Source organism: Oncorhynchus mykiss, chromosome 16 (assembly GCF_057628025.1).
Source record: "Oncorhynchus mykiss isolate SJ-2025 chromosome 16, ASM5762802v1, whole genome shotgun sequence".
In the NCBI taxonomy this organism is placed as follows: Eukaryota; Metazoa; Chordata; class Actinopteri; order Salmoniformes; family Salmonidae; genus Oncorhynchus; species Oncorhynchus mykiss.
Genome location: NC_143037.1, coordinates 37,664,362 through 37,729,728, shown reverse-complemented (window position 1 = coordinate 37,729,728; position 65,367 = coordinate 37,664,362). Strand labels below are relative to the sequence as shown.

At 42.7% G+C, this 65,367-nt stretch overlaps 1 pseudogene; it reads right to left on the bottom strand.

The window, feature by feature from the left end:
* Positions 1–32,549: 32,549 nt before the first annotated feature.
* On the bottom strand, positions 32,550–64,759 carry LOC110491047 (serine/threonine-protein kinase mTOR-like; annotated as a pseudogene).
* Positions 64,760–65,367: the final 608 nt, after the last annotated feature.

The window sequence follows — 65,367 nt, the reverse complement described above, 5'->3', positions numbered from 1 at the left end:
AAAGGGGGAAATATGTTGTGTGAAGAAACAGGTTTTTTCACCCGATTTGTCAAACTAATCAATTTTAAAATGTAAATAGAACATAAAGAGTTTATGTAATGTCTCATCACATACCTGTTTGAAGGTTTTAGGGCTGCGCTAACGTTAGCCTCACAAGTGAACTGCAGCAGTTCCGGCTTTTGAGTGTCATGACGGCTCACAGTAATGACGTGCAAAAAAATGCAATTGGCACCCTAGTCATGATCTGCGAGAGAAGGGCTACCCCTGGTGGAAAGAGGCTGTACAGCACAAAATGAGTTGCAAATGCGCGCTGTACTTTGCGTAGTGACACGTCACGATGTAACGTACAGCGTCAGAGGGGTCTGTTTTTTTCATATTTTCTCCAATACTGTTAGTCCATTACCATGTCAATCAATGCTTGAATAGAAACGTAGTTCATACCCCATATTGGGATGCCAACACAGTCACTACAGTCCCATTCGTTTTCATTGCAGCCTCATTTGAATGTCGCGGTTACGCACATTTGTTCGGAATGGGGGTGAGTTTACGTTAGCTATCTAGCTACATTTATTAGCAAAGGACTTTCATCTTAGTGTGCCAGAGTGCATAATAACTGATGCATTTTTGAAAGCTCAACACCCGTTGAATATGTTCTGTGTCAGTAAACGTTGGCAACAAAGCGTCATTCAGTTGTTGCCAGCAGCACAGTTACAGTCAACGCTCTGGATAACATGAAAAAAGCCTAACCAGCTCTGCTAGGGTGAGTAAAATGGTCAGAGTGGGGTGTTCTCTCATTATGTGTCTGGAAGTAGCTAACCAATGTTAGCCAGTTAGCTTGGGTGCTTGACTGTAGCTGTGAGGTCAGAGCTTTCGGAACAATCCTACTTTTTGGCCAGAGCCTCCAGTGTGCGCTCTGAACGAGAAACCACAGATAGAGCAATAGGGAGAGTAATGTTCAGTGAGCTGTTCTCTCTCTTAGATATCTGGAAGTAGCTGGCAAGTTAGTACAGAACGGTTGGACCAACCATTAAAGAGATGGGTGGGGCTAAGGCTTAAGATGCTAGCAAGATTGTGCAAGGCGGTATTGAATGTCAATGTCTGTCCATGTGTCACTGTTTATCACATCAAATTTGTCTCTCGACCTGTGTGCACCTACTTTGTAAACTTTCATTCATAGGCTAGGTTCTGGCAACCTCATGATGGGAATAGGGAAAGTTTGAGTGTGTAGTAGCATAAACCTATCGCTGTTACATTTAGCTGGGTGAATGGAATATCATCCAATATGCTGTTAAAATAAGGCATGAAAAAAATCATCCTCCCTCATCTTAAACAACACTGACTGCCACTGTCACATTTACATTTTTGTTTAAATAACGTGGAAACAACATTGATTCAACCAGTTTTTGCCCAATGGCTTGTCAGCTCTAGGCCTAGCCTATGAGTCGCTGTAACCTGGTCTCAGAGCATTTCGTATTATTCTGTACCATAAAACCAAATCTCCATTGTTGATGATATGTTACTCTTTGTATGGTATGTATTAATTTGTGGATGTCCATCAACTTTGTATGATATGTTAAGAATTACAATTCATATGATACGATAGGCTAATGTTAGGTAGGCTATGGGTTAGGATTTAGGGTTAAAGGAACAGGTGACAACTTTGAATTTTACTCCACTCGAAAGACAATAATGTACTTTTTACTCCATACATTTTCCCTGAGACGCAAAAGTACTCATTTTGAGTACTTAGCAGGACAGGGAAATCGTCAAATTCACACACTTATCAAGATAACATCCCTGGTCATCACTACTGCCTGTCACGGCATTCAAGAGAAGAAGGTGAGGACCAAGGTGCAGCGTGGTACATGTTCATAATTAATTTATTAGCAACTGAACACTAAATACGAAAATGACAAAAAGAATAACCGAAACAGTTCTGTCTGGCACAGATACAAAACAGAAAACAACTACCCACAAAACCCATGTGGGCAACAGCTACCTAAGTATGGTTCTCAATCAGAGACAACGACAGACAGCTGTCCCTGATTGAGAACCATACCCGGCCAAAAACAAAGAAATACAAAAACATAGAGAAAAGAATATAGAATGCCCACCCTAGTCTAACCAAAATAGAGAATAAAAAGCCTCTCTGTGGCAAGGGCGTAACACTGCCCCTAATCTGGAGGACTCACTAAACACAACTGTTTTGTTTGTAAATTATGTCTCAGTGTTGTCTGCCCCTGGCTATCCATAAAAAATATATAAGAATTGTGCCGTCTGGTTTGCTTAATTTAAGGAATTTTAAATGATTACATTTTCTTTTTTTTTAGCAATTACATGTACTTTTGACATTTAAGTATATTTAAAAACAATTAATATTTTACATTTAATCAAGTAGTATTTTACTTGAGTAATTTTCTTTTAAGGTATTTTAAGCTAATTTCCTGCAATTCTACACATTTTGCTCTGACTTATTGTAACGATGTGCGCTTAGTCGGGAAACAAGTTCAGGGAGTGAGTGTTTTAATAAATAAACACAACTTTATGCAAAAATAAGAAACACGAACACCACACAGAACTGACAAAGGAACATAAACAATGACGACTGGGGAAGGAACCAAAGGGAGTGAAATATATAGGGAAAGTGATCAGGGAAGTGATGGAGTCCAGGTGAGTCTGATGACCGCAAGTGCGTGTAGCGATGGTGACAGGGGTCGCCATAACGAGCTGTCTGGTGACCTAGAGGTCGGAGAGGGAGTACACGTGACAGTACCCCCTATCCAACACAATGCTACAGTCGCAGGATGCTGAACAAAAAGACGATCCCGGGAATCAGGATCAGACCGGTCACCTTTGCTCAGGCGCGGGAAACCTGCCAGTCCGACTGAGACGCGGGAGCATGGTGACCTAGAGTACCGGAGAGGGAGCATAGGCGACGGTACCCCTTAATGTTAAATTTGATTATTGGGACACGCAACGCAGAGTCTGTGCTTTCAACATCAGCCCACTAGCTAATGTTGGACACGAGCAACTAACTGGCAATCGTGTCAGTTGTTTAGACAATCAACCAAATTTAAGCTAACAAGTTAATTGTTAATTCAGGAATGTGTCAATTATAAAGAACAGCTCGGTTAAAAATCCTGAATTGGGGATCTCGCTAGCTAGCTCATGTGGTTTTAACAAAACACTGTCTTTGCTTTCATAATCTGTATGTGTTATTGCCAAATTCAGAGTATAAATATAGTTTTTAATCTTATAAATGTAGGATGAAACATAGCAATGGAGCATTTTCACATCGGTTCGTTGGAGGCTAGCTTGTAACACATCAGGCTTTCGGGGCACTATCTTATCTGAACTAAAACACTTCATATTCCAAAATGATAGAATAATTACAAGCTACCAAGCTAGCTATATATTTTGAATCATGCTCCAATAGGCTATTCAAATGAATGATTTTCCTGTTTGCCCAAACAAAGCTACTGTAGTGTATCACCTGGGGGGGAGTATACCTCAGGCTACACTCTCTCGCACTTCAAAACGCATCATATATAGTCACACTGTCACTACTGCTACACCGTAGCTAGCTAGCTAGCTTAGCTTTCTACTGCATCGATGGATAGCTTTCTATCTCAACAACTATGCCGATGTCCACGCGATGCCACTCCCAGTACAGGTCCCCGGATATAGTGCCCCGTGTACACTGGCCTACGGTGCCGCGAGGTGAAATACCGCTTCCCATTCATTTTCAATGGAAAGAAAGCGGTGAGAAGGAAGAGGGCGGGGGACCATTGGGCTGCGCGAATGTAACGTCGGAGGTTGTGAAAAAGTTCAACATGCGACCCAAGGCTGGAGATTTTCTACAGCAAAGATACAGTAGCTGACAAGAATACTAAGATGGATGCAAATGTAAGTAATTATAACGTCATAATAATAATAATTTTTGCAAAAAATTTACAGTTGAGAGGAATATGTTAGTTAATGTAGAGACAAACGATTATGCATATTGTTCTTGTCATGAAGTGAATACATTTAGCCACCTAGCTGACTAGCTAACATTAGCCAGGTAGCTGGCTAGCTTAATGGGTGTTGTGACATGCTTATGAAATTGTAATTCTGGTTGTTTAATGTTTTAGGGACTCTTGAAACAACCAGCAAACCAGGCTTTCAACAGTGGATGTAAAGAATCTAGCTAGCTAAAGCACTTACTGCAAATTGAATGTACCATTTTGTAAGCTTGCCTTGCTGATATTTGCTATGTAATGCAGCTGAAGTAACGTAGCTAACTAACTATTTTCTTGCTTATTGTGCAGTGGAGGATAAAAATACCTTTATGCCTATGGATGTGTAGCTAACTATGTAGCCAATCAGTGTATGAACCCTAAAACAATTTGGTATACAGTTGAAGTCATAAGTTTACATACACTTAAGTTGGAGTCATTAAAACTTGTTTTTCAACCACTCCAACAAATTTCTTGTTAACAAACTATAGTTTTGGCAAGTCGGTTAGGACACCTACTTTGTGCACGACACATGGAATTTTTCCAACAATTGTTTACAGATATAATTCACTGTTATACAATTCCAGTGGGTCAGAAGTTTATATACACTAAGTTGACTGTGCCTTAAAACAGCTTAGGAAATTCCAGAAAATGATGTCATGGCTTTAGAAGCTTCTGATAGGCTAATTGACATAATTTGAGGTGTACCTGTGGATGCATTTTAAGGCTTACATTCAAACGCAGTGCCTCTATGAACGACAGATTTGTACCTTGTCAGCTCGGGGATTTGAACTTGCAACCTTTTGGTTATTAGTCCAACACTCTAACCACTTGGCTACCCTGCCACCCCAGTATTGAGTAGTTTGGATGAAAAGGTGCCCATTGTAAACGGCCAGCTCCTAAGTCTCAGTTGCTAATATATGCATATTATTATTAGTATTGGATGGAAAACACTCTGAAGTTTCTAAAACTGTTTGAATTATGTCTGTGAGTATAACAGAACTCATATAGCAGGCAAACACCTGAGAAATTCCACTTCCTGTTTTTTTTTCTGGAGGTGGCAGATTTTCAAACAAGCTCTCATTGAAAGTACAGCGAGATATGGATGAGTTTTCACTTCCCACGCCTTCCACTAGATGTCAATAGAACTTTGTCTGATGACTCTAATGTGAAGGGGGGTCGAATGACACAGGAAATAGTCACCACTGCCATGAGTGGACCATGCTTTCACCAGGCGCGTTCGCAGGGGAAGGACCTGCGTTCCACCGGTCATCTGAAGTAATTCTAATTCTCCGGTTGGAACGTTATTCAAGATATATGTAAACAACATTCTAAAGATTGATTCAGTACATCGTTTGACATGTTTCTACTGACTGTTACGGACCTTTTGGACATTTCGTCACGTTATAGTGGACGCGCTTTGTGACTTTGGAATTGTTTACCAAACATGTGAACCAAAGTAGCTAATTGGACATAAATAATGGACATTTTCGAACACATCAAGCATTTATTGTGGACCTGGGATTTCTAGGACTGCATTCTGATGAGGTAAGGTAAGGAAACATTTATTGTGTATTTTCTGGTTTCTGTTGACTCTAACATAGAGGCTACTGTACTGTTTCGGTTTTGTTCGTTACACGTTTATTGTTTTGTAGTGTTCAGTTTATGTCTTTAAATAAACATTATGGACACTTACCACGCTGCACATTGGTCCTCCCATCCTTCTCGCTTCTCCTCTTCAGACGAGGAGGAGGAATGCTGTTACAATGTGTTGCTTTTTCCGTGAACTTTTTTTAAAATGTGACACAGCGGTTGCATTAAGGAGAGGTATATCTATAATTCCATGTGTATAACTTGTATTATCATCTCCATTTATGATGAGTATTTCTGTTGAAACGATGTGGCTATGCAAAATCACTTGATGTTTTTGCAACTAGTGAATCTAATAAGCCAATGGAAACATGCATGTATTTTGTAAATGAAGTCCTATGAGTGTCATCTGATGAAGATAATTCAAGGTTAGTGATTCATTTTATCTTTATTTCTGTTTTTTGTGAATGCTATATTTCACTGGAAAATGGCTGTGCTTATTGTGGTTTGGTGGAGATCTAACATAATCGTTTGTAGTGCTTTCGCTGAAAAGCCTATTTGAAATCGGACACTTTGGTGGGATTAACAACAAGATTACCTTTAAAATTATATAAAACACATGTATGTTTTAGGAATTGTAATTATGAGATGTCTGTGGTTTGAATTTGGCGCCCTCTATTTTCACTGGTAGTTGTCATATCGATCCTGGTATTGGGATGGCAGCCATAACAAGTTAAGTATATTTGGCTAAGGTGTATGTAACCTTCCGACTTCAACTGTATTAGTTCAGCACCTAGCTATGAACCTCAGCTATCATAGCCAGTTGTATCAACTTCAAAAGAGTCTGAGTGACATTAATGAAGCCTATGGATTGAGTAGAATATAATATAACATTGTAGCCTGTACATTTAATATATTCACTGATCATGTACTCTACCTTGATAAATAAAAGTGCAGTTCATGTATGAATTAGATTATTTTTCACTCATATCCAATACCAGGAGAATCAAATTCCAGTCTTTGAATGATGCTGTGTCTGCATGCATGTATTACAGTTGTACACTTCAACAGTGTTTACCACTCCTGCTCCTGAGACATCAATGGTTACACGTTGTAACTATGCAATAGACTAGAAACATGATTTAACTAGTTAAAGGAAGATCTGTAATTCATATATACAGAAATAGAATTTTAAAAACTGGTACACTACACTTCCTATGCATCATGTAAATACTCTAAACCCGGTTCATCCCAATATCCTTCATCTGCATTGATTTGATAAACACAGGATAGGTGTAGCATTTCATCAAACGAGAGACTTAATTTCAACCAGTAGAGAATGTGAAATGCTTTATTGAAAGAAGTTCATTATTCAAGTGTTATCAATACATAATACATGAATTATAATTGAAATATTATGTTACAAATACGAGTTCAATCTGTACTTCAATGCACATCTGGTGTGCATTATACAAATAGAGGAACAAGAGGTGGCAAACCATCTGCCTCCCGTGTCTGCATCTGGTTCTGGCCTCGTAACCTTATAGTACGAATTGGCCATGACAGACCCAGTAGACCTGGACCAGCTCTGCCACGCTGTCTCCCTGCAGGGAGTCTCCATTGGGAGGCATGAGGAGCTACTGCTGGATCTTTTGGATGGGCTTCGTTCTCTGACAGAACGCCACAACCAAGGGTTCAAGGCGATTATGGAGCAAATCAGTGAGTTAGCTCATAGGCAGCCTGCCACCTCTGAGACCTCCCAACCACCCAGTAACCTGTCTACTATCAGTGGTGAGTTTGTACAGCCTACCCCGGCTCCCAGAGAACCCCGCTTACCTCCTTCGGAGTGATACTCTGGGCATCCTGGTACCTGCCGGGGTTTTCATTCTCAATGCTCCCTCATTTTTGAGCTACAGCCATCTTCGTTTCCTTCGGACTAATTAAAGATGGCGTATATTATTACGCTAATGTTGGGAAGGGCGCTCTCCTGGGCTACGGCAGTTTGGGAGCAACAATCCGCCATTTGTCGCGATCTGTAGTATTGGAGGTGAGGAAGGTGTTCGATTCTCTGGTATCCGGGAGAGAGGCAGTACAAAAACGTATTGAATTACGTCAAGACTCCCGTAGTGTGGCAAACTATGCTGTTGACTTTCGCATGTTGGCCGCAGAGAGTGCCTGGAATCCGGAGTTCCTTTTCGATACCTTCCTTCATGGACTATCTGAGGTGATAAATGATGAGCTAGTTGCTTGGGAATTACTGATGGACCTCGATTCCCTCATCGCCCTCAGCATTAGAATTGATGGATGTCTAAGGGAACGCAGGAGTGAGAGGAGGTCTGGCCTACGTCACACTCGTTCAACCGCAGTGGCTCGCTCATCTTCGAAGGAATCCGGAAGTCCCCGAAGGTTATTTTTCAGAGAGGATCCGAAGCCACCCGAGCTTCCTTGAGAATCATCGATGACGGGTGAGCCAGAACCCATGTACCGGAGAAGGGCTAGGTTATCAGTTCCTGCAGGCTAAGCTCCAATTGTTGTCTGTAATGTGGAGATGTAGGGCATTACATTACATTACATGACATTACCTGCCCAGTTAAGAGACCTGAAGCCTTAGTAGGTCAAGCACTCTGGTGAGTCTGACTGGGAACCCTCTAAGTCCCATTTCCCAAACTCCTTTGTATGTGTGCTTGCTGTGGGGAGACCAGTCTAAGTCTCTCCGGGTACTTGTTGACTCTGGGGCAGATGAGAGTTTCATGGACGCTACCCTGGTATCAGAACTAAGTATCCCTACTCAACTCCTGTCTGTTCTCATGGATGCCAGGGCCCTGGACTCCGCTCCATTGGTATAGTCACTCACAGCACAGTTCCCATTGGTTTGCAGGTATCTGGAAACCACAGTGAGTTAATTTAGCTTCTCCTCATTGAGTCCCCTCACATACCTGTGGATTTGGGGGTTTTTTGGCTCCAAAAACACAACCCAGATATTGACAGGACTACGGGTTCCATTCTGGGTTGGAGCTCATTTTGCCATTCACACTGCCTAAATGCAGCACAGCCATCTCCGAAACATCTGTCTCCAGTATTAAGTATGGCCTTGGATCTCTCTGCCGTGCCCGCAGAGTATCAGGACCTCCTGGAGCATTTCAGCAAGGCTCGTGCTACCTCCCTTCCTCCACATTGTCCTTACGATTGTGCCATTTTCCTCCTTTGGGCACCACACCGCCTTGAGGCCGGCTATATTCTCTGTCCGGTCCTGAGACCAAGGCCATGGAGGAGTACATAGAGGACTCACTGGCTGTTGGGAGCATTTGCCTTTCTGCCTCTCCTGCCGGCACAGGATTCTTCTTTGTGGGAAAGAAGAACAAGAACCTGCGTCCATGTATTGATTACCGGGGCCACAATGATATTATGATTAAAAATCGGTACCCTCTACCACTTCCCTCCTCAGCTTTCGAACCTCTCCAGGGGCTACTATCTTTTCTAAACTGGACCCTCGGAATGCCTACCACCTTGTGCAGATACGCGAAGGAGATGAGTGGAAGACAGCTTTCAACACTGCCAGTGGACACTATGAGTACCTGATTATGCCGTTTGGAGTCACCAACGCGCCTGCTGTCTTCCAGGCTCTGGTCAACAATGTGCCCCCGGGACATGTTAAATCGCTTTGTTTTTGTCTACCTCAACGACATCCTGGTTCTCTCATTCTGCCCAGGAACACATTCTCCATGTTTGACAGGTCCTTCAGCACCTCTTGGAGAATCAGTTGTTTGTAAAGGCTGAGAAGTGCGAGTTCCACTCCACTATCTCCTTTCTGGGATACATTATTGCTGAGGGGAATGTACAGATGGATCCGGAGAAGGTGAAAGTGGTGGTGGATTGGCCCCAGCCCACGTCCAGGGTGCAGCTCCAACTGTTTCTGGGTTTTGCACATTTCTAGCGCTGTTTCATTCGGGGCTACAGCAACGTGGTGGCTCCCCTCTCTGCACTCACCTCTCCCAAGGTACCGTTCGCATGGTCTCCAACATTTGACAAGACTTTTGGGGACCTAAAGTAGCGATTTTCCCATCCTCATCCTTCCGGACCCAACTCGTCAGTTTGTTGTGGAGGTTGATGCTTCTGATGTGGGAGTAGGGGCCGTTCTTTCCCAGCGATCCATCCAGGACCAAAAGCTTCATCCCTGTGCCTTCATGTCCCATCGTCTCAACTCTGCGGAGAGGAATTATGATGTTGGGAACCGGGAACTCCTAGCAGTTAAGATGGCCCTGGAGGAGTGGAGACATTGGCTGGAAGGGGCAGAACGTCAATTTCTGGTATGGACAGATCATAAGAATGTAGAATACTTCCACACTGCCAAGCGCCTCAACCCAAGGCAAGCTCGTTGGGCTCTGTTATTTACTAGGTTCAATTTCACCATCTCCTACCGCCCAGGGTCAAAAAATGTGAAGCCGGACGCTCTATCCCATCTGTACAGTTCCACAGCCACTTTCACTCCTTCTGAATCTGAGACCACCCTCCCTGCCTCCTGTTTAGCGGATTCTGTTGGGGGGTTTGATCCGGCCTCAGGTACTTGAATGGGCTCACTCTTCCAGGCTTACCTGTGATCCTGGTATTCGCCGAACTCTGGCTTTCCTTCATCAACTCTTCTGGTGTCCCACCATCGCCGCATGCGTGCGCGCAAAGCAAGACTCCGCGGCAAGCTCCATCTGGCCTCCTACAGCCACTCCCTGTCCCTCATTGCCCCTGGTCCCATATTTCCCTGGATTTTGTCACTGGGCTTCCTCCGTCAGATGGCAACACCACCATCCTGACGGTGGTTGACAGATTCTCCAAGGCAGCCCATTTCATCCTTCTTCCGAAGTTACCTACAGCCAAGGAGACGGCCTTCAGCCAAGTAGATGGCCTTCAGCAAAGGAGACGGCCTTCAGCCAAGGAGACGGCCCAGCTCATGGTACAAGACGTCTTCCAAATCCATGGACTCCCGGTTGACATTGTCTCGGACCAAGGTCCTCAGTTCTCGTCCCAATTCTGGAAGGCGTTCTGCACACTTATCGGGTCATCAGCCAGCCTGTCATTTGGGATTCATCATTCATTGATTTTTAAGTAATTCCTTTGCATTTTATTGCATGGCATAAGTACTTGATACATCAGAAAATCAGAACTTAATATTTGGTACAGAGATCATACGTTTCAATTACAGAGATCATACGTTTCCTGTAGTTCTTGAACAGGTTTGCACACTGCAGCAGGGATTTTGGCCCACTCCTCTATACAGATCTTCTCCATATCCTTCAGGTTTCGGGGCTGTCGCTGGGCAATGCGGACTTTCAGCTCCCTCCAAAGATTTTCTATTGGGTTCAGGTCTGGAGACTGGCTAGGCCACTCCAGGACGTTGAGATGCTTCTTACGGAGCCACTCCTTAGTTGCCCTGGCTGTGTGTTTCGGGTCGTTGTCATGCTGGAAGACCCAGCCACGACCCATCTTCAATTGCTCTTACTGAGGGAAGGAGGTTGTTGGCCAAGATCTCGCGATACATGGCCCCATCCATCCTCCCCTCAATACGGTGTCCCCTTTGCAGAAAAGCATCCCAAAGAATTATGTTTCCACCTCCATGCTTCATGGTTGGGATGGTGTTATTGGGGTTGTACTCATCCTTCTTCTTTCTCCAAACACAGCGAGTGGAGTTTAGACCAAAAAGCTCTATTTTTGTCTCATCAGGCCACATGACCTTCTCCCATTCCTCCTCTGGATCATCCAGATGGTCATTGGCAAACTTCAGACGGACCTGGACATGCGCTGGCTTGAGCAGGGGGACCTTGCGTGCGCTGCAGGATTTTAATCCATGACGGCGTAGTGTGTTTCTAATGGTTTTCTTTGAGACTGTGGTCCCAGCTCTCTTCAGGTCATTGAGCAGGTCCTGCCGTGTAGTTCTGGGCTGATCCCTCACCTTCCTCATGATCATTGATGCCCCACGAGGTGAGATCTTGCATGGAGCCCCAGACCGAGGGTGATTGACCCGTCATCTTGAACTTCTGCCATTTTCTAATAATTGCGCCAACAGTTGTTGCCTTCTCACCAAGCTGCTTGCGTGTTGTCCTGTAGCCCATCCCAGCTTTGTGCAGGTCTACAATTTTATCCCTGATGTCATTACAAAGCTCTCTGGTCTTGGCCATTGTGGAGAGGTTGGAGTATGTTTGATTGAATGTTTGGACAGGTGTCTTTTATACAGGTAACGAGTTCAAACAGGTGCAGTTAATACAGGTAATGAGTGGAGAACAGGAGGGCTTCTTAAAGAAAAACTAACAGGTTTGTGAGATCCGGAATTCATACTGGTTGGTAGGTGATCAAATACTTATGTCATGCAATAAAATGCAAATGAATTACTTAAAAATCATACAATGTGACTTTCTGTATTTTTGTTTTAGATGCCGCCTCTCACAGTTGAAGTATACCTATGATAAAAATGACAGACCTCTACATGCTTTGTAAGTAGGAAACCTGCAAAATCGGCAGTGTATCAAATGCTTGTTCTCCCCACTGTATATACCTGAGCCTGCATACTGCACAACAGAATCCATCAATCAGTTTGATACATGAGTGTGTATTTCTGGGTTATAGGGTGTCTAATTGTTCAAAATGTATTCAATATGGGTGACTTAAAATATCATATTTTTTTTTACAGACATCACACCCTTACCTAAACAGCACCCTCACCTGAGAAGTAGAAATCAAAGGGAGAGAATCTAGGAATTTAATAACTAGTTGACATAGCTAAGTAAATGGAAGAATAGTCTTATTGCAATGTGGATGGCTCTCAAAAGAGCCGTTGGTTGTGCATAGTGTAGTCTATGGTGTTGCCAGGGAACAGCACCCTCCGAAGAAGTAGGAGGTGAAGATCTCCTGCACAAGGATTGCCTCTCTTGCTGTGTTGTTGGACCCCATCCTTGAAACATCCTGCAGAGCAGCATACTTCTCCTCTGGAGCACGGCGGCGAGCCGCAGATCCTGTCCTGGTCCTCGTGTCCATCCTCATGAAGTTATGCAGGACACAGGTAGGTGTTCTCAGCGTCAACAAAACTCTATTCTCTATCTTGTTTGGTGTATTCAGGAGTTGGCGGTGCCCACTAAATGGCCACACCTGATCTTCATGAGTGCTTGTTTCCTTTCAAATGTGGTCTGTTTGACTAGACTAAAATGAACAGATTTGTATGAGTTAAAAACACATGGCATGCTACCCTGGTGACACAGTGGACTAATTCTATGGATAGAGAACAGAAGATCATAGTTTTGGATCTCACTGACGCTGTGCCACAAAAACAAAAATGTGTTTGCATGGTTAATGCCTAAGGAAATGAAATTCCCAAGTGTGCTATCTGTTAAAAAAACATATATATATATATATATATATATATATATATATATATGATATATATATAATAATATAATATATAATATATATATATATATATATATATTTCACCTTTATTTAACCAGGTAGGCTAGTTGAGAACAAGTTTTCATTTACAATTGCGACCTGGCCAAGATAAAGCAAAGCAGTATGACACAAACAACAGAGTTACACATGGAATAAACAAACATATAGTCAATAACACAATAGAGAGAAAAGTCAATATACAGTGTGTGCACATGGGGTAAGATTAGGGAGGTAAGGCAATAAATAGCCATAGTGGCGAAATAATTACAATTTCGCTGTGCTTGGAGTTCAAAACAGTTAACCCAAACTAAGCTAGCAGTGTTATTAAAACTATTCTCAGAAAGTGAATTAAACCTCCCAGGAAAACTTTCAGGAAACCATAGTAAAACGTTCTCAATCCCTGCAACCTAAAAATGAACGTTCCCAGAACAGGTAGGATTTTCACTTCTGTTCTCAGAACATTTAAAGAACATTTCAATTCTGAGCAAGTTTTTGTAATCAAAAATGGGTTTGTGTAAGCATGGCTGCCTTCTTGGGACAGGTCTCTATTGTTAAAGGGATATTTACCTAAATGTGATTACCTGTATTTAATATAGTTTAGATAAGAGTACCACTGAATGTTTGGTTCGTAGTACAGAAATACTAACTTGCATGCCAGCCTGATTAATTTGCTTAAAACTCTCAGGCTGGTTACAAGGCTAAATTAAGAGTACAACCCTCAACTGTTAATTTGCTAATATTCTCCTATAATGTGTAATTGTTCTTTGTTTATGGTATCTAATCTATATATTGTATACTTTATGTAGACTATGTGAAATTCCTCTGTCTATATTCTGTCTGTATATTTAATCTATTCCTGGCTGCACCATTTCACCAAGTCAGATTATATGTAAATATAAATTAACTTGGCGAGTTAAGGGGATTCTGGTTCTGACTCAATTCAAAATGATCTGTACTTTACAAGTGGCTGTGGTTAAAAAGTATATAGGCATAGATCTGCAGAAGTAGCGAAACTGTTATTTGTTTATTTTACATTTATTCAGATATACATGGACTATACCAAATATATACCAACTTCCTAATATTGAGTTGCACCCCCACCCCCCATTTTACCCTCAGAACAGCCTCAATTTGTCTGGGCATGCTGGCTCATGTTAACTCCAATGCTTTGGGTGGTAGACCATTCTTGATACTCACGGAAAACTGTTGACCGTGAAAAACCTTCAGCGTTGCAGTTCTTGACAGAAACCGGTGCACCTGGCAACTACTACCATATCCCGTTCAAAGGCACTTCAATCTTTTCTCTTGCCCATTGACCCTCTGAATGACACACATACACAATCCATGTCTCAATTGTCTCAAGGCTTAAAAATCCTTATTTAACCTGTCTCCTTCCCTTCATCTCCGCTGATGGAAGTGGATTTAACAAGTGACATCAATAAGGGATCATAACTTTCACCTGGATTGTCAGAGGAAGGCCATAAAAATTGTCAAAGACTCCAGCCATCCTAGTCATAGACTGTTCTCTTTGCTACCGCACTGCAAGCGGTACCTGAGCGCCAAGTCTAGGTCCAAGAGGCTTCTAAACAGCTTCTACCCCCAAGCCATAAGACTCCTGAACAGCTAATCAATTGGCTACCCAAACTATTTGCTGCTACTCTGTTATTATCTATGCATAGCCACTTTAATAACCCTACCTGCATGTACATAATTATCTCAATTACCTCGACACCGGTGCCCCCGCACATTGACACATTGACTCTGAACCGGTACCCCCTGTATAAAGCCATGCTTTTGTTATTTACTGCTGCTCTTAATTATTTGTTATTATTATCTCTTACTTTTTTGGGGGGTATTTTCTTAAAACTGCATTGTTGGTTAAGGGCTTGTAAGTAAGTATTTCACGCTAAGGTCTACACCTATTGTATTCGGCCCATGTGACAAATACAATTGGATTTGATTTGATTCACCTGCTCAGTCTGTCATGGAAATATCAAATAAAATCTAAGTTTTGTCAAGAGCGCCGAATACAACAGGTGTAGACCCTACAGTGAAATGCTTACTTACAGGCTCTAACCAATAGTGCAAAAAGGTATTAGGTGAACAATAGGTAAGCAAAGAAATAAAACAACAGTAAAAAGACAGGCTATATACAGTAGTGAGGCTATAAAAGTAGCGAGACTACATACAGACACCGGTTAGTCAGAATGATTGAGGTGGTATGTACATGTAGATATGGTTAAAGTGACTATGCATATATGATAAACAGAGAGTATCAGTAGCGTAAAAAGAGGGGTTGGCGGGTGGTGGGGCACAATGCAGATAGCCCGGTTAGCCAATGTGCGGGAGCACTGGTTGGTCTGGCCAATTGAGGTAGTATGTACATGAATGTATAGTTATAGTGATTATGCATATATGATAAACAGAGAGTAGCAGCAGCGTAAAAGAGCGGTTGGGGGGTGGCACACAATGCAAATAGTCCGGGTAGATATTTGATTACCTGTTTAGGAGTCTTATGGCTTGGGGGTAAAAACTGTTGAGAAGCCTTTTTGTCCTAGACTTGGCACTCCGGTACCGCTTGCCATGCGGTAGTAGAGAGAACAGCCTATGACTGGAGTGGCTGGGGTCTTTTACAATTTTTAGGGCCTTCCTCTGACACCGCCTGGTGTAGAGGTCCTGGATGGCAGGCAGCTTAGCCCCAGTGATGTACTGGGCCTTACGCACTACCCTCTGTAGTGCCTTGCGGTCAGAGGCCGTACCAGGCAGTGATGTAACCAGTCAGACATGGAACGCTGTTTGGGTCTTTGCGTGTCAAAAAATATACATGTCAAATAACACAAATTGACGTGTCAAATACAATCAGGACGTTGACCAATCAGTACGTGAATATGACTGCACATCACAATAATTTAATGCGTTCATACGTTTTTAACATAGTTATTACACATTGATTACACTATCACTCGTATTCATGGAACACCGTTTGTTCTTTGTGTATCAAAAAAGATACATGTCAAATAAGCTTGTTGACCAATTAGGACCTGAATACGACTGCACGTCACATAATAATTAACACGTTCATACATTTTGTACGTACTTATTACACATTGATTACACTATATTTCGTATTTCATATGTCACAACGATTCATTGATATGTCTGCTATGATGCTGGTAAAGTTGTCTCGCACACCTACAGTGCTGGTCATAAAAAAAGCTAGCTAGCTCATGGATGCAAACAATGTTCTTCCCCAAAAACATAGCAAAACGACAATCTGTTTCAGTAGCTATAGTTAACTATATAGCTAGGTGTCATCTAAAATAACCCTGGTTTATAAGACAGTTCTTATTTGATTAATGGTGGTCGGACCCATCTATGTGAAGCTAGCCACCATAAGTATTATCCACACGAGTGGACTTTGCGTTTAGCCTTCAAAATAAATGTATATAATTGACAATGATGCAAATGAATACAAATAGTAGAATTGTGCCATAATTGAATAGATCATGCTAAATGAGGTTGGAATGTTATATAAAATCAACAAAATACATTAATTTGTTTGGTCTGCTGTTGAAATCACACTTGATGTATTATACTTTAGAATTGCATTGGAATGTGGATCAGTCTACACAGTGACACCCAGAGAACATTACCATCGTTGCTCTTATTGCGAGACTCTGAAACAATTGTGAATTGAGCCACATTTATTGTCAACCTATGTGTATTGAACACTATTCCAGAGGAAAAACAATACTGTGTGGATGTTTTGGAGTCTGATAACTCTGAGGACAATGAGAAAAAAATCTATTGGGTATTGAGTAGTCTGATACACCATTTCATTGATCCCCAATCTGTAGGTAAAGCTGTACAGTGGAATATGAATGTCAATACACACAATAGGCTGACTCTGGGGAGGTGATTTCACACAGTCACAGTCCCGTGATAAGAGCTACAACGCCAGTTTTTGCGTAAACTCTTCACAGTTGTGTTCTGTGGGTGTATACTTACTGTATACTTAATACTTACTCACAAGGATTCCTAAATCATTGCTAAGAATAATGAAAATGACTGCAGTTTCTACTGGTCATTGTTTTCAGGCTGGTTGTATTGGTGCTAGCTGTATAGTGTTAGTTATTTGACGTGTATCGTTTTCAACATGCAAAGACCCAAACGGTGTTCCTTATGGAAAGAGCAGGTGTTCGTAATGTTTTGCTCAGTGTATGCTGAAATACTGCTTCACTAGAGCACAGCTTGCTGTCACTCCACATCAGCAACATCAACTAAGAAAAGCAATACAACGATCCTGGGGAAAATTCTTCCCTGTACCACCCACACTTTTGAGAAGCGCGTTTGTTTAATTTCACTCAATGTAGGCTAATATAACAGTGCTCCTCTTGTGTTGTGTACAATCAATCATCAACACGATCTCCAGCTTGTAGCACCAGTCATGGAGATTTCTCTGATGGAAATAGCACAAAATTGCACGTCATGCAATGCACGGCTCACCATCCAACTCTGCACTCACTCATGCTGGTTTGGTGCTTGTTCACTGGGCAATGTATTTACCAAAATAATACAGCAATTACAATATAAAATATAATATTTTTAACAATGACCTGATAGAAACAGCACAAAATTGCACGTCATGCAATGCACGGCTCACCATCCAACTCTGCACTCACGCGCTGTACAAAATATATGAACCCCCCCCCACCAGACACAGTAAGTTGCTAGCTAGAATTAGCTGGAATTCTCTGCAACAAATATAAACAAAAAGTGCTGCGTCTTATGTGTGATGTTCTAATAACATTTACAAACAAATTGATATAAATTGTATATTCAAATCATCACTTGGGAGTATAAAAATCACTTTTGATGTACAGTGCTTTACAACCAACAACTTACCGCTGGTTTGGTGCTTGTTCACTGGGACGATTCTAACTGAAACATCCTCCCTTGTAAGCAAGCCACACAAACCAGCCAATAAGATGCCATGTTGAGTAGGTGAAGACAAGACAAAACTAAAAACCAAAAACCCATTGGCTTAACAATGAAGTGGCAAGGGCAATCACCAATATAACCCTGTTACACTAACATGCTGAACAGACCGCACGTGCACCATCGCATGCATGTTGATTTTGTCTCCCCACACCAGATGCTATCAGGGCACGCAGGTTGAAATATCAAAACCAACTCTGAACCAACTATATTCATTTGGGGACAGGTCGAAATGCATTAAACATGTATGGCAATTTAGCAAGCTAGCTTGCTGTTGCTAGCTAATTTGGCCTGGGATATAAACATTGGATTGTTATTTCACCTGAAATCTAGTCCGACAATTAATCCACAGAGTTTGTTTCTAGTAATCTCTCTTCCTTCAGGCTTCTTCTTTTTTGGACTTTATATGGCGGTTGGCAATCAAATTTAAGGTGCATTACCACTACCGTGTGGACTTCAGTTCATCTTTCAATCACCCGTGGGTATAACCGTGGGTATATGCTCCTAAAAACCAATGAGGAGATGGCACGTGGGTATATGCTCATAAAAACCAATGAGAAGATGGGAGAGTCAGGACTTGCAGCGAGTTAAGCGTCACGAATAGAACCAAGTTCTATTTTAGCGCCTGGCTACGCAGACACTCGCGAGCAGTGCGGATGCAATCATTGACTAACATGTATGTATACATTTATATTGCAATCATTGCATCCTGTCACTACTTCCCCCGAAGTCGGTCCCTTTCCTTGTTCAGGTGGCGTTCGGCCTTCTAGCCACCGCCGATCCACTTTTCATTTTCCATTAGTTTTGTCTTAGTCTTAACACACCTGGTTTCACTCACCTAATTACCTGTTTATTATTTAACCCTCTGTTCCCCATGTTTGTTTGTTATTTTTTGGGCTCATTATTTTGTGGGCTCGTATATTTGCCTTGTATTTTGAGTAAAGTACGGTGATTACTCATTTCTGCTGTCCTGCGCCTGACTCTCTACACCAGCTACACTCAGGACCACATTACAGAATCACTCACCCGAAGAATGGAGTCAGCAGGAGCAGACGCCCTCCAGTTGCAGTGGAGGAGCGCGTTCAGCAACACGCGACCATGTTGCAACGTCTGGGCACCGCCATGGATCGCGTGCTGCAGACTATGGATCGTTGGGAGAGAGGAGGAGGTTTTTCAGCACCTCCACCAGCCCCACTACAACAGGCCCCACTGTCCACCCCTCCTTCACCCAGTCCCAGCGGGATTTGACTTGCGCTCCTGAGGGAGTATGATGGGACGGCTGCCGGATGCCAAAGCCCTGGAGTGGGTCAACGCCGTATGGAGTGAGGGACACGCGTCGTAGGTTCATTATTCAGAGTTGGGTGAACGTCTGTTCCACCTGAGGAAGGGGACGAGGAGGGCGCAGGATTTCACCTTGGACTCCCGGACCCTGGCCGCCAGCATGGGATGGAACGACAGGGCCCTGATCGATCACTACAGGTGCAGTCTGCGTGAGGACGCCTGTCGGGACACCACCCTCACATTGGACCAGCTGGGTGACATGTCCATCCGGCTGGACAACCTGCTGACTGCCCGCGGACATCCAAATCGGGACCTGTCAGTTCCATCCCCGAGCACCTCCGCTCCGTTGCCCATGGAGTTGGGGGGTGCTGCACTTAGGGCGACCTGAGGAGGGGCCATTCCCTGCACCATCTGTGGCAGCAGAGGGCACACTGCTGGTTGGTGCTGGGGAGGTTCCTCAGGGAGTTGAGGCAGCAGGCAGGGCACTATCGTGTCACCCCAGGTGAGTCGGCACCAGGCTCCGATGCCCATGGAGTTGGGGGGTGCTGCACTTAGGGCAACCTGAGGAGGGGCCATTCCCTGCACCATCTGTGGCAGCAGAGGGCACACTGCTGGTCGGTGCTGGGGAGGTTCCTCAGGGAGTTGAGGCAGCAGGCAGGGCACTATCGTGTCACCCCAGGTGAGTCGGCACCAGGCTCACCCAGAGCCCCCTGTTGCTCACATGTATGTGTTTATTTCATTTCCTGAGTTTTCCCCGCATTCCCAGTATAAGGCGCTAGTAGATTCAGGCGCAGGTGGGAATTTTATTGACCGTTCATTTGCTCATAGTTTAGGGATTCCCCTTGTTCCTGTGGATATGCCCTTCCCTGTGCACGCCATAGATAGTCGACCATTAGGGTCAGGGCTGATTAGGAAGGCCACCACTCCACTTGACATGGTTACGCAGGAGGGTCATAAGGAGAGAATCAGTCTCTGTCTTATTGATTCTCCTCCGTTTCCCCTGGTGCTGGGCCTACCCTGGTTGGCCTGTCATAACCCCACTATTTCATGGCAACAGAGGGCTCTCAAGGGGTGGTCACGAGAGTGCTCAGGGAGGTGTGTAGGGTTTCTATCGGTGCGACTACGGTGGAAAGTCCAGACCAGGTCTCCACCGTGAGCATCCCCTCAGAATATGTTGATTTGGCTCTCGCCTTCTGTAAGAAGAGGGCGACTAAATTACCACCCCATCGACAGGGGGATTGTGCGATAAATCTCCTGGTAGACGCAGCACTTCCCAGAAGTCACGGCGGCTATAGAAACATATGTCTCCGAATCCTTGGGGCAGGGATACATTCGGCCCTCCACTTCACCTGCCTCCTCAAGATTATTTTTTGTGAAGCAGAAGGATGGGGGGTCTGCGCCCGTGTATTGACTATCGAGGGATCAATCAGATCACAGTGAGGTATAACTAGCTACCCACTGTCTCTCATCGCCAATGCTATCGAGTCAATGCACGGGGCACGCTTCTTCACAAAATTGGATCTCAGGAGTGCTTACAACCTGGTGCATATCCGGGAGGGGGACGACTGGAAGACCGCATTTAGTACCACCTCAGGGCACTATGAGTACCTCATCATGCCGTACGGGTTGATGAATGCTCCATCAATCTTCCAGGCCTTTGTTGACGAGATTTTCCGGGACATACATGGGCATGGTGTAGTGGTGTATATCGACGACATTCTGATATTCTCCGCTACATGCGCCGAGCATGTGTCCCTGGTGCGCAGGGTGCTTGGTCGACTGTTGGAGCATGACCTGCACGTACGTCAAGGCTGAGAAATGTTCTTCCAACAGTCCATCTCCTTCCTAGGGTACCGCATTTCCACTTCAGGGGTGGAGCTGGAGAGTGACCGCATTTCAGCTGTGCGTAATTGGCCGACTCCCACCACGGTAAAGGAAGTGCAGCGGTTTCTAGAGTTTGCCAACTACTACCGTAGATTTATCTGGGGTTTTGGTCAGATAGCAGCTCCCATTACCTCACTGCTGAAGGGGGACCGGTGCGGCTGCAGTAGTCGGCTGAGGCGGACAGGGCTTTTGGTCACCAGAAGGCTCTGTTTACCTCGGCTCCCATGCTGGCCCATCCGGATCCCTCTTTGGCGTTCATAGTGGAGGTGGACTCGTCCGAGGCTGGGATAGGAGCCATGCTCTCTAAGCGCTCGGGCACATCACCAAAGCTCCGCCCCTGTGCTTTCTTTTCGAAGAAGCTCAGTCTGGCGGAGCGAAACTATGATGTGGGGGCCCGAGAGCTTTTGGCTGTTGTCAAGGCTCTAAAGGCGTGGAGACATTGGGTAGAGGGGGCTAAACACCCTTTTCTCATCTGGACTGACCACCGCAATCTGGAGTATATCCGGGCAGCGAGGAGACTGAACCCTCGCCAGGCAAGGTGGGCCATGTTTTTTACACGTTTTGTTTTCACTCTATCCTACAGACCAGCTTCCCAGAACGCTAAGGCAGATGCATTGTCCCGGATGTATGACACAGAGGAGCGATCCATGGATCATACTCCCATACTTCCAGCCTCTTGCCTGGTGGCACAGGTGTTGTGGGAGCTGGACACGGACATCGAGCGGTCGTTGTGCACAGAGGCCACTCCCCCCAGTGTCCAGCTGGGCTGGGCGCCTGTACTTTCTGCTGTCCGTGACCGGTTGATATGTTGGGCCCACACGTCACCCTCCTCTGGTCACCCTGGCACCGGTTGGATGGTGCGTTGCCTTAGTGGAAAGTACTGGTGGTTCACCTTGGCCAAGGACGTGAGGGTTTATGTTTCCTCCTGCTCGGTGTGCACCCAGTGCAAGGCTCCCAGACACCTGCCCAGATGGAAGTTACAACCCCTACCCGTTCCACAACAGCCATGGTCGCACCTACTACACCCTGCCTGTGTTCACCTACACTAGAATGTAAAGTTGTGCTTAGCAGAACAACAGCAGAGAGCCAGTGGCAGAATAGGTGTCGAACTGCTGCCTCCAGGGGCTTTTGTGACCCGATTCAGGAAACTAGTTGTACGTCGCATGAGAGCCGTTTGAACGTAAAATGCATTTTTTGGGCAGAAATGCCTTCTCGAACTTTCATGTGCCTTAATAACAGACTTTTATGCCATCTGTAAATATTAATAAAGTTGTTAAATTACGAGGTTAGTTGGTTTAGCCAAAGAAAAAGTAGGGAACCTTACCGCTAGCCATGATTGGCTGAGACAATGAGTGGGCTGGACATTCCGAGAAATTAGTTTCAGATTGGTCTGTGGTGTAGCATCTTGTGTTGATAAAATGAGCTGCTCGCGATGTGTAGATAATCCTTTCTAGTGCAGTTTTTTATAAAGATATAATGTTAGCCATGGATAACTGCAAATGTGTTGCTATTGCTCTAAATAACATTGCTGCCCTGAATTTATCAGGCGCAATCGACAAAGGTCTGTGGGGAAAAGTTCTGATGGACTACTTTCTGGAGGACGATGTTGACTCTCTCAGACTTGGTGATCAACAATGTTGTTGTCACGAAAGAAGTTGACCCGAGTTTTGAAATCAGTGGAACCCAACGGGCCAAACAAGTTGTGCAAACTAAACGGAAATGACACAGGACGTCTTATTTAATAAAAGGGGTTGCCATCTGCCGTGAAGCTTTCATCCATGTATACGGGTAAGAATCTAGCTCCAGTTTCAGATATTATACATTTCTAATTTTGTCACAAAATTGTTTTCATTGCAAGTTAAAGCTTGCTGTTAGCTAGCCAGCTGGAGTTCGATGGCTGGCTTGCTAGCTAGCTAACATTGAAACTATTTGGTTAACTTTAGTTAGCTATGACAATCGGTTTGTATTGCTAGTAACGTTACTTTATGGATTAGGATTATAGTTCATTTTTTAGCTACCTAACATCAAATGTCTAAACAAAAGACCACAAGTTCAAGCTTGCTGTTAGCTAGCTAACGTCAGCTGAGGTTAGATGGCAAGCTAACATTAACTTACGTGTATGAAGTGTGTTTGTAACGTTAGTGATGTTTTCTCAAATTTAGCTAGCTATGACAATCGGTTTGTATTGCTAGCTAACATTGTGTATGAACTGTGTGTAGTGATCTTATCTCAGAATGCCATTTGTCATCTATTGTATAATAATGCTAAAATATTTGTACCTGTAATTTGTCTTTCAGCATCAGTAGAACAAGCCTGACTCTCCTCCACCAGTCATACAAGGAGAATGGTCTAATGCCTCCCATCAAAAAGAGAGCTGGCCCAAGCAAGCAAAGGCAGCACTATTTCTTCACCAACTACGGAGTTTGTGAAACACGCGTGGACCTGAATTGTGATAACTTCAGTGGCCAAAACAAGAACAAGTTTATGCTCTGGTATTGTGCCTGGCGGACCATGCACAAGCTCCACCACAGTCTGGACCTTCACTTCCTGATCACAGGCCATACCAAGTTTGCCTCCGAATGGGGGGAGGTCAACATCCCACAGCTGGTGGGACTGGAGGATGGGACGGTGCTGGTGGAAAGCTACGGCTGGCAACAACACCTGACTCCGTACTTTAGGCCGCTGCCACAGATCTAGCAGTACCAGCACTTCAGCTGAAAATGATTATTCTTCTTATCTAAACCTAGGAGGTGAATTTAAGTTTTGCAGGGTTGTAAATGTCTTCTGATTTGTTGTTGTTGTTGTTATTCCCTGTTTTACAGCTTCGGTGCTCTGAAGCCTAGTGTTGTTGTCGCCAAGGAGCGTTCAAACTCAGTCGAGACCAGGTCTCAGCTGCTGCCCAACGCTGACATCCTTCCTCCCATAGATGGTCTGCCTGTACAAGCACCACCTGGTCTGGACACAGCTAGACAAACTTATCTTTTTGAGAAGATCAGGGAGTTTTGCGACGAAGAGGCTATGGACATCACATGCCCTGCACCAAAGTGAAGGACAGAAACAGGCTCTCTCCTAACACACACGTCATCCGCTGCTGCTACAATTCTTTTTATCCTGCTGCTCAGCCACTTTACCCCTGATTGTATGTATATAACTACCTCGTCTATCGCTGATATCGTTCTTGTACATACTGTATATTATTTTATTTATATTGACGCTATCTATTTCTGATATTGCTAATATGGGAGTAGCCATTTGGCTGTACTGTTTACACCTTTTGTCGAGACCCATCCACTTAGCAAGACTTAGCAGAATTTGATATATAAAATTAATATTGATATGTGTGATTGTAACATGATTTTGTGACATACCACAACAATATAATTTGACCGTATCAAGTGTCCACCACATAAATATATGGCACATGCATGAGACAAGAATAGCTTCAGCAAACTAGTAGTAGAGCAGACGTGACATGTTGGAGTGTGCCCCTTGCTATCCGTCAAACATTTTAAATAACAAATTGTTCCGTCTGGTTTCATATAAGGCATTTGAAATGATTTATACTTTAACTCAAGTATGACAATTGTGTACTTTTCCACCACTGGATGTGGCTGGGGGTTATTTCTTTCAAATGACCCATCAATTTAATTTACACAAGTGTGTCTGGGTAAGGGTCATCTAATATGTGACCCAATTCAGGAAACTAGGGGTATGTCGCAAGACACGACTTCACAGGAAATCCGTTTGAACGTAAACAAATTGTGTTTTTTTTGGCAGAAATGGCTTCTTGAACATGTGAACTTTTATGTGTCTTAATAACAAACGTGTATGTCATCTGTAAATACGAATAGAATTGTTAACTTATGGGCCTTGTTGTTTAAGCCACAGAAAAAGTTGGTAACCTTCCCACTATCCACGATTGGCTGAGATAATGAGTGGGCTAGACATGCCGAGAGAGGAGTTCAGATGGGTCTGCCATATTGAAGGCTTCTGTCTATTTGAGCTTGTCAGTCTGTGTTGGTAGTGGCGCTGCTTAAATGTTGCTCCACTTTTTTAAGGATCAAGTTTTGAAATCAGTGGAATTAGAGTATGAAAGCTAAAGAGATGGAAAAAAACCTGTTTCCAGGTTACATCTTCAAATTAAGGGCAACCGTGGTATGGCATTCCTGAAAGGGAGACGCGTCCATCATGCATGATGATGTATACAGGTATACATTGTCAGATACACGCTTCCAATTTGGACAGAAAGTGGTTTCATTTCAAGCTAAAGTGTACTATTAGCTAGCTAGCTAACATTAGTTTGAGTCTAATGTTAAGGAGTGTAGGCACTTTGTTCATTGTTGTTTAGCTAGCTAACAGTTGGCTGGCTCCCTAGCTGACGTTATTATTTGTTTCCCAGAGCTGTTTGCTTTTCTAGTTAGAGCCTAATGTTAGCTAGCAAACATTGAACCTGGTTAGTTAGCACCCAGCACTGTGGCATTGTTGACACTTGGTTCATTGTTGTTAAACTAGCTAATGTTACCTGGCTGGCTCGTTAGCTAACGTTACGTGTACAACACCCGTTGAATATGGCCAGTGTCAGTAAACGTCTGCAAAAAAGCATAATGAAATTGTTGCCAGCAGAGCTGGTTAGGCTGTTTTCATGTTATCCAGAGGTAAATAAATCGTCCAGAGCGTCAAGTGTGCGCTCTGAGAGCGAAACGAGATGGGTGGGGCTAAAGCTTAAGAGGGTGTGAACAATGCTGAATGGGTGTAGACAAAGAGGAGCTCTTCACTACATATCAAAACATTCAAAGGGGATTTTCTCCAAAGTGAGTTTACAAGTGAATCAACTTTCAAAGCAGAAAGCATTGTTCCTCAAATGCAGTGCAATATACCATTTTGCAGCTCTGTGTCTGCTTTTTGGTAAAAAACACAATTTCAAATTTTACAACGTAAGACCGAATCAAGGTGGTCGGTCACATTTCTGTATGGACTTAGTTTTGTGCACAGGGGCATTGTCATGCTGAAACAGGAAAGGGCCTTTCCCAAACTGTTGGCACAAAGTTGGAAGCACAGAATCGTCTAGAATGTCATTGTATGCTATAGCGTTCAGATTTCCCTTCCAGAACCATGAAAAACAGCCACAGACCATTATTACTTATCCACCAAACTTTACAGTTGGCACTATGCATTGGGGCAGGTAGCGTTCTCCTGGCATCTGCCAAAGCCAAATTAGTCTGTCGGACTGCAGATGGTGTTGAACGTGTTTCCACTACTCCAGAGTCCAATGGCGGCTTTACACCACTCCAGCCGAAGCTTGGCATTGTGCATGGTGATCTTAGGTTTGTGTGTGGCTGCTCGGCCATGGAAACCCATTTCTTGAAGCTCCCGATGAACAGTTATTATGCTGACGTTGCTTCCAAAGGCAGTTTGGAACTCGGTAGTGAGTGTTGCAAACAAGGACAGACAATTTTTACTTGCTACGCGCTTCAGCACTCGGAGGTCCCATTCTGTGAGCTTGTTTGGCCTACCACGTTGCGGCTGAGCCGATGTTGCTCCTGAATGTTTCCACTTCACAATAACAGCACTTACAGTTGACCGGGGTATCTCTAGCAGGGCAGACATTTGACAAACTGACTGTCATCCTATGACAGTGCCACGTTGAATGTCACTGAGCTCTTCATTAGGGCCATTCTACTTCCAATGTTTGTCTATGGAGATTGCATGGCTGTGTGTCATCGATTTTATACACCTGTCAGCAACAGGTGTGGCTGAAATAGCCGAATCCACTCATGTGGGTGTCCACATACTTTTGTATATTTAGTTTATCTACATCAAATGTATCTATAGTAACAAATCACACTGAATTTCTAGATTGTAGGTTTCCATCCGTACGCATATGGTATACTCTATGGTATACAAAGTTATGACTTGATAGATTGAAACTGCTGACAGATTTTACACACACAGGTGCTCACATGCACACACACAAAAGCACTTGCGCACGCACACTCATAAGCACGCACACACAGATAAAAAAGGAGCAAACCGCATAGGGGCTAAGGTCCAAATACATTGGAATGTAGGCTGAGATCCGTTTGAAAGAACTAGGGAGTCTCTCAATGCTATCAGCGCTTTCTAAGTCTCCATTACAAAGTGGTGCCATGCAATCCAATTAATCTTGCAGCTCTGGCCAGGAACCAGTGATGCCAATTTAGCAATTTTGTTGCTAGATTTAGCAACTTTTCAGACTACCCTGGCAACTTTCTTTCAGACAGCACCTAGCAACAAATGTAGCTACTTTTAAAAATGTATTTGGAACTTTTAGCAACTTTTGAAAGGTGATTAAAACACTAAAATACATGCATTTTCCCTCTACGTGACCCAAATGGTACCCCAATGGGACTTGGTCAAAAGTAGAGCACTTGTGTAGGGAATATGGTCACATTTAGGACACAACCAGAGGGAAATGAGAATAAGGCAGCTAAAGTACTGTATCAGTGGAGGGATGGAAGTTATCCTTGGGGTGTTAGGTCACCCTTGTCAACGCCAAAGTGTAATGTTACTGTAAACATTTTGAAAGCATATTGTGACTCAAACACAATACTCTGAGTTGAGTATTCAGTCAAAGGAAGATGTATATCCTCTGCTGTTTCCTTCCTTGTGTGAACGGTACCAATCTATTGCCATCTCATTTCAGAGAAGGGAACCAAAGTACTATTTGTCAAAGCTGCAGGAAGAAGATGGTGCTCAGTTGTCAAACTATCAGCAGGTAAAGTGACTGTGAAGCCTGGTAGCAGCTTGCTTGTCTCTGCAACTTCAACCACTGCTGCCTCCCTGTCAGATAACAACTCATCCGTATCCTTCCCAAACCACAGGTAGCAAACAACACAACATTAACATTTCATGGGGAGATATTTAGAGAGCCTATTTTCCATGCCTCTCCAAAAACATCTTTGATGTCACCTGTTGATATAAAACTGTACCCTCTCTTTAGGCTATGATATCGCCTGTTGATATAAAACTGTAACCTCTCTTTAGGCTATGATATCGCCTGTTGATATAAAACTGTAACTTCTCTTTAGGCTATGATATCGCCTGTTGATATGAAACTGTAACCTCTCTTTAGGCTATGAAATCACCTGCTGATATAAAACTGTAACCTCTCTTTAGGCTATGATATCGCCTGCTGATATAAAACTGTAACCTCTCTTTAGGCTTTGAGTGTAGGTAGATGGATAGTGATGTTTTTTATTGTCTCAAAACAGAACATTTTCAGGAAATTGAAAACATGCCATGTTTTACCATCACACAAACACACAATTTCTAAACTTTAAAAGTTATTTAGAATACAATTGATTGGTTATAGAGCGTAGAGGGTGAAACAATCACGTTTCTGGATTTTGTCTGGATTCAAGACTAACAAAGCATACCTATTACCCAAAAATCAAATCAAATGTATATATATATAGCCCTTCTTACATCAGCTGATATCTCAAAGTGCTGTACAGAAACCCAGCCAAAAAACCCAAACAGCAAGCAATGCAGGTGTAGAAGCACGGTGGCTAGGAAAAACTCTCTAGAAAGGCCAAAACCTAGGATGAAACCTAGAGAGGAACCAGGCTATGAGGGGTGGCCAGTCCTCACTGTTGCCGCTTGTTATAGACCCCCCCCAGCGCCCAGCTGTGCCCTGGACACCTTATGTGAATTGATTGCCCCCCCATCTATCGTCAGGGTTCGTACTGTTAGGTGACCTAAACTGGGATATGCTTAACACCCCGGCCGTCCTACAATCTAAGCTAGATGCCCTCAATCTCACACAAATTATCAAGAAACCTACCAGGTACAACCCCAAATCCATAAACATGGGCACCCTCATAGATATCACCCTGACCAACTTGCTCTCTAAATACACCTCTACTGTTTTCAACCAGGATCTCAGTGATCACTGCTTCATTGCCTGCATCCGTGGTCGAACGACCACCCCTCATCACTGTCAAACGCTCCCTAAAACACTTCTGCAAGCAGGCCTTTCTAATCGACCTGGCCCTGGTATCCTGGAAGGATATTGACCTCATCCCGTCAGTAGAGGATGCCTGGTTGTTCTTTAAATGTGCTTTCCTCACCATCTTAAATAAGCATGTACCTTTCAAAATATGTTGATCTAAGAACAGATATAGCCCTTGGTTCCCTCCAGACTTGACTGCCCTTGACCAGCACAAAAACATCCTGTGGCGTGCTGCACTAGCTTCGAATAGTTCCCGCGATATGTAACTTTTCAGGCAAGTCAGGGACCAATATACACAGTCTGTTAGGAAAGCAAAGGCTAGCTTTTTCAAACAGAAATTTGCATCCTGCAGCACTAATTCCAAAAAGTTTTGGGACACTGTAAAGTCCATGGAGAATAACAACACCTCCTCCCAGCTGCCCACTGCACTGAGGCAAGGAACTAGAATTTCAATAAGCATTTCTCTACGACTGGCCATGCTTTCCACCTGGCTACCCCAGCCCGACCAACAGCTCTGTACCCCCCGCAGCAACTGGCCCAAGCCCCCCAACCCCCCCCCCCCCCCCCCCCCCCCCCGCTTCTCCTTCACCCAAATCCAGACAGCTGATTTTCTGATAGAGCTGCAAAATTTGGATCCCTACATATCAGCTGGGCTAGACAATCTGGACCCTCTCGTCCACAAAATTATCCGCCGCCATTGTTGCAACCCCTATTACAAGTCTGTTCAACCTCTCTTTCGTATCGTCAGAGATTCCCACAGATTGAAAAGCGGTCTGTAGCAAACTGCTACAGACCTATATCTATCCTACCCTGCATCTCTCTCTAAAGTCTTCAAAAAACAAGTGAACAAACAGATTACAGACCATTTCGAATCCCACCGTACCTTCTCCGCTATGCAATCCGGTTTCCCAGCTGGTTACGTGTGCACCTCAGCCACACTCTAGGTCCTAAATAATATCATAATCGCCATCGATAAGAGACAGTACTGTGCAGTCGTCTTCACTTTGCTGTTGGTGATTCTTTGATACACCTCTACGCAGACGACACCATTCTGTATACATCTGGCCCTTCTTTGGACACTGTGTTAACAAACCTCCAAATGAGCTTCAATGCCATACAACACTCCTTTCCGTGGCCTCCAACTGCTCTTAAATGCTAGTAAAACCAAATGCATGCTCTTCAACCGATCGCTGCCCGCACCCGCCTGCCCAAATAGCATCATTGCTCTGGACGGTTCTGACTTAGAACATGTGGACAACTATACATACCTAGGTGTCTGGCTAGACTGTAAACTCTCTGTAAACTCTATTTCGCAGCAAAGCCTCTTACACTCAAAACATACCCTCGTAAAACTGACTTTCCTACCTATCCTTGACTTCGGCGATGTCATTTACAAAATAGCCTCCAACACTCTACTCAGCAAATTGGATGTAGTCTTTCACAGTGCCATCCGTTTTGTCACCGAAGCCCCATATACTACCCAGCACTGTGACTGACCTGTATGCTTTTGTTGGCTGGTCCTCGCTACATATTCGTTGCCAAACCCACTGGCTCCAGGTCATTGCTAGATAAAGCTCCGCCTTATCTCAGCTCACTGGTCACCTTAGCAACACTAAACCATAGCACGCGCTCCAGCAGGTATATTTCACTGGTCATCCCCAAAGCCAACACCTCATTTGGCCGCCTTTCCTTCCAGTTCTCTGCTGCCAGTGACTGGAACAATCTGCAAAAATCACTGAAGTTGGAGACCTATGTCTCCCTCACTAACTTTAAGCATCAGCTGTCAGAGCAGCCTACGGATCACTGCAGCTGTACACAGCCCATCTGTAAATAGCCCATCCAACTACCTACCTCATCCCCATATTTGTTTTTGTTTTTCTGCTCTTTTGCACACCAGTATCTCTACTTGCACATCCTCATATGCACATCTATCACTCCAGTGTAAATTGCTAAATTGTAATCAATTCGCCACTATGACCTATTTACTTCATTTGCACACCCCGTATACAGATTTTTCCATTGTGTTATTGACTTTACGTTTGTTTATCCCATGTGTAACTCTGTGTTGTTGTTTCTATCACACCGCTTTGCAGTGGAAGGTGTTCTACCTGGTTAAATAAAGGTGAAATATATATATATTTTTAAAGTTCAGTACAGTACTGAACTATACTATACTAAACTACTCTACATTCCTGTATGTACTATACTCAAGTTTACTGTACTCTGGTTTCTTACAATTCACCGGGTCTTGTCTCTTACAATAAATATTTGTTGAGAATTAACAGCCTTGCTATTTTCAATGTTCCTGATAGGTCGATATTTCAGTGGGGCCGGGAGTACTTCTAATCAGACTATTTATAGTGTATTTTTTTGTGTGTTTAAATGCTTTGAGAGGATTTAACCGGCACAGATAATTGTGTCTAGTTCATACCCTGTAACCTCACTCTGCAAGCAGGTGGTGAGCTCTCAAACTAGTCAGGGCCTGTATTAGTAAAGTGTCTCAGATTAGGAATGCTGATCTAGGATCAGTTATGTCCAGTTCATACCACGTAACCTCACTCTGCAAGCAGGTGGTGAGCTCTCAAACTAGTCAGGGCCTGTATTAGTAAAGTGTCTCAGATTAGGAATGCTGATCTAGGATCAGTTATGCTTTAGATTATCATGAATGGACAGGGGACACCTGGTCCTAACTCAGCACATTTACTCTGAGACGCATTGTGTCAATTGTAAACTTGGTGACAACCAAATACCCACAAGGATGAACCAGCAGATCAGTTGACCTCCCATTGTTACTGTGTCAAAGGATGTTGATACCAGACAACTGTGTCTAGGTTCTCTACTCCAGAAATCTTCTGGCTCTATTGTGGGGAGGGTGGTGCTGAGGGGAATTCTGGGTGATTGAGCACTCAGTCTTGACCAGACAACAATCAAACATGGTTCCATGATGCTCTCTAACAGAGACAGACTGCCATTTGCTTTGAAATCTACAGAAATAAGTCATACGACAGGTTAGTGTGTGTTCAGTTTTGACTGAGATAGAATGGAATCAGCATGTTACGCTTGTATGTATGTATATGTGTTTATCTTAAAGCCATAATATCTATTAATGTGAAAGAATGGAATGAGCTACTATTAAACATTATTTACATTTACGTGTATTGGTGTGTCTATGTGTGTATCTTACAGCCAGAATATCGGTGAGCCGACCAGGAGGCAGCAGTGTATCAGTGTTTCCTCTGTGGCTGTAAATAGCTGTGCAGGGGTGTGCTGTTGTGCTGTACAGTGATCACTGGGGCAAGCAGGTTATTGTGGGGCCAGCAGCAACACCATTATTGAGTAATTCTCGTCATGCTCCCATGATGTCTTCCAATAGAGGGGTGTCACTGCTGGGTGCCTGTGGCTGTGTAGTGAAATATGTTGGCCGTGATGTATGGCTGTGAGAGAAGCCCAATTTGAACATTTTATCACCCTAACTTAATTTGTGGTCAGGGAAATCAAATCACTTGTCATAATGGTGGGTGTAGCTGGTGTATGCAGTCAGGCGCAGGAGAGCAGAGAACTGGGAGCAACGTAACTTTACTCAGAATAATGAATTGTGCAAGGTAAAACACTACACTTGCCCAGACACAAACACTCAAAGACAAAACAAATGGAAAATGAAAAGCGATGGCTAGTAAACCGGCGACGCCGAGAGCCGCCCAAACAAGGGGAGGAACCGACTTTGGCTGCAGTGCTGACAATGAATTCATCAACCAAGCAGACTTTGGTTGTCAGTTGAGGTGTTTCCTCTGACACATTGGTGCGGCTGGCTTCCGGGTGACTCAACCTTCGCCTCTCCCGAGCCCGTTGGGGAGTTGCAGCGATGAGACAAGATCATAACTACCAATTGGACATCATGAAAAGGGGGTAAAATGACAAAAAATGTGATAGAAAAGACACGTCTAGACGCACAAAGTTGCTTTGTGGTCTGATTGTGTTCAGATCTGGCTGACCAATTGAGGATGTGGTCAGCGATGCATTGTGTGTGGATTTCCCCTCAGTTTGGATGAAAATCAGGCTACCAAAAGCGCATACAGTGGGCGACATCATCAGCACTCCTCCCACAAGTCTCCAGAAAACTTGTGTTTTGGGTCGAGAGGCACCTTTTATTATAACATTGGAGGAAATATGTTCCTAGTCTGTCAGGAATGTGTTTTCTGGACTCATACATGCTAGTCAGCTAGATAATATTTAGGAAAATTATTTTTAGTTTGGCTAGAATTATGCTAACCCATTTGCAATCCCTTTAGCATTGCTTGCTAACTTGCTGGTGAGCTACAGAGGTTAGCTGGCTAGTTAGCTACTGCCATCAGATGTTATCATATTTAGCCTATTCCACCATTTGTAGAATGCATACTGGCATTTGAATGTAGCGTGCAAAAGGGAATCCGGACACACTGTGGACATTTAAGCGCATGACTCGTTCGCAATTCCGTGATCAGAGCTCTGTGATCAGAATACTAAAGCTGAATGAACTGTGAAGTCTACTGTATACAATACCATTGTGTAATGCCTTTCACAGAAAGCACTTAATACGTTGTGTTTTGAAAGATAGTGTATTTCTTGGGGTGGGGAGTGCAAAATGGTTGAGACAATTGTTGAGTAAAAACGTGGCTTTAGAGCTTCTGTGACAATATCTAAAGGGTACGGTATCGGGAAAGATACAGAATTCTCATGTTTAATCACGGAGTGATTCAGTCACACTGTAAAATCTAGTCAATGATCAACCAATTATTTCAATTGTGAAAGTGTCTGACAGGCCATTCAAATGATGGCCATGCAAACACACGCTTCACACTCTCAAACACACATAGACACACACACTTCACACGTTTCACACACACACACGCACACGCACACACACACACACGCACACACACACACACACACACACACACACACACACACACACACACACACACACACACATGTAGTCTACACCCAGACACACACACTTGCATATACACAGCTTTGAAAGGCAGTACCTAAACAGCAAGAGAATCTCTGCTTTGGGGCAACTGCAGTGCAGCCAATCACAAAATGTAGATAGGAGCTGAGGCACATGACCAAGCTTAGGTAATGGAGAAACAAACACATTAACACCCATAACCACATTTCTTTGAACAGAAGTGCTGATTGTCACAAACACAACACGTACAGAAGAAAATTAATCGTGATCATCATTGCTGAAGGACTGATGCAGATCACACAGGCACAGCTCCAGTATGCACGTGTAGTGGAGGTGATTTGGAATCATGCTGTTCTGATGAGGTAACTCTGCATGAAGTCCTCAACCAAAGAGGACATTTGGTGTAATGGTTAAGACATTGGATTTCCAAGAGGGAGACCAGAGTTCACATCCCACCAGAAACACTGACATAATGTGACAGCATTCTGCAACTTCATTCTGTATTAACAAACCATTAAGAGTCTTTGGTGTCACACTGTGAAAGCCACCTTACCAGACACACTTCTCTGTCTCTCACTACGTGTACCACAACAGACAGCTACCATCATGCCACTTTTTTTGCTGTCTCTTTCCTCCTCTATGCAGTGTGTTTTCAGATCCTCACGGGAACACAAGCCTCTATAAATAACCTTGTTTACCCCTCTGTGCTGTTTTGTGTTTGTCTGTGTCCTGCTGTGACTTACTGTGCCAACCCACTGTTTTGCTTTGGTGGAGTGTCACACTCTATAAGAGCACGCCAAGAAACGGAGGAAAGCAAGTTGAGAAAGAGAGACTACTGATGACGAGGAGGAGAAGAATGGCAAAAAGATGGAGAGGGTCGGAGAATGGAGGTGAATCGAAGGGACTGCTGCTCGTGTGAGAGTGGCTGACCTGCATGGTAGTGTCATCCCACTCAGTGGCCTGTTAATGACACAGAGGAAGTCACTGTATTACCATGGACTAACCCGGCCCGTGTCTTTGTCTGCCCTGCTCCTTCTCTCACCTCTCTACGGTTCGTAACACACTGACCAATTGATCCTTTTGTGTCCCTGCCTGGATAGATGAACAATGAGGCAAAGGAACAGATAGAAAAAGACTAGAAATTAGAATGTCTGTGAGCCTGGATAATGTGGTAACTGTATGGCAGCAGGGCTATAATGGTTTCACAACCCTATTGTCCTGGACAAAAGTCCACTTTTAGAATTTAGCTTTGCTTGCGCACCTGACGTTATAGCAAGGCCTAGACATACTCTTGTCCATATCCACTTGTACTAAACTGAGGGCATACAGCTGAGGTAGTAACCCATCAATGAACCTCAAACATCACAGATAACATCTATACTCTAGTGACTGGCATCTCCTCTACAGCAACATGAATTCATCTGGCTGCCTTTTTCCTGACCACATTCACAATTGACCCTGAGGACAAAAAGAGAGGAGAACGACAAGAGAAAAGACTTCCGTACACAGCTGAAAAATGGAGAGAAGCTTTGAATAAGAGAGAAGGATGAGAGCCTACAAATATACAGTTAATATACAGTACCAGTCAAAAGTTTGGACACACCTACTCATTGAAGGTTTTTTCTTTAATTTGACTATTTTATACATTGTAGAATAATAGTGAAGACATCAAAACGATGAACTAACACATACAGAACAATGTAGTAACCAAAAAAAGTGTTAAACAAATCAAAATATATTTTATATTTGAGACACTTCAAAGTACCCACTCGTTGCCTTGACAGCTTTGCACACTCTTGGCATTATCTCAACCAGCTTCACCTGGAATGCTTTTCCAACAGTCTATGATTTCATATGTGTTAATTCATAGTTTTGATGTCTTCTCTATTATTCTGCAATGTAGAAAATAGTAAAACATTTATAAAAACTGTTGAATGAGTAGATGTGTCCAAACTGTTGAATGAGTAGACGTGTCCAAACTGTTGACCGGTACTGTATGTGGTGTAACCATGTAACAAAAAACAATGATAGCAGAGGATAGAGCGAGTGTCTTGTCTCCCAACACCTCTGTCATTGCAGAACACGGTTATGCTATGAGACGCAGGCAGGGGTCAGTGCACAAGCGGGGGTATTAGAATATATCACTAAACCAGGACTATGATGAGAATAGAGCTCTGGCTCAGATCTGACTGTACTATACTGAGCCCTTCAACTCCAGTCCTAGGGGGCCGAAACACAGCTTTTTCTTTCTACCTGCTATCTGTCTCTAAAACCTGCTAGGTAACTGCACTCACCTGGTGTCCCAGTTCTGAATCTGTCTCTAATTAGAAGGAGATTATTAAAAAACTGAAATGTTCTAGCCCTCCAGGACTGGCGTTGAAGAGCTCTGTTTGTTGTTTGAATGGATAGGGCATTTCATAGATGAGTAGCTAGAGCAACAGAAAACCATCAAAGCATGATTCAGACTCTTCACAGTTGAATTATTGAGGGACTGCCATTGGAGGAGTCACACTAATTCAACATTGGCTTCCTTCCTTGTCTCCTTGCCTCCTGTCCTTTGTGCCCATGGAGCTATAGTAGCTAGGTGTTGCAGTTAGTTGGCAAACAGGAGAGAGGGAGTTAAAATGACTACAACAAGTAGTCTTGTAGCTAACATAGTTATATCAAGCACTGTAAAGGCCATCCAATCATTGTTGGAGTGTTGCATTGCATGGCAATACCTATTTTGTTATCTTGTAGTAACCACTTATTCTCAAAACAATACTTTTGAGGAATACAAAGACACAAAATCGCTATTGTAGCTGTAGTGCCACTCTCGAAAACTTTAAGGCTGAATTATTTCAACATCATTCTCTCACAATCTTTTTTCCCACCCTTCTCTCACAGCATCCACCATCAGACCACTCTCCTTCGCCCAATTCCCCCACTCCTTCCATCCTCTGCCTCACACAACCTCATTTTTGAGATGTAGAAAAACGTATTCCCAGGGGAGAAGCTACTGATTTCACCACTGTATCTGACTGATGACATGCAGTCTTTTATAGGCCCCACGGTTAATCGCCGTTCAGCTGATTTTAATGGCAAATATTAACAGGAGATGTAATGGCTGAGACAGCGGTGGTCTGGTCAATGGAGACAAATTGAGGACGGCTGAGAGTCAATGGGTTAGGTCCACCTAAGGTTCACAGCCATTTACTGGATGTAGAAAGAAAACAAAACTGAAATCTGCCCTCATCTCACTCTAGATCACTTAGTACCAACTTATAACAAACCAAAATATTCAAAGACCAAGGCAAATGCCAGAAATATAGAAGTAGCTAGGACAAAGGAAATGAGAACTCCCCTCACGTCTAACTTCCCTCCAACTCCCATTAGCAACCAGGGTAAAGGGAGCAACACCAGACTAACCTCCTTAGGGACCAGCTCTCCACATGGCTAAACTGCTGTCAAGTTAACCGATACAGGCTTCTACACCAGTGCACAAAGACAGGCTGCTACTGTCTGCTGGCCCTGCTTTAAACACTCCATTCCATGGCCAGATACTGAACTCTCCAATGTGCCAATACGAACCCTCTGTCTTCACAGTTAACCACTTGAAAGCGGCAAGTAGAAGGGATAGGAGCCCGAAAGACAGCAACTGTGAAGTGAGAGTTGTTAAGAGAACAGATCATTGGACAATGACCATATTAACCAGCCCACTTTTTGATTTAACCAGCATACAAGTGCAGGGATGAATCAACATTTTATTTCCTTGATTACGCTTGTCCTCTGGCTTCCATGGTCAGGCACTTCACCTTCCATCGTTTAGGAGGCATTGTCTCCCGATGACTATCATTCGTCATCATTGACTGACTAGATGCTTGGCCATCTTCACACACAGTAAACAGCCAAATCTCCCCGATCGATGGAGCCCATTTAATTTTAGCTATTGACTCACGGTCGCTCAACAGACAGAGATGCTGAAAAAATACAAAACACTTAAATGGAGATGCGGCCTGAAAACTCTGCTTCTCACTAACAATCTTTCACATGCCTTACTTTTATTTTCCTTCATAAGTAAAATGAGGATTATGACTCTACTGCAATTAATTCCAATTAGACTGGTTTGGATTGGCTGTCATTTTCACCCCATTCCGGAACTTTTAGGGTTTATGACATAGCCCCTCTAAGTGACTTTAAAGCTTGATTTGATTTGAGTCCTATTGTGTTTGAGTCCTATTCTTTAACCTTGATTTTTGTTTGCAATGGAGACGAGACTCCAACATATCAAACTGGATATTGAATTGTGTTTGGTTGTCAACGCTACCAAGAAAATTTAAAGAATAGGATCAAATCAAACAAGGGTTTATGACATAGCCCCGCTAAGTGAATTTAAAGTTAGATTTGATTTAGTCCTCAGCTTTAACTTTGATTATTGGTGGAGATGGAGACGTGAATCCAACATATCAATTATTAATTTGTAGTCAAACTGTAATTACCACCAGACTAAGTCAGTAGCACAAAAGTTACATCTCCTTCAAATGTTGATATTTGGTTGCGTTGACAACCAAACACAATTCAATATCACTTTTCCAACACAGTAAATAGCTTATTAACAAGTTACATTATATGTTGGATCCACGTCTCCAACTCAACCGAAAATACAATTTAAATATTAAGCTAGTGGCTCAGAAGAAAATATCCAAGCATTAGATATACTTAAAATGTTGATATTTGGTTGCATTGTCAAGATCTTCACAATTTCTATAATAATCTGTTCAGAATATTGAAACGCATTGATCACTTGCACTAAGTACTTTTAATGTAATCTCAACTGAAATCCAGGTCATTTGGTTGTGCTATTAGATGAAGCACAGTGGTAACACATTAAGTTGTTGTATAAATACAAAATTGTATTCCCATTTGAACTGTTTTTAAATGGTTGAAAGTGCAGTGATGACACATTTAGAGGACAAGTAAAGCAAACATCTGACATTGTTTTTCCATTGGAATTTGGTTGTGCTTTTAGATGGTTGAAAGCAGTGATAACACATTGGGAATTCAACCAACTTTTGGCTGTTTTTTTGAGTCGGTGAATAAGGGTTGACATCTCATATTTAACTAGGCATTGCTCAACCTCTCAAACAAGTTTTACCCAAAATTCCACGTTGAAATGACGTGGTGTGCCCAATGAGAAGGAGAGAGAGAACACAGAAGAGGAATCGAACAACGCAAGCAGATAATCTAGGGCTCTGCCCCAATGTGTAAATAGGTGACATTACAGGGTGGGTACACCAGGGAAGAGATCAATCGGCTGCTTGTTGTTGTTCTGTAATGCATAACTATATAAGTAGTCAACCTTCAGGGAAAAACCAGGGAATTAATGAATAAAACAGAAAGAGAGAAACGCCACACCTGATCTTCATGAGTGCTTGTTTCCTTTGAAATGGGGTCTGTTTGACTAGACTAAAATGAACAGCTTTGTATGAGTTAAAAACACATGGCATGCTAGCTCTACCCTGGTGACACAGTGGACTAATTCTAAGGATAGAGAACAGAAGATCATAGTTTTGGATCTCACTGACGCTGTGCCACAAAAAAAAGTGTTTGCATGGTTAATGCCTAAGGAAATTAAATTTCCAAGTGTCCTATCTGTGTTTGGAGTTCAAAACAGTTAACCCAAACTAAGCTAGCAGTGTTATTAAAATGATTCCCAGAAAGTGAATTAAACCTCCCAGGAAAACTTTCAGGAAACCATAGTAAAACGTTCTCAATCCCTGCAACCTAAAAATGTACGCTCCCAGAACAGGTAGGATTTTCACTTCTGTTCACAGAACAGTAAAATGTCACTTTTTTTAAACGGTCAGGAAACGTATGACTTCGTTCCCAGATCCAATGGGAAATCAAAAAGGTACATTACCACAACTTCTAAGGAACCAAATGTGCTAGTTGGGATAAGCTAGTCTACATAGGGCAAAATGTTGTTGTGGGTTCCTAGATCTCTATCATTAGGAATGGAGTTGAAATGATCAATCAGCTATGGGCCAACACGTCTGTTTTCAGTGTAACTTGCATACCTATTCATTTTAGAATCCCTCCTCACATCAGCTCTAAAAATGCTATACTGTTAGAACAGTTTCTGCAGAGGTGCTCCTCACATGGACAGAGCTGGAGGGCCCTCTGTAGGTAGGATTGCTTCACTGTTCTCCTGATGATCCTGCACATGCATAGTAGAACATAATTCAACGGCAATGACCGTCTAAGTCTACAAACATGAATAGCAATATATATTCAGACAATGTTACAGAGCACAAGACACTTACCAATAGATCTTTTCACAATATATTGGCACAGAAAAATGCTTACATTATCATCACGATCTTAAATCAAATACCCCCATTCCTATTATATCACAGGACACCCGTCAATAATGTTTAAGTCAGTAAAAGGCATGGAGTATATTATTCAGATAATATTCATACAGTCACATTAACACACCATAATACAATGGACTAGTGAGCTCTATGAAGCACATTCTCCAGTTTTAACTTAGAATGCATTAGCATTGTGGCAATGACATAACAAAATAATGGGCAGCACTTCCTCTTTACAGCCAGTGCCTTGAGCAAAAAGCACCAGCAAATAACCAGGCTGTTACCTTAGCTGTTAACTTTACATGGTAATACGTTCTGGGATTTAATGCTTAATGAGTCATTACTGAGAACTAAAGATTTGGCGCTAATCAAAAACCTTATCAGAGGCTTCTTCTTTACCTTTTTTGTTTTAAATCAACGCTTCTGAGTTCAGTTGCTCAATCTTTGAATATACACATATCAGTGAACCAAAATAGAAGCACTTAGCTAAGTCAATGTAAAATACTTGACATTAAACGTCAGCATGGCATCATTTGATAAAGCGCTTTGGACATTAAACTCCTCCGCCACTTATCAGTCATGGACCATCTCTCATGACTTCACCATTTAAAGACATGCAGGAGTTAAAAATCAAATCAAATGTTATTTGTCACATACACATGGTTAGCAGATGTTTATGTGAGTGTAGCGAAATGCTTGTGCTTCAAGGTCCGACAATGCAGTAATAACCAACGAGTAATCTAACTAACAATTCCAAAACTACTACCTTATACACACAAGTGTAAGGGATAAAGAATATTTACATATAGATATATGAATGAGTGATGGTACAGAGCGTCATAGGCAAGATGCAGTAGATGGTATTGAGTACAGTATAAACATAGGAGATGAGTATGTAACCAAAGTGGCATAGTTTAAAGTGGCTAGTGATACATGTATTACATAAAGATGCAGTAGATGATATAGAGTACAGTATATACATATGATGAATAATGTAGGGTATGTAAACATTATATTAAGTAGCATTGTTTAAAGTGGCTAGTGATGTATTTTACATCAATTCCCATTATTAAAGTGGCTGGAGTTGAGTCAGTGTGTTGGCAGCAGCCACTTAATGTTAGTGGTGGCTGTTTAACAGTCTGATGGCCTTGAGATAGAAGCTGTTTTTCAGTCTCTCGGTCCCAGCTTTGATGCACCTGTACTGACCTCGCCTTCTGGACGATAGCGGGGTGAACAGGCAGTGGCTCGGGTAGTTGTTGTCCTTGATGATCTTTATGGCCATCCTGTGACATCGGGTGGTGTAGGTGTCCTGGAGGGCAGGTAGTTTGCCCCCCGGTGATGCGTTGTGCAGACCTCACTACCCTCTGGAGAGCCTTGCGGTTGTGGGCAGAGCAGTTGCCGTACCAGGCGGTGATACAGCCCGACAGGATGCTCTCAATTGTGCATCTGTAGAAGTTTGTGAGTGCTTTTGGTGACAAGCCAAATTTCTTCAGCCTCCTGACGTTGAAGAGGCGCTGTTGCGCCTTCTTCACGATGCTGTCTGTGTGGGTGGACCAATTCAGTTTGTCTGTGATCTGTACGCCGAGGAACTTAAAACTTACAACCCTCTCCACTACTGTCCCATCGATGTGGATAGGAGGGTGTTCCCTCTGCTGTTTCCTGAAGTCCACAATCATCTCCTTAGTTTTGTTGACGTTGAGTGTGAGGTTATTTTCCTGACACCACACTCCGAGGGCCCTCACCTCCTCCCTGTAGGCCGTCTCGTCGTTGTTGGTAATAAATCCTACCACTGTTGTGTCGTCCGCAAACTTGATGATTGAGTTGGAGGCGTGCGTGGCCACGCAGTCGTGGGTGAACAGGGAGTACAGGAGAGGGCTCAGAACGCACCCTTGTGGGGCCCCAGTGTTGAGGGTCAGCGGGGTGGAGATGTTGTTACCTACCCTCACCACCTGGGGGCGGCCCGTCAGGAAGTCCAGTACCCAGTTGCACAGGGCGGGGTCGAGACCCAGGGTCTCGAGCTTGATGACGAGTTTGGAGGGTACTATGGTGTTAAATGCTGAGCTGTAGTCGATGAACAGCATTCTCACATAGGTATTCCTCTTGTCCAGATGGGTTAGGGCAGTGTGCAGTGTGTTGAAATTGCATCGTCTGTGGACCTATTTGGGCGGTAAGCAAATTGGAGTGGGTCTAGGGTGTCAGGTAGGGTGGAGGTGATATGGTCCTTGACTAGTCTCTCAAAGCACTTCATGATGACGGAAGTGAGTGCTACGGGGCGGTAGTCGTTTAGCTCTGTTACCTTAGCTTTCTTGGGTACAGGAACAGTGGTAGCCCTCTTGTAGCATTTGGGAACAGCAGACTGGGATAAGGATTGATTGAATATGTCCGTAAACACACCAGCCAGCATGCTCTGAGGGCGCGGCTGGGGATGCCGTCTGGGCCTGCAGCCTTGCGAGGGTTAACACGTTTAAATGTTTTACTCACCTCGGCTGCAGTGAAGGAGAGTCCGCATGTTTTGGTTGCGGGCCGTGTCAGTGGCACTGTATTGTCCTCAAAGCGGGCAAAAAAGTTATTTAGTCTGCCTGGGAGCAAGACATCCTGGTCCGTGACTGGGCTGGTTTTCTTTTTGTAATCCGTGATTGACTGTAGACCCTGCCACATACCTCTTGTGTCTGAGCCGTTGAATTGCGATTCTACTTTGTCTCTATACTGACGCTTAGCTTGTTTGATTGCCTTGCGGAGGGAATAGCTACACTGTTTGTATTCGGTCATGTTTCCGGTCACCTTGCCCTGATTAAAAGCAGTGGTTTGCGCTTTCAGTTTCACACGAATGCTGCCATCAATCCACGGTTTCTGGTTTGGGAATGTTTTAATCATTGCTATGGGAATGACGTCTTCAACGCACGTTCTAATGAACTCGCTCACCGAATCAGCGTATTCGTCAATGTTGTTGTTTGACGCAATACGAAACACATCCCAGTCCACGTGATGGAAGCAGTCTTGGAGCGTGGAATCAGATTGGTCGGACCAGCATTGAACAGACCTCAGCACGGGAGCTTCTTGTTTTAGCTTCTGTCTGTAGCCAGGGAGCAACAAAATGGAGTCGTTACTTAGTAAGTTCATGGTTACTCGATAAAAACAGGCTGTGCAAAAGGAAGTGTGGCCACAAGTTGGATCGCCATTGTAGCTCCTCCACCAAAATGGACACCTGGGGATAGAAAAACAATACAAGCTCAGTGGCCATTGTTTAAAACTTTCGCAACATAACCCCCCTAAAGTTTTCCCAACTAAAAGACTGGTTTGTAGCCTGGGTCCCCGTCTGATCCTGCTTTAGGCAACTTGTAGTTGTCTTGCCAAACAGAAAGGCAGTGCCTAAGCATTGTTGAATGCAGAATTAGCCAGGCTAATCTAATTGATGCTAATGGTAAATTATCATAATATAGGCTAGTGGCAAGGCCCCCAAAATGTTGAGATACCCCTATAACAAACACAACCATGTTTTTCCAATCCTCTGTCTCCCATATATGAAATGCATGGTTGTGTAAAAATATATTACTGAAAAAGTGGTTAAATGTATAGATATTGTGACACACCCCCTTAACTCAAACAGTGCAGAAGAATGCCTGGCTCGAAGGGGGGTGGGCAACATAAGCTTGTGTAACCCAATAATGAAAGCTCTGATATTGCAAAAATGTGAAATACAAGTAGTCAATTGTCTGCCCTACATAGAGAAACAAGCAACATTAGGATATCTTAAGCATAGCATAGACCTGTAAATAAACCGATACAATAGGCCGAAATGGAGCACTGCCCTCATGCAGTGGTGTATGATCCTGCCTGACAAAAATGCATGCATTTTTTGATTTTGTGGCTATTGTAATCGTTTCTAAGGAGTAGAAGTGGACTCAGACATCAACATTAAAAATGTTGGGGGTCCATGGTTCCTTAAAAGATTTTGTATCTTTAGCCCCGAGTCTTGCAATTAAGTAACGGGGCCTCAAATCCAATGTGGCTGCCATTACAACATTCGATGTTATGAATGAAACACAACCAAACAATTAAGAGCACTGATGGTATAGGTGAGCTGAAGAACTGATATTCTAACATCAGGTGTGCTATTTATTTCTTTATGCAGTACTGTAGGTTCACCAGCTGACATCTATCAAGACACCCTTGTTGACTGGATTCCCACTGTGAAGATGAGCAATGCTTAAGCAGCATCAGTATCTACTTCTTCTACTACTTCCACGAAAGGAGACATCCCTCAATTACTGTGGCGATATTAGCATATCAATCTTGGTGGTGCAAACTCACCCAATCTTTTTTTTGTTTCATACCAGAAAAGCCATTACACAACACATTACTTTCACTATAACGGTGACAAACGGTGCCCACAAAATGTTAGAGCCTACATAAAACTGTCCCAACAACGGATGAGGAACAGCATCTGGACATAAACATGACAAACAATGCTACTACAGGGAACAACACAGAGGAGGAGACATACAGTTGAAGTCGGAAGTTTACATACACCTTAGCCAAATACATTTAAACTCAGTTTTTCACAATTCCTGACACTTAATCCTAGTAAAAAATTCCATTTTTTACATCAGTTAGGATCACCACTTTATTTTAAGAATGTTGAATGTCAGAATAATAGTAGAGAGAATGTTAACTTTCATATTTTATTTCTTTCATCACATTCCCAGTGGGTCAGACGTTTACATACACTCAATTAGTATTTGGTAGCATTGTCTTTAAACTGTTTAACTTGGGTCAAACGTTTCGGGTAGCCTTCCACAAGCTTCCCACAATAAGTTGGGTGAATTTCGGCCCATTCCTCCTGACAGAGCTGGTTTAACTGAGTCAGGTTTGTAGGCTTCCTTGCTCGCACATGGTTTTTCAGTTCTGCCCACTAATTTTCTATAGAATTGACCTCAAGGCTTTGTGATGGCCACTCCAATAACTTGACTTTGTTGTCCTTAAGCCATTTTGCCACAACTTTGGAAGTATGCTTGGGGTCATTGTCCATTTGGAAGACCCATTAAGCTTTAACTTCCTGACTGATGTCTTGAGATGTTGCTTCAATATATCCACATAATATTATTTCCTTAAGATGCCATCTATTTTGTGAAGTGGATCAGTCCCTCCTGCAGCAATCCACCCCACAACATGATGCTATCCCCCCCGTGCTTCACGGTTGGGATGGTGTTCTTCAGCTCGCAAGCATCCCCCTTTTTCCTAACATAACGATGGTCATTATGGCCAAACAGTTCTATTTTTGTTTCATCAGCCCAGAGTACATTTCTCACAAAATCTTTGTCCCCATGTGGAGTTGCAAAACGTAGTCTGGCTTTTTACTGGCGGTTTTGGAGCAGTGGCTTCTTCCTTGCTGAGCGGCCTTTCAGGTTATGTTAATTTTGGACTCGTTTTACTGTGGATATAGATACTTTTCTACCTGTTTCCTCCAGCATCTTCACAAGGTCCTTTGCTGTTGTTCTGGGATTGATTTGCACTTTTCACACCAAAGTAAGTTCCTCTCTAGGAGACAAAGCGTCTCCTTCCTGAGCGGTATGACAGCTGCGTGGTCCCATGGTGTTTATACTTGCCTACTATTGTTTGTACAGATGAACGTGGTACCTTCAGGCGTTTGGAAATTGTTCTTAAGGATGAACCAAACTTGTGGAGGTCTACAATTTCTTTTCTGAGGTCTTGGCTAATTTCTTTTGATTTTCCCATGATGTCAAGCAAACAGACACTGAGTTGGAAGGTAGGCCTTGAAATACATCCACAGATACACCTCCAATTGTGTCAAATGATGTCAATTAGCAGAAGCTTCTAAAGCCATGATATCATTTTCTGGAATTTTCCAAGCTGTTTAAAGGCACAGTCAACTTAGTGTATGTAAACTTCTGACCCACTGGAATTGTGACACAGTGAATTATAATTGAAATAATCTGTCTGTAAACAATTGTTGGAAAACTTACTTGTGTCATGCACAAAGTAGATGTCCTAACCGACTTACCAAAACTATCGTTCGTTAACAAGTAATTTGTGGAGTGGTTGAAAAACTAGTTTTAATGACTCCAACCTAAGTGTATGTAAACTTCAGACGTCAACTGTATAATACATGGTATACAAGGATGTACCCTTATTCTCTTGGGACATTCATTGGGACCTCAGTATCTTCCGACAGTGTCCGAGGACAGATGAAATTTAAGAAACAGGCTGCATTATTCTCAAGTTAGACAGCCCTGAATATTACATTGTTATATCTGTGAACAGTATCCATTTGTGTCACTACCAAAGCCTAATGGTTTTAAATTACTGTTTTGTATTGTCTGGATACTCACTTGTAGAATTCGCTTGCAGTAGGTCTCTTAAAAAAGGAAAGCCATGCAAGGTTATTAAACCGAGGTGCCTTGTTATTCTTCTTTTGTTGATATCAGGTAACGTGCAACCTAACCCTGGCCCTGATATGAAATGTCTCCAAACCCCCTCTGATTTTAAATCAAGATCTGGTTTTGGTATTTTTCATGCAAGCCTGTTGTCAGAAATTGATGGGGTTAGGATTTGGGCTAAATCAACTGATGCTGATGTAATTGTGTTTTCTGAAACCTGGCTCAGCAAGTCCTTTTTTGATAAGCATCCTTTTTGATAAGGAAATGTTTATCGCACTGATCGAGTCAAGAAAGGTGGGTGTGTGGCTAAATATGTAAAAACTAAATTCCCTGTAAGTGTGGCAAGTCTGAAACTATTTGTAAACAGTTGAAATTTCTTGCTTTGAATATTGAGGTTTCAAAGGGTCTCTCTATAACTGTGATTGGCTGTTATAGACCCCCCTCTTATCTCGGTGATGCATTTTCTTCTTTGACGCACCTTATGTCTAAACTTCTTTACAGTGAAATGATCTTGATTGGTCATCTCAACTGGTGTTGGTTAAAGCCGGTGTCTGATGATTTAAAAATGTTTTGTAATTCTATGAATCTTACCCAGTTGATTAACTCACCTACTCGCCCAAATCTTAAATGCCCAGATCAATCTATCCTGGTTGATTTGATGTTGACCAATGTTCCACATAAATATTCTGCAGTTGGTGTTTTTTGTAATGATGTAAGTGACCATTGTGCTGTTGTTGCTGTTAGAAATACTAAGGTTCCTAAGACAAACCCACGTTTTATTCGTAAGAGAAATTTGAAGTGTTTTAATGAGCAGGCTTTCTTTCATGATTTGTTTTATTTTGACTGGAGCAGATTGACCCTGATGTGGAAACTGTCTGGAAATTCTTTCATTATGTTTTCTTCCAAATAGTAAACAAACATGCCCCATTCCGCAGGTTCAGGGTTAAAGGTCGGGTTAATCCATGGTTTTCTTCTGAGCTGTCTTGTATTATTCACAACCGTAATCTAGCCTGGGCTAAAAGCAAGGAAATCATGTTCTGATGCTGATTGGCTTATTTTTAGGCAGTGACAAAACAAGTGTTCTTTTCTTCTCAGGAAGGTCTGAATATTTTATGTCTGTTACCACTGATAACCAAATTGACCCTAGAAAGTTTTGGAAGGCTATTAAGTCTATGTCTGGTAAAAGTAATGTTAATGAATTACGGTCATGTTTTTTGAAGGACTCTGTTGCTAGAAAAGACTAAACTAAAATGCTGAATTGTTTCAATGAGCACTTTGTATCATCTGGTAGGCTGTTTGATTCAGTGTCCTCTGTCTCTGTACAACCCTGTGTGGAAGAACCAGTGAGAGCTGGTCAAACCTTTAGCTTTTTGCCATTCCCAGTGCAGGTGGTACATAAAGCCCTGAAATCCTTAGATCAGAGAAAGCCTGCAGGTCCTGATGTTTTGGATCCCTGCTTTTTAAATCTGGCAGCTGATTTCATAGCTGAACCACTTACATATCTGTTATATCTAACCCTGGAATGTAATGAAATTCTCGAAAATCTGGAAATCAGCATTTGTCCTACCACTTTTAAAAGGGGGAGATCCAAATATTTTAAATAATTATAGGCCAATCTCAAAGCTGTCACTCCTGGTGAAAATATTTGAAACCCTTGTGAGTGAACAGCTAAACTCTATTTTATCAATGTACCAATCGGGCTTCAGAAAGAAGCATAGCACATAGCACTGATCAGAGATGCAGCCAAGAGGCCCATGATCACTCTGGATGAACTGCAGAGATCTACAGCTGAGGTGGGAGACTCTGTCCATAGGACGACAATCAGTCGTATATTGCACAAATCTGGCCTTTATGGAAGAGTGGCAAGAAGAAAGCCATTTCTTAAAGATATCCATAAAAAGTGTTGTTTAAAGTGTGCCACAAGCCACCTGGGAGACACACCAAACATGTGGAAGAAGGTGCTCTGGTCAGATGAAACCAAAATGTAACTTTTTGGCAACAATGCAAAACGTTATGTTTGGCGTAAAAGCAACACAGCTGAACACACCATCCCCACTGTCAAACATGGTGGTGGCAGCATCATGGTTTGGGCCTGCTTTTCTTCAGCAGGGACAGGGAAGATGGTTAAAATTGATGGGAAGATGGATGGAGGCAAATACAGGACCATTCTGGAAGAAAACCTGATGGAGTCTGCAAAAGACCTGAGACTGGGATGGAGATTTGTCTTCCAACAAGACAATGATCCAAAACATAAAGCAAAATCTACAATGGAATGGTTGTAGATGGAATGGAAAAATAAACATATCCAGGTGTTAGAATGGCCAAGTCAAAGTCCAGACCTGAATCCAATCGAGAATCTGTGGAAAGAACTGAAAACTGCTGTTCACAAATGCTCTCCATCCAACCTCACTGAGCTCGAGCTGTTTTGCAAGGAGGAATGGGAAAACATTTCAGTCTCTCGATGTGCAAAACTGATAGAGACATACCGCAAGCGACTTACAGCTGTAATCGCAGCAAAAGGTGGCGCTACAAAGTATTAACTTAAGGGGGCTGAATAATTTTGCACGCCCAATTTTTCAGTTTTTGATTTGTTAAAAAAGTTTGAAATATCCAATAAATGTCGTTCCACCTCATGATTGTGTCCCACTTGTTGATTCTTCACTAAAAAATACAGTTTTATATCTTTATGTTTGAAGCCTGAAATGTGGCAAAAGGTCACAAAGTTCAAGGGGGCCGAATACTTTCGCAAGGCACTGTATGCCTTTACTAGACTATGGGGATTTTTTATATATGAATGCACCGCTCAGTGTTTGAGATCAATTGACGGCCTTTACCATGGCACTTTGAGATTTAATTTAAACTGCAAAACCCTTACGCACCACTGCACTTTGTATACCAGGGTTCGCTGGCCTTCTCTAGTCACTCGTAGGCTCAGGCACAAGGTATACTTTTATTTACAAAGCCATTTTGGGTTTACTACCTTTTTATTTGGGCTTTTTTATTCTTCATAAATGTGGTGGGTACTCTCTTTGTTCGCTGGACTTTATCCTGCTAACTGTTCCAAATGTCTGAGCTGAATTTGGTAAAAGGGCTTTTATGTATTCTGCGCCATCGTCTTGGAACACCTTACAAAATACTTTTAAACTGGAAGAACTTGTCCCGATTGGTGTTTTTAAATCACTGATGAATGATCTTGAGACTGATTCCCTGACATGTCAATGTTTTTAATTTGCTGTTTTTGATTTTTTTTTCTTGTGAATTCTATGGTTTTTACTAGATTACTTGTAGTTTTACAAGTTGTTTGTCTGTAATTTTTGTAACGACTTGGCTGCCTATCTTTGCCAGGACGCTGTTGAAAAATAGATTTTAAATCTCAATGAGCCCTTCCTCGTTAAATAAAGGTTAAATAAAAAAATAAAATCTCTCTGTCCTCAGTTTTTCTTGCTTGGGACTGGAACTGGAGAATGTTTTCATAATGTCCCACAAAGTTACCTCTCCTATCCAGAGTAGACTACTATCCCTTATCTGACAGCTGGAAGTGCTAGCTAATCCTTTCACCCTCTTCCATGGCTGTTAGCTAGTTAGCTAGTTGTAGGTAGCTAGCTAATATGAAGTTAGCTAGCGGGTGATATTTAATTCAGTTTACAGTATGTCAAGTTAGCTAACTAGCGAACTTTATGTTAGAAGCTCATTTGAGCTAGCATGCACACTAAGTTTATGTAGTAAGCTATCTAATAATACATTGTTTTTCTTTCAACATATATTTACTTATTTGAATAGATTCTCCCACTGCCTCTGTATTCTGGGTCCTTAGAAAAACTAAATAATGGGCAATCTTCCGGAAGTTTCCAATGGTAGCAAAAAGCAGCCAGCCATGTGGACAATCAGGGGACTTTCAACCGACTGAGTTTGGTCTTCCAACATGGCGCTTGGTGCGGTTGCTAGGTGATTTGACGTCATATCTGGTCACAACTTGTGGACTTGTTTACGTGCTGCTGTGCTGTTTGTTGCTAACGTTTCTTTCCTACCTGCCAATTTTACAGTCTTTACTTTTTAAATACCATTTTATATATCTTTTTTTTCCTTTCTTCTTCCCTCGCTCAACTTTTTTCAGTCAACTTTTTTACAGGACCTCCACCAGCCGAAGCTAAGTAGTAACATTATGACTTCTAATTGCAGTCGCTGTGCTCATAATATACAGGAGAACGATTGCCTTATGGTGAGGATAGCCATTCTGCATACCCAGCTTCAGACGCAATCATTAGGCAAGGGTAATTTAAGTGTAGGAAAGCATGAAACAGCGTCTGTGCCACCATTAAGTACAAATAGTAGTATAAATCCCCTCGCATGGTCCCCGCAGCCGGACAATTTTCTAATGGCTTCTAGAAGGAAATGCTGTAGGAATGCTGAACCGGTGTCACTCATTCAGCCCGACAGAAACTTTCAACCGGTTCTCCCCATTAAGTAACTAGTTGAAGTCAGAGTCTGAGTGTTCTCTGTTCTCTTCTCCACCCATTACGGGGTCTGAGACGCCGAAGCCTCCCACCATTAGCTCTGACAAATTGAAAACCCTAGTCATTGGTGACTCCATTACCCGCAGTATTAAAAATAATCATCCAGCGATCATACACTCTTTACCAGGGGGAAAGGCTACCGACATTAAGGCTAATCTGAAGATAGTGCTGGCTAAGGCTAAAACTGGCAAGTGTAGAGAGTATATGGATATTGTTATCCAAGTCGGCACCAATTATGTTAGGATGAAACAGTCAGAGGTCACCTAGCGTAGCATAGCTTCAGCATGTAAATCAGCTAGAAAGATTGGTCAACATCGAGTAATTGTCTCTGGCCCCCTCCCAGTTAGGGGGAGTGATGAGCTCTACAGCAAAGTCTCACAATTCAATTGCTGGTTGAAAACAGTTTTCAGCCCCTCCCAAAAGATAGAATGTGTAGATTATTGGCCATGTTTCTGGGACTCACCCACAAACAAGACCAAGCCTGGCCTGTTGAGGAGTGACGGACTCCATCCTAGCTGGAGGGGTGCTCTCATCTTATCTATGAACATAGACAGGGCTCTAACTCCTCTAGCTCCACAATGAGATAGGGTGCAGGCCAGGCAGCAGACTGTTTGCCACCCTGCCAGCTTAGTGGAGTCTGCCACTAGCACAGTCAGTGTAGTCAGCTCAGCTATCCCCATTGAGACCGTGTCTGTGCCTCGATCTAGGTTGGACAAAACTAAACATGGCGGTGTTCGCCTTAGCAATCTCACTGGAATTAAGACCTACATTCCTGTCATTATTGAAAGAGATTGTGATATCTCACATCTCAAAATATGGCTATTTAATTTTAGATCCCTCACTTCCGAGGCAGTTATAGCCAATGAACTAACTGACGTTAATCTTGATGTGATTGACCTGACTGAAACATGGCTTAAGCCTGATGAATTTACTGTGTTATATGAGGCCTCTCCTCCTGGTTACACTAGTGACCATATCCCCTGCACATCCCGCAAAGGCAGAGGTGTTGATAACATACGATAGCAAATTTCAATTGACAAAAAAAAGACTGCATTTTCGTCTTTTGAACTTCTATTCATGAAACCTATGCAGCCTACTCAATCACTTTTTATAGCTACTGTTTACAGGCCTCCTGGGCCGCATACAGTGTTCCTCACTGAGTTCCCTGAATTCCTATCAGATCTTGTAGTCATAGCAGATAATATTCTAATTTTTGGTGACTTTAATATTCACATCGAAAAGTCCACAGACCCACTCCAAAAGACTTTTGGGGCCATCATCGACTCAGTGGGTTTTGTCCAACATGTCTCCGGACCTACTCACTGGCACAGTCATACTCTGGACCTAGTTTTGTCCCGTGGAATAAATATTGTGGATCTTAATGTTTTTCCTCATAATCCTGGACTATCGGACCACCATTTTATTATGTTTGCAGTTGCAACAAATAATCTGCTCAGACTCCAACCAAGGATCATCAAAAGTTGTGCTATAAATTCTCGGACAACCCAAATATTCCTAGATGCCCTTCCAGACTCCCTCTACCTACCCAAGGACGTCAGAGTACAAAAATCGGTTAACCACCTAACTGAGGAACTAAATTTAAGATGGACAATTACGGACTGTGCTTTAAAGCTGCATATTTCTCCAACGCTCAGTTGTCCAGAGTCTGCACAACACTACCAGGACCTAGGATCAAGGGAGACACTCACGTTTCTTTAGTACTATATCTCTTGACACATGGATGAAAATAGTCCTGGCCTTTAAAACTTCAAGCTGCATATTGGACCCTATTCCAACTAAACTACTGAAAGAGCTGCTTCCTGTGCTTGGCCCTCCTATGTTGAACATAATAAACAGCTCCCTATCCACCGGATGTGTACCAAACTCTCTAAAAGTGGCAGTAATAAGGCCTCTCTTGAAAAAGCCAAACGCTGACACATAAAATATTAATAACTATGGGCCTATATCGAATCTCCCATTCCTCTCAAAAAAACATTTTTTAGAAGCTGTTGCGTGGCAACTCACTGCGTTCCTGAAGACAAACAATGTATACGAAACACTTCAGTCTGGTTTTAGACCCCAACATAGCACTGAGACTGCACTCGTGAAGGTGGTAAATTTACTTTCAATGGCATCAGACCAAGGCTCTGCATCGGTGCTCATGCTCCTAGACCTTAGTGCTGCTTTTGATACCATCGATCACCACATTCTTTTGGAGAGATTGCTGTCTCTAATTCTGAATAATTGGCTATGAAAAGCAATTTACTCTTGAGGTGCTGATCTGTTGTACCCTCTACAACCACTGTGATTATTATTATCTGACCCTGCTGGTCATCTATGAACATTTGAACATCTTGGCCATGTTCTGTTATAATCTCCACCCGGTACAGCCAGAAGAGGACTGGCCACCACTCATAGCCTGGTTCATCATCAGGTTTCTTCCTAGGTTCTGGCCTTTCTAGGGAGTTTTTCCTAGGCACCGTGTTTCTACACCTGCATTGCTTGCTGTTTGGGGTTTTAGGCTGGGTTTCTGTACAGCAATTTGTGACATCAGCTGATGTAAAAATGGCGTTATAAATACATTTGATTGGTTGATTTATTTGTGACGCAACTGCAAGTATTCTATACATTTGAAGATGGACAGTAAAAGGGTTGCAGAGGAGGTTGAGCAGATCAAGCATGGTGTACAAAGACCACTATCTCACAGTCAATCCATAGCCACCATAAACAATCATATACAGTATGTTTTACCGTCCTAAGGTGCATCTTGTTTGTCATAGAAAGCACATGTCCTTATAGGGATGTTGGGATTACTGCACAGTTTTCCAGAACAATGCATGAGTCTCCCCAATATGAAAGCTCATCCTGTACATGCCGAGTCCAGTTCAGGTATCACATGGGCTGGCCAGCCATGGGTTGTAGCAAAATAGGCACATATGACGGCAATACACACCATCAATTTGTGGCTGTTGAATGGCCTGACATGTGGCAGTCCAGTTCCACAGTGTCTCTGCCTGAGGGGAGGGCTGATGGTGGAGCTTATCAATGACAGTTCTGGGAGATTCAGGATAGCATTGACATTAGAGAGGTGGTCCTATGACATGTGAAGGCCCACTAAGTTGATGACATTTCTTGTCAATGACTGTTAAGTTATGTTGGTTCATTATAGTGAACAATTATGCCTTATGCACTTGTCATTTGTGGTTGCATCCTTCCCATGCACCATAACTGTCAACCATGTACGGCAACTCCAGGGAAGATAGCCAGCATGGTGGACATGATTGTCTGGAAGAAGCAATGTGCCGGCTCAACCCAAATAGGATATGAGTGCACCAGAACATCCCAATGTGCATGACAAATGCAGTGAGCCAGCAGAAGGTCATGTTGGATTCAGGCAGACATATTGGACTAGCAATGAATCAAAGCTCACTTCTAAATGATAAGGAGATGACTTAAATTAAACCAAATTGTATTTGTCACTTGCTTTGTAAACAGCAGGTGTAAACTAACAGTGAAATGTTTAAGGAGATGACTTAAATTAAACCAAATTGTATTTGTCACTTGCTTTGTAAACAGCAGGTGTAAACTAACAGTGAAATGTTTACTTATGGGCCCTTCCCAACAAAAATAATAAGGAATAAATACACAATGAGTAACGATAACTTGGCTATATACACAGGGTACCAGTACCGAGTTGATGTGCAGGCGTATGAGGTAATTGAGGTAGATGCGTGCGTACACGACATGACCAAAAGTATGTGGACATCTGCTCATTGAACATCTCATTCCAAAATCATGGGCATTAATATGGAGTTAGTCTTCGCTTTGCTGCTTCAACAGCCTCCTCTCTTCTAGGAAGGCTTTCCACTAGATGTTGGAACATTGCTGCTATAACAGCCTCCACTCTTCTGGGAAGGCTTTCCACTAGATGTTGGAACATTGCTGCATAACAGCCTCCAATCTTCTGGGAAGGCTTTCCACTAGATGTTGGAACATTGCTGCTATTACAGCCTCCACTCTTCTGGGAAGGCTTTCCACTAGATGTTGGAACATTGCTGCGGGGACTTGCTCCTATTCAGCCACAAGAGCATTAGTGAGGTCGGGCTGATGTTGGGCGATTATGCTTGGCTCGCAGTTGCCACAAAGTTGAAAGGGGCCGCAAAACACAGATTTGTCCGTTGGATGGTGAAGCATGATGCTCACTCCAGACAATGTGTTTACACTGCTCCAGATTCCAATGGCGACAAGCATTACACCACTCCAGCCGACGTTTAGCATTGCGCCTGGTGATCTTAAGCTAGTGTGCAGCTGCTCGCCATGGAAACCAATTTCTTCAATCTCCCAAAGAACAATTATTGTGCTGACGTTTCTTCCAGAGGCAGTTTGGAACTTGGTAGTGAGTGTTGCAACCGAGGACAGACGATTGTTAAGTGCTACGGGCTTCAGCACTCAGTGGTCATGTTCTGTGAGCTTGTGGCCTACCACTTCGCACCTGAGCTGTTGTTGCTCCTAGACGTTTCCACTTAACAACAACAGCACTTACAGTACACTGGGGCTGCTCTAGCAGGGCAGAAATTTGATGAACTGACTTGTTGGAAAGGTGCTATCCAGTGACAGTTTCACATTGAAAGTCACTGAGCTGAGTCACTGAATACTTATTTTCCACCATAATTTGCAAATAAATTCATAACAAATCCTACAATGTGATTTCTGGAATTTTTATTCTCATTTTGTCTGTCATAGTTGAAGTGTACCTATGATGAAAATGACAGGCCTCCCTCATCTTTTTAAGAAGGAGAACTTGCACAATTGGTGGCTGACTAAATACTTTTTTGCCCCACTGTATAGCGTTAAAGTGATTAGGCAACAGGATACATAATAAGCAGTAGCAGCAGCGTATGTGATGAATCAAAATAGTTAGTGCAAAAGGGGGTCAATGCAAATAATCAGGGTACCTTTTTGGTAAACATTTTAGCAGTCTTATGATGATAAATAATAATTCATTGAATTTGTAAAGCACTTTTCTCACACCCAAAGTGCTAAAATGTTTTTAAAATAATACAAATCCAAAACACAGAACACACACACTGCCATTGCAGTGGTATTGGCAGTGTCAGTGTTTAGGGAGACAGGAAGTGTGAGAGGGGACTAAGCACGTGTTGAGGGTCAGCATGGGGGATGTATTGTTGCCTACCCTTACCACCTGGGGGTGGCCCGTCAGGAAGTCCATGATCCAGTTGCAAAGGGAGGTTTTCAGTCCCAGGGTCCTGAGCTTAGTGAATTGCTTGGAGGGCAATATGGTGTTGAACGGTGAGCTGTAGCCAGTGAACAGAATTCTCACATAGGTGTTCCTCTTGTCCAGATGGGAGAGGGCAGTGTGGAGTAAAATAGAGATTGCGTCATCTATGGATCTGTTGGGGGGAATATGCCAATAGGAATGGGTCCGGGTCATCTGGGATGATGGTGTTGACATGACCATTCTTTCAAAGATGATGTGAGTCATTTAGACAGGTTACCTTGGAATTCTTGGGTACTACAGACTGGGTAAGGGAGAGGTTGAAAATATCAGTGAAGACACTTTCCAGCTTTTCAGCTAATGCTTTGAGTATGCGTCCTGGTAATCCATTTGGCCCCGCAGCATTGTGAATGTTTACCTGTTTAAAGTTCTTGCTCACATCGGCTATGGAGAGCGAGATCACACAGTCGTCCAGAACTGCTGGTGCGAGCTTAGACGGCATTTAGCTCGTCTGGTAGGCTCACATGACTGGGAAGTAGTCAGGTGAGTTTCCCACTGTAATAGTTTGCAAGCCCACAAGTCCACATCTAACGTGTGTCAGAGCCTGTGTAATAGGACTCGATCTTAGTCCTTTATTGACCGTAGTGGAATTGGTCGTAGTGCGATTTCTTATTAGCGTCTGAATTAGTGTCCTGCTCCTTGAAAGCAGCAGCTCTAGCCTTTAGCTTAGTGCAGATGTTGCCGGAAATCCATGGCTTTTGGTTGGGATATAGTCAGAAGTCTACATACACTTAGTTTGGAGTCATTAAAACTAGTTTTAAACCACTCCACAAATTACTTGTTAACGAACTATAGTTTTGGCGAGTCGGTTAGGACAATTTTTCCAACAACTGTTTACAGACAGATTATTTCAATTATAATTATATAATGCACTGTGTCACAATTCCAGTGGGTCAGAAGTTTACATACACTAAGTTGACTGTGCCTTTAAACAGCTTGGAAAATTACAGAAAATGATGTCATGGCTTTAGAAGCTTCTGCTAATTGACATCATTTGACACAATTGGAGGTGTACCTGTGGATGTATTACAAGGCCTACCTTCCAACTCAGTGCCTCATTGCTTGACATCATGGGAAAATCTAAAGAAATCAGCAAAGACCTCAGAAAACAAATTGTAGACCTCCACAAGTCTGGTTCATCCTTGGGAACAATTTCCAAACACCTGAAGGTACCACGTTCATCTGTACAAACAATAGTAGGGAAGTATAAACACCATGGGACCACGCAGCCGTCATACCGCTCAGGAAGGAGACGATTTCTGTCACCTAGAGAGGAACGTACTTTGGTGTGAAAAGTGCATATCAATCCCAGAACAACAGCAAAGGACCTTGTGAAGATGCTGGAGGAAACAGGTATAAAAGTATCTATATCCACGGTAAAACGAGTCCTATATCAACATAACCTGAAAGGCCGCTCAGCAAGGAAGAAGCCACTGCTCCAAAACCGCCATAAAAAAGCCAGACTATGGTTTGCAACTGCACATGGGGACAAAGATCGTAATATTTTGGAGAAATGTACTCTGGTCTGATGAAACAAAAATAGAATGGTTTGGCCATAATGTTAGGAGGAAAAAGGGGGAGGCTTGCAAGCCGAAGAACACCATCCCAACCGTGAAGCACGGGGGTGGTAGCATCATGTTGTGTGGGTGCTTTGCTGCAGGAGGGACTGTTGCACTTCACAAAATAGATGGCATCATGGGGATGGACAATTATGTGGATATAACATCTCAAGACTTCAGTTAAAGTTAAAATTTAAAGCTTGGTTGCAAATGAGTCTCCTAAATGGACGATGACCCGAAGCATACTCCCAAAGTTGTGGCAAAATGGCTTAAGGACAACATTGTCAAGGTATTGGAGTGGCCATCACAAAGCCAATCAACCCCATAGAAAATGTGTGGGCAGAACTGAAAAAGTGTGTACGAGCAAGGAAGCCTACAAACCTGAGTCAGTTACACCAGCTCTGTCAGGAGAAATGGGCCAAAATTCACCCAACTTATTGGGGGAAGCTTGTGGAAGGCTACCCAAAACATTTGACCCAAGTTAAACAATTTAAAGGCAATGCTACCAAATACTCATTGAGTGTATGTAAACTTCTGACCCACTGGGAATGTGATGAAAGAAATAAAAGCTGAAATAAATCATTCTCTCTACTATTATTCTGACATTTCACATTCTTAAAATATAGTGGTGATTCTAACTGACCTAAGACAGGGAATCTTTACTAGGGTTAAATGTCAGGAATTGTGAAAAACTTTGTTTAAATGTATTTGGCTAAGGTGTATGTAAACTTCTGAAATCAACTGTATTCGTTCAGTCACTCTGGGGATGACGTATTCGATGCACTTATTAATGAAGCTGGTGACAGTGACTAACATCAGGCTGACTGACTAACAGAAACAGATCATACTGACCTACCAATATAACACTGGCACAGATTCTCGTGTGACGTCTCCTGTTTGATGAGGAGCTCCAATTGGGTTCGACACTTCCAGAGTCTTGTTGTGTGAGAAATCTCGCCCTGATCAGGAAAACAACAAATATTAGTCAATAAATGCTAATATACTAGCACCCTCAAATTCAACTTTTTTATTGTACCCCTCTAATCAGTAGCCCATTTAGATCTGGGACACCAAGTGTATGCAATTAATGACCAGGTAGAACAGAAAACCAGCAGGCTCCAAACCTTGTAGGGTAAGAGTTGAATTCCCCTGTACTAGCGTGTCCTAGTATATGATAGCATATGATAGCATTTATAACTACATGTGTAGTGAAAGACTTACCAGTCAGTTTGTCTTGTACTCTGTTGACAATCCGGATAGCCTTTTTGTTCAAGGCCTCAGGCTACACAGTGTCATCTCCAACAGATGGGAATGGAACACAGAGTGATGACTTAATGTCAACATTTGAGCCAACAACAAGGAAAGATAGTACTTCCACATACTAATATCCTCCACAACCCTTGGTTGAGGAAAGAGAAAGCTATACAGTAGAAGCTCCAACTTACAAAGGCATGCCACTTAGCTTGTTAACTTCTCTAAACAAACAAAAGTACCATAGAAACTACTAAGAATGTTAGCCAAAGACTCATGGATTCAGGCATGTGGTTCCTGGTTTGTATTGTGTGGCCAATGTCCATCCAGTGATTTTGCAGTGGACAACAAATGCGGAACAGAAAGATACATTTAGTCGGATACAGTCAAAAGGTTGTTCGTGGCACAAAATGGCCATCTTGTTTCACCGCCTGATTGTCCAGCAGAGTCCGTTCTGGTCCTGGATCGTTTGTTTCAGTTAGTGTTAGCTGTGGATCACAAAAGAGAGCGGATTCAAATGGTAGCTGGGTCATTTTTGTTTGAATGTTTTTTGGCTGAAATGTAGATGTATGGGAGGGAGTGTCATGACTACACTTGAGAATCCAGTGGCTCAGATCAGCTTGGCACTGATTGACAAATTACCAGTCCCTCTCTTACCCACTGAAGAGGGGAGGTGGGTGCCTCTCTTTGACTCCTCCACACACTGGTGGTATATTTTATGCAGCAGAGGACTCTCTGGCTCTCTAGTATTGAAATCGGAATGTCAATATCCCCAGAAGACTTTCGCCAGCCCACAACTTTAACGTCCAAAAAGCGAACTTTGGAACAATATTTCTAACATCCGAATGTGGGAAATGCTCAATGAGGTATAAAACTAATGTCGTATTGCTTTTCATTTTGTGATTAAAAACTGTATAAATCAGATACTATAACTTAGGAAGGTTCCTCCTGTCATCTGTCAAGTTCCCATCCAATACGTTGTCTATGTGATATGAAATTAGATGAAACTATTTTTGTTAAGGTAGGAATGTCATTTTAGTTTTCTAACGAGATCATCGTTTTTGATGATGCTTTGCACCAGTAAGTAGCCATGCCTGAGGGAGCTCAGAGAGTGTATCAGCATGACGGAAACGGCGCCTTTTTACCTGAGTGTATAAGGGATGAGTTGAGAATGAACATACCAGACCAGAAAAGTGTGGGGCGTTAGCTACATGTGGGTTTGCGCTTAGTGGGACTATCATTTGTTTTTCAACAGGACAATGACCCAAAACACACCTCCAGGCTGTGTAAGGTCTATTTGACCAAGAAGGAGAGTGATGTAGTGCTGTATCAGATGACCTGGCCTCTACAATTAACCGACCTCAACCCAATTGACATGGTTTGGGATGAGTTGGACTGCAGAGTGAAGGAAAAACAGCCAACCAATGCTCAGCATATGTGGGACTGTTGGAAAAGCATTTCTCATGAAGCTGTTTGAGAGAAAGCCAAGAGTGTGCAAGGCTGTCATCAAGGCAAAGGGTGGCTACTTTGAAGAATATAAAATCTAAAATAGATTTTGATTTGTTTAACACTTCGTTGGTTACTACATGATTCCATATGTGTTATTTAATAGTTTTGATGTCTTCACTATTATTTTACAATGTAGAAAATAGTAAAAAATAATGAAAAACCCTGGAATGAGTAGCTGTGTCTTTTTGACTTTTGACTGGTACTGTATATAGCTGTACTGTGAGGTGGAGTATTGTGCACTGACTAGCATCACATACCATGATGGGTTGCTGGACCAGGGTGTTGCAGTTCTCACACATGTTCTCGAGGATCCTGTTAGCAGCGTTGTGGGGGGCATTGGTGGTAGACTTGGAGGCTACGGTCAACGGATAGCTCAAAGATCAGAAGAAAAGAGGGAGAGATAGAACATGGCACGATCATTTAATGAAGTTGAAAAGAGAGCAGAAATAGGCATCCAACCAAGGCAACCTAGCTCCAGCAGCAGTATGTCAATCATTACCTGGGGGTCTTACCGAATAATGTCAGTGAGCAGCTTGTGGATGAGGCGGCCCTCAAGAGCGCAGGGACTGTCAATGTGGGCAATCAGCTGGGGGATCACCTATGGGCGAGGGGGCAAGAGGGAGACATGACATAGTTATCCCCCCGTGGAAATGCAATGTGGCTTTCCTATTCTGTTACTGTCCTATAAGACTTTGTTGAATAACTGTTATGGATGATTCATGGCCCAAGACCAACCTTGCCCATGGGAAGAATTCAGTTTCAAGTACTTTTATCACAACGGACATAACAATAAAAGCAAATCGAAAATGAGCATGTGAGATCCAGGTGTCCATCTGAATGGTTTTGATGCCCTCCACCAGTGCCTTGTTGACTTCAGGCCAGTACCCATAGTCAAACCAGAGGGTCAGCACCCAGGAGAAAGTAAACAGAAGCATCAAGAAGTCTTGTGTCCATTGCATATTTATTGACAGGTTCACACACAACAACAAAAAAGTTTCCCTGAAAAGCTGAATTTCAAACCAAAGCAAATCGACACTAAGGCATCAAGTCCATGAAGCAACACAAATTATTCTCTCTGCCACCAGAGGGCTCCCTCTCAACATATTTCAATTCAGGGTCTATCAATGTAGGAGAGTAGGAGTAGGAGTGCTGATCTAGGTTCAGGTCTCCCCCATCCTTATAATATTATTCATTTTGATCTAAAAGAGAAGAATGATCCTAGATCAGTACTCCCACTCTAAGACTTTTTGTGACTACTGGCCCTGGCCCCGTGTGGAGACTTACCTGAGGGTGTCCTGGAAGGTGTTCCCCCTGGAGAGGGAGATGGAGTGGAAGAAACACTGGACAGCAGGAACCACATAGAGAAGTAACGTCTTGGAGAGGTCCTGTGCTTGCCAAACAACAAGGAGAATGAAGGAGAGAAAGAATTGTCATTGATTGTACTTTGAATTCAGTAAGGCATTAATTCATAGACAGAAGACCTAAGTTGGTCCATTTGAAATTAATAGATTTGTCTGAATTATCTTACCACAAACAAACAACCAATTTGTTGTCAACAGAGCAGAGGGAAACCTTAATCTACTGCTTGCACAATAGGTTTTTTCTGTCACTCTTTCGCCACCTCTTTTTTGGTGTGATATGAAGTTGTCACACCAGCCTCACTTGTCCTTCAACTCAAATTCTCTCCTTGTCTCTCATTGACATCAACATCTGATTTAGGCAACGTTTCAAGTTACACACAGGTCTGTCAAATTAGTTCGGATTGGTCCCAATAGTGAAGATTGAAAGGGCAGGTTAGCGTTTGTGGATGGAGGAGGAAGAAGGGTTCAAGATGGCTGCCGCCCTTGCCTTGTTGGCCTTCTTCTGGCGCAACAAGGGTGCTGGGCTGTGCTCTGTGCAGTCCAGCTCGCTGTTGCTGGCCTCACTGTTTAATAATACTTCCTGTATAATATAAACTGACCTTGGATCATTAACTCTGAGACTACTACATCTCTATCTGTATTTCAATGTAAAGCATGTCTTTAATAATACTTCCTGTATAATATAAACTGACCTTGGATCATTAACTCTGGGACTATTACATCTCTATCTGTATTTCAATGTAAAGCATCTATTTAATAATACTTCCTGTATAATATCCCTTATAACACATCATGCTAACATTGGATAGATGTTGTGTAGCATGTGACAAGAGCAGGATAATATCAAAGATAGCGTCACAAATGAATACATGAATACCACTTGAAGCTTGATGAGGAGTTGATCATTTGAATCAGCTGTGCAGTGCTGAGTCAAAAACAAAAATGTGCACCTCTGAGTCCCCAGGACTGAGAACCACTGCTCTTCATTGGGACCTCTTAATCTGCAGACAGGCTTTCACAACTCTCTTTATCTGAGGACAGAAAACCTCACAAGAAGTAGACTACGCAAAAGTACCTGCTCTATCCAGAATAGCCTACTCTCTCACTTTGACAGCTGGATCTGCTATCCTTCACCCTCCTCCAAAAAATACAACTGTTGGCAATTATCATGAGTGGCACTGGGGCTAAAACAATATCCTACATAGTGTGGCAGGACTGCACCTAAAAAGCCTGGATACTCATAACTAATCGAATAGCATGCATGTATATGTCCTGAACAAAAGATGAGGAGTCAGTGGTAGGGTTGACTTGACGTTGCAGCACAGCAAGATTCCCAGTAGACAGGGAGCATGGGATGTCAGCAACAATGACCCCATTATCAGTGTTTCCAGATACCAGATTATCCCCCTGAGAAAGCAGGTCCTCCACCTGCTGAATCTGGAACGCTCATAAGAAACAAATCTGTATCAGTGACAATACATTTGGCAGCAACAGGGGCTTGACAGTCCAGTGAAAATGGTTGAGTGTTTATGTGGTGTAAGTCTGAATATTAGCAGCTGACATCTTAAGGGTTGTTTAATTAATGCATGTGAGACAGGTTCCATGTACAAGACAGGCAGAGAGGAAGAGATAAAAAGAACACAGAACAGTTTAATTACCTCTGGTTATGGACACTTTTGCCAGCAATAAAGCTTCCACGGCCTGTTCCTGGGACAGTGAACATACATCTGAAATGAAAGAAAATCGCTTATTTTTTGTAGATATGAAAATAATAACTGAGATATGACCTTTCAATCTAAAGTAGCAGATGTCATTTTTAGGATGCGACAATAGAGCACAGAAAGCTTAACACCAGACTGGTGTTGTGGTTGTTCATTAGGTGATGGGACATATGCAATATGTATACAAAATAATATACTCACCTTCCTTGAAAATCCATCTATACCACCAAATGAGACAATGTTGTATCTTGAAAAATAACACATTGGAATTAAAAGTGAAATGTTTAACCTATTAACCTGATTCATTATTTATCTATTACCAGTTGAACATCTCCAATTTGAAAATGTGTCTAGGAATAAGTAAGATTAAAAAAGATACAATAACTTCTTAGATTTGATGGAGACATTATACATCTTAGTACCTTATCAATTTATGATTTGTATCAATGTGGACAAGAGACAGGGGTGCAGGAACTGAGTATTTTTGCCGAGCAATGCAACAAAGCTGGATCATTCTGGCAATGATACCTGCACCATCTACACGCTGCAAAGACTCCCTAACTATTCGCCATTGTACACAATTGCCCATTGCTCAGACTTCCCTTGACCATTCTAAAGCCCGCATGGGGAATCCTTGCCTTAATGTCCCTTACTTTCTGGTCTAACTCTTCATCTGACATATCAGAATAACATTCCCTGACAGACATATTGTGTTCTTTCATCACTCTGTAAAAAAAGCTAACTGTTACACTGTCAGGAAATATGATTATATATTGACTATGAAACAAATACTACAAGAAAGAAAGAAAGTTAGATGAATTCAACTGAAAATGGCGAGAACAGGAATTTGTAGCTAAATATTTTTAGTTAGCTTGAGAATAATAATTGCATGATTTATCATTCTGCGGTATGTACAGTGGGGCAAAAAAGTATTTAGTCAACCACCAATTGTGCAAGTTCTCCCACTTAAGAAGATGAGAGAGGCCTGTACTTTTCATCATAGGTACACTTCAACTATGACAGACAAAATGAGAAAAAAAATCCAGAAAATCACATTGTAGGATTTTTAATGAATTTATTTGCAAATTATGGTGGAAAATAAGTATTGGTCACCTACAAACAAGCAAGATTTCTGGCTCTCACAGACCTGGTTATCTACTCCGATTTCAGAGCACTACCGGAGCGCAGAATAATGAATTGATGGAGAGGTCTCATTTGTGTCTGGAAGTAGCTAGCAAGCTAGCCAACGTTAGCTTGTGTGTATGACTGCCCTTGTAAGGCCAGAACA